This window comes from Myotis yumanensis, unplaced genomic scaffold (assembly GCF_028538775.1).
Source record: "Myotis yumanensis isolate MYYU_CA2020_CCGP unplaced genomic scaffold, mMyoYum1.0.hap1 SCAF_11, whole genome shotgun sequence".
Taxonomy (NCBI): Eukaryota; Metazoa; Chordata; class Mammalia; order Chiroptera; family Vespertilionidae; genus Myotis; species Myotis yumanensis.
Window position 1 is genome coordinate 35,277,052 of NW_027223762.1, and position 72,089 is coordinate 35,349,140.

The following is a 72,089-nucleotide window of genomic DNA, read 5'->3' on the forward strand; positions in this document are numbered from 1 at the left end:
CAGCATCTCGCTCTTCTTTCGCGCTAGTTTAAAACTGAGTGGGCTGAGCTCATAGGTGCCTGAAATTCCTACGGAAACAATTTTGGGCTAATTCCGCCTCAGAAAGGCTTCTAAAAAATGCAAATAGTCGAGGGTGGAGTGTCCTTCATTCCTCAGTCAGATTATCTAAAAAGGGAACGCTGCTCTTTTCCCAGAGAGAAAAGGACCAGAGGAGGTGAGGCGGCTTTCCAATACGCCTGGGGCCAGGCTTGCCTTCCGGCGGGGCGCACTCGGGACAAGTTGGCTGCGCGGGGCCTTTCCAACCAGGGCAGCCTCTCCCGGTCGCTCTGCGCTCACCTGGGGTCCCCAGGGTTGTGTCAACAGCGGCTCGGACTCCGCTTAGAATGCAGTGCTCTGGCGAGCCCGCGGGGGCGCTGGCGCTGGGCTCAGACAGTGCGCCTGTGGGCCCCCGAGTTCAGGCCCGTGCCTGTCTTTGGCGCCAAGCCCCCACCATCACCGGGGAGCCGGTGGTGGTGGTGGTGGTGGTGGTGGTGGTGGTGGTGTGTGTGTGTGTGTGTGTGTGTGTGTGGTGTGTGTGTGTGGTGTGTGTGTGTGTTCAGCCATTTAGGTCGCACCTGGGTATACGTCCTGCCCCCTGGGCTGCGGCGCGGGTTCGAGGCCCAGCCTCTGGGAACTTCGCGTTTCCGTTTCCCGAGACACCCGTGGATCCTCGAGGAAACCTGCAGGACACCGCAAGGGGAACCAAAACTTCCCCCTCACCACGTCCCAAGCAGCTTCACAAACCTGAGCTAGGGTGGCAGTGGCAAATAGGGCGCCACCCGTAGGCCTTGGAATCTAGGACACCATTGGGCACCTAAGAACGGTGGGCGGAAAGCATTGGTCAGGTCCCGCTTTGGCCCTGATTCCTCCCCCCACCTTCCACGGTGGAACCTCGGGTTTTGCGGGGACGCCGCCGTCCCAGCCCTTGAGGTATGGCCGGTTCGGGGTAGGTCAGGTCACTACCTTGACTGGCTCTAGCCAAAAAGGGTCACTGGGGCCCCAACGAGGCCATGTGTTTAGCTCCCCAACGACAGACGTTGGGCAAGGGGGGCGACCTGCAGCTGAGGGTTTGGGTTGGATAGGAAAGGGAATATCGTTCTTTTGAACTTGTAGCTGCCCCACTTTCCCGAAGCGTCTACTTTTGGGGTCGCTTCCCTCCAGCGTCGCCTTGTGCTTCCCAGGTGTGGTGCTGGGCAGCCAGGAGGAGCGCCAGCCCGGCTGGGTCCTGGGCACCGACTAGCTGACGGTCGGCAGCAGGGCCTTTCCCAAACTTGGGGCGTAGGGCGGCGGGCGGGGCTGGGAGGTGACGCGAGGGGTGGTGCCGGGCCGGATTGGCCTGTCGGGCGGGGCGGGGGCGGGGCGCGCCCGGGATCCCAGGGCGGGGCCGAAGCGGGGAGCCGATCCCGAGTGAGGCGCAGCTGCCGTGACGGCAACAAGTGCGGGAGCCCAGCCGAACCGGCGCTGTTCCCGTCGCCGACCCCGACGGGCCGCGAGTCGCGGGCGCAACGCATGGAGCGTGAGCGGCGGCGGTCGCCGGGCTGAGCCGCGCCGAGCGGCCGGGACGTGGATGTGGCCGCGATATCCCGCCCCCGCCCCGCTGAGCAGAAGCTGCTGCCGGACAAGGTAGGGCCGAGCGGGTGTGCCCCCCGCCGCTTCCCTCTCCCCCGACTTCCCCAGGCCAGCTCCGCTCCCGCAAACTGCTCCCTGTAACCCCCCACCGCACCCCAGCCACTGGCCTCCGCTTCTCCAGCCCTAACCTCGTTCTTCGCCGGCTCCGGCTTCGTCCCGGCGGAGGGAACAGCCCCAGGTGGCTCCTGCCGCATTTCGCGTCCTCCCACCCCCACCCCACCCCCACCCCCTCTCTGCGCCGCCTTCCTCACCTTGGACTGGAAGAGGCCAGGGAAATCCCACGGCAGCTTGTTGCCCCATCCCATCCTCACCCCCGGGCCGGGGATCCGGGACACCCCCCCACCCCTCTGCACCCCAACTTCCGGGGGAGCCCGCGCCGGGGTGCTGCAGGCACGGTGAAGGGGCGTGTGGGGCCGGGCGTCCTCCTCGGGGTTTCTCCGGCATTTTGGGGAGTAGGGCCGCGCGTGAAGTCGCGCCCGCACCCTCGCACCCCGCACTGGCACTGCGCCGGCCTCCCGTGCCGCAGGGGGAGATCAGGTGTTTCGTGAGCCCAAGAGCCACCACGGCCTGTCCCCACCTCCAGCTGCCTGCCACTGCCACCTCCGGGTCCCCACAGACTGGTTTCTGCGAAACTTAGGGAGAACCTTTAGCTTTGACCTCTAAAAAAATATTCCACAGAGCCCGCGTTGAATGATTAACCAGGCTGAGATCTGGGGAGGGGGGGGGGGTGCTGCGGGGAGCGTGCAGACGGCCTCTGCAAAACACCTCCCGGGGGTAGGCGCGCGGGGGGGAGGGGGGGGGAGGGTGGGCACTTCGTCCGCTGTGGGCGCTGGTCCTGGCGGCTCCCCGGGGACGGCAGGCGGTCCCTTCTGGAGGCAATAAAACTTAATTTCCAGGCCACAGCACTTGACACTCTGAGCTGGGGAGCCCCACTCCCCATGAACTCCCCACAAGTTGCACAGCGTGAAAGCGCATCTGTGAAAATAACATGGACATTTAATTCCCTGGTTGTCGAGGAGGCGCTCTCATTCCTGCCTGAAACGTGGGGGTGGTATGTTGGTCTTTGCTCCCCTACCACTCATGGCCTCCTGAACCCCCCCAACCCCCCATCTTGGTAGAACGATAGTTTAGAACAGTTATATTCCCCTGCCCCTCCCTTTTTGGAGGCTTGCTTTAGATTTCAGATTGCGAAGCCCGTTGTTGGAAATGAGCTTCTACTTGTTGTAATAAATTTTTCCAGTGTAATTGTGCCTCCGAAGGTGGTGGGATGGTTAACGAGGAGGCCAGCTGAGCCTGGACTGGGACTAGAAAGGCGGGGACAGAGGTGATCTCAGCCAAGGGCTCTCTAGCCGCTTCGTGGTCGCGCCCATGCAGATCTTGACAACTGACCCAAGGTCTGGGCGGTCACTTCCCACTGTCCTAGTTTTCACTTCTGTTTCTTTTGAATAGAGGTTCTTAAGCCTGGTGGAATTTGGGAGAGTTTTACACAGAGTCTCTGTACTCTTAAATCAGATTAGGTTTTAAGACCAGGTCGAGTAAACCTTTCCCTGCTGCCTAGCCTTATCAAATGTCTTTATCTTTAGATCTTTCTGAAACGACTTTTTCAGTTTGGAATACAGCTTTTCCCACTTAGGAATCTCCCTACAGCAAGTGGTCACTGCTCTCCATTTAGATTTCTGTGCAGATGGCAGGTGTGTATGGTGAAAGGTCTAATTCTCCACGAAAGTTCAGTTTCCGCCCTCACTGTTCACTAATCTTGATTCTGTCGGGTACTGTTCAGTGACCCTGGGCAAGTTTAGCATCCCTGCCTCATTTTCCATATCTGGTTTTGGGGATGGTAATGTCTGCTCTACCTGGTAGTTTTTGAGAGCAAATAGTTTGCCTGACTTTGCATCATGGCAGTTAAGAAGTGCTTAATGAGTGGTGGACATTGTGTCATCAGTAGAAGTTCCTCCATGCATCAACTTCCCCTTGAAGGAAAAACAGAAACTGTTGTGGAAACCGTTTGGATTTGTCTGACTGAACGATACTAAAGTTGCTAAAAATAGGAAAGTGAAACTTGATAATTTATGGTTGATTTTTTCCCTGTACATTTTGTTTAAATGGGTGGCTTTTTTTTAAAATAAAAGAGTTACATTAGGAAATTAATGTGTCTAAAAATTCTTAATCATTTTGCTTTACATGAGGCACTGCTGGAACAAAGCTAAGATATTCTCTTTTTTTATTGTGTTTTATTGCTTCAAGTATTACAAAGAGTATTACATGTCTCCTTTTCCCCCACTTGACATTCCCCCAGCCTCCCCTACCCCCCAGTGTCTTGTGTCCATTAAGCTAAGATATTCTTGATAGAAATATGTGGGTCTTTTCCAACTGATTAAGGGATAAGAGAAAAGGTGGTGACTCTTTAGTTTCACAAAGAAACTTCGAAACTTTAAGTTTTAGTTTTCTGGTAATGCTGGTTTAAAAAAGCAACGAAAAGAAACATAATTTGGGGATACTGACCCAGAGCTGTGAAAGTGCCTGAAGCACTTTCTGTTCTTAACATACTGGGTCAGTGCTTTTAATTCCTTCTGATTTGCTTAATAGCTACAATATTTGACTCAGAGGTTTTTTGGGACAGTTTTATTGGGCATTTTATGAAAGACTAAACATTAATAAATGCAAATAGTTACTTTTATAAACATTGAGATTTTTGCATCTGGGATAACATTTGGTTATGTAATCTATTACAACACATCAATGGTGGTATATAAATTACCAGTACTGAAAAATTTTCATAAAAGGCCTTTTGATCTTCGATATGCAGATGCCCAGGGGAAACAAAAATCATTTCAGTCCACTGCCTGCCATTTCTAGTGTGCACAGAAGGCTAAAATGTGAATTAAATTGGACTCTGACAATTTGCAAGTTGGGTTTCCTGAAAGCACCTAGGAAAGACCACAGCACATAACCCCAACAGGTGTGGATCCAGCTGCCTTCTCCCTAACCCCCAAGGTGTGATAACTGTTACTAGGTGCTTGCCAAATATGTCTCCACTTTGTAGGGAGAATAAATTCCTCTCTCTGGGGAGGCAATTACTGTAAGAGGTGTGCGCGTATGTGTGGGATAAAGCTTTTGAGAGAATTGATGTAATGATTTCATCATCAAAGGCCGGTGATGAGGCTTTGCTAGTCTGAACAAAACTTCTGTGGGAAGAGCTTGTTATCCGATGAAGAATTTGTTATTAGAGCATAGGTTTCACAATTACCTTACTGCTGGGAAAAGTTATTTGTATGAGTTTTCTGTTTGTTACAACTCTTAGTTGAGATTTTGCACTCACTGTGAGTTTTATCCTCCTTGCCCATTAGCTTTGTCTTCTTGTCTTGTTTTAATTCTTGTAACAAAAAAATAAAACTTCTTTTGAGAGTTTTAGCATTGTTGATAAAGTTATAACATAGGTCTTGAAATATTTGCTGTAATTTTAGGTTTAGGTATTTGCATAGATAGCTCTACGAATATTGTTACAACTTATTCTGTGCACCCATGAACATTCCCTTGGAGCAGGGCTTAAAATTGTTTTTATTCAGCCTGGCTGCTGTTGGTTCAGTGGTTGAGCGTAGGCCTTTGCACCAGGAGATCACCCTTGGATTCCAGCTCAGGGCACATGCCTGGGTTTCTGACTGGATCCCCAGTAGGGGGCGTGGAGGAGGCAGCTGATCAATGATTCTCTCTCATCGATATTTCTCTCTCTCCCTCTCTCTTCCTCTCTGAAATCAATAAAAAATATATTAGAATAAAATCAATAAAAAATTGTTTTTATTCTGATGTGGCTACAGAGGGGAAATTCCCAGTAGCCAGGAAATTAATACTGTCTACTTTTCATCTTGTGGCATTTAAAAATACACTTATTATTCTAATTTCTTCACTCTGGCATGGTTAGGATGTATGTTGCTTACCAGAATGTTTTAAAAAACTGATTATCTAAGAGAATCAATTTTAGATTGTGGCTATGTTCCGTCAGTGTGGCTATGTGGTGATTTAGTGGTTAAGAGCTTGGAGTCGATCAAATGAGGATTTTTTTTTTTTTTTAGCTGGAGGTAGAGCAAACAGTAAAGTGTGTGAAATGCACTAACATTAAGTGTGAAACTCATGGATGTGTGTCCACCACCCATCACGAAGTAAGTGTTTTCAGTAGCCCAGAATGTGCCTGTGCTCCTTCTGGTCAGTGTTCATTCACAGGGGGAACTGATATTCTGACATATCATCTTAGGTGTGACTCACGTCATCACAGATTGGTTTTGTCTGTTCTTGAACTTCAAATAAGTGGAATCACAGAATCATACAGTGTGTAGTCTTTTGTGGAACAAACCTGGATTTGAGTTCCATTTTGCAACTTACCGTGTGACTGTGGTTATGGTGTGACTAAGTTACTTACCCTCTCCGAATCTCGGTTTCTCATTTGTGAAATGAAGAATTAAAGCCCTATCTTAGATTTCCTAAGAATATTAACGTGATGAAACATCTAAAATACCTAGCACTGTACCTGACATGCAGTTTCCTCATTCCCCTTTTATTTCTTTAAAAAGGTGATAACTAAAGCAACTATACAATTTATGTTTTGATATGCTGTTTCATTTTAAAGTTATAAAGGTTTCTTATTGAAAGTTAGAGGCCAAATCTTGATTCAACACTTTGTTGATCTAGCATTTAGCTTACTAGTAAATAAGGCATATTATTTCTTAATAGTTGATCCCTTATTCTTTTTAATTGACATTTCCTCTGTAAGTCATGAGATGACAGTCATTGAAATGTCCCATTCAGAGCTGGTGGGTCACCTGTGTGATATGATCTGGTGTGGAGGAGGGTGCAGCGATGACAGCTAGTTTACGCTCTATTAAGAGGCCCATGGAAGAGTTTAGTTTCAGTGAGAGGCATCAGTAAGTGCCCAGGATGCCCAGAACAAAATTTACAGCTTTATGTTTTGTGAAATAATTATTTCAGAAGTGAAAGCACCGGTCCAGTTGTTAATGTGTGCTTCAGACAAGCCACTTAAAACGTTTTCAGCTTTTATAATCTTACTCTATAAGTGGTATATATTCAGTGGGCTCATGTCCCCAGTGTTCTGATGGTTTTATTGGATACTTTTTTGGGAGTCCTTTTACAAATTTTTAATTGAATTTATTGGGGTGACATTGATTAATAAAATTATATAGGTTTCAGGTGTACAATTCTATAATACATCACCTGTATATTGCATTGTGTGTTCACCAGCCCAAATCAAGTCTCTTTGTGTCATCAACTATCCCCTCTTCTACCTACACTCTCCCATCCTCCCTCCCATTTTCTCTGGTAATCACCATACTGTTGTCTGTGTATATGAGTATCTTTTTTTCCCCCTGCTTAATTCCTTCACCTATTTCACCCAGCTTCCCAATCCCCCTCTCCTCCAACAGCTGTCAGTCTGTTTCTATATTGAGTCTGTTGTTTGTTATTTTGTTCATTAGGTTCCACATGTAATTAAAATCATATGGTATTTGCCTTCTCTGTCTTATTTCACTTAGCATAATACTTCTCCATGCCCATCCATGTTGTTGCAAATGATAAAATTTCCTTTTTTTTTTTTTATGGCCAAGTAGTATTCCATTGTGTAAATGTACCACAGCTTTTTTATCCACTCATCTACTGATAGGCACTTGCACTTACCTTCTGGAGGATGAGGCCCAGAAATCAGGATTTTAAAAAGATTCCCAGGTGATTCTAATGTGCAGCCAAGGTTGAGAACCACTGCAATCTTGGTTATTGTAAATAATGCTGCAGTGAACATAGGGATGCATATATTCTTTTAGATCAGTGTTTTTGGTTTCTTTGGATATATTCTGATGTTTCACAGAGAGGAGGGGCGAGGGACCGAGAGTTAGAAACATCGAGAGAGAAACATTGATCAGCCACCTCCTGCATGCCCCCCGCTGGGGATGTGCCCACAACCCAGGTACATGCCCTTGACCGGAATCGAACCCAGGACCCTTGAGTCCGCAGGCCGACGCTCCATCCACTGAGCCAAACCGGTTAGGGCGACAGTTCCATTTTTAAATGTTTGGGAAAGCTCCATACTGTTTTCCACAGTGGCTGCACCAATCTGCATTCCCACCAACAGTGCGCAAGGGTTCCCCTCTCTCCATATCCTCACCAACACTTATTATTTGTTGATTTATTGATGATAACCATTCTGACAGATATGAGGTGATATCTTATTGTGGTTGGTTTTAGTTTGCATTTCTCTGATGATTACTGATGTTGAGCATCTTTTCATATGTCTATTGGCCATCTGTATGTCCTCTTTGGAGAACTGTCTGTTCAGGTCCTTTGTCCATTTTTGAATTGGACTGCTTTTATGTCCAAGATTTCACTGCCTGTTTTTCATCTAGGATTTTTATAGTTTGATTCTTACATTTAAGTCTTTAATACATTTTGAGTTTATTCTGTATGGTGTAAGAAGGTGGCCTAATTTCATTTTTTTTTGTATATATCTGTTCCATTTTCCCAACATCATTTATTGAATGGACTATCTTTATCCTATATGTTGTTGTCTCTTTTGTTGAACATTAATTGACTATAAAAGCATGGATTTATTTCTGGGCTCTTCATTTTGTTTCATTGATCAATATGTCTGTTTTTATGCCAGTGCCATGCTGTTTTGATGTCCTTGTTGTTATATCAGGTAGCGTGATTCCTCCAATCTTGTTGTTCTTTCTCAAGATTGCTGTGGTTATTTGGGTTTTGTGTGGTTCCATATAAATTTTTGGAATATTTGTTCCAGTTCTGTGAAATATCATGATAGGAATTGCATTCAATCTATAAATTGCTTTGGGTAGCATTGACATTTTAATAGTGTTGACTTTTCCTGTCTATGAACACAGTATGTGTTTTCACTTATTTGTATTTCATTTTCTTTCTTCAGTGTCTTATAATTTTTCAAGTACAGCTCTTTTGGTATTTTAAATGTTTAAATGCAATTGTAAATGGGATGGTTTTTTTAGTTTCCCTTTCTGGTAGTTCATTATTGGTGTATAAAAATGCAACTGATTTCTGGATATTTATTTTGTATCCTGCTACTTTGCTGAATACATTTATCAGTCCTAGTAGTTTTTTGGTGGAATCTTTAGGATTCTCTATACAGTATCACGTCATCTGCAAATAATGACAGTTTTACATCTTCCTTTCCAATTTGGATGCCTTTTATTTCTTCTTCTTGTTTGATTGCTGTGCTTAGAACTCCCAGTACTATGTTGAATCAGTGGTGAAAGCAGACATCCCTGTTTGTTCCTGATCTTGAGGGAAATGCTTTTACTTTTTGCCCATTGAGTATGATGTTGTCTGTGAGTTTGTCATACATTTTATTACAGAATAAATGTACCATCCTTGCATCCCCAGAATAAATCCCACTTGATCATAGTGTATGATCTTTTAAAAAAAAACATATATAAATTTTAACTTCAGAGAGGAAGAGAGAAGGAGAGAGATAGAAACATCAATGATGAAAGAAAATCATTGATCGGCTGCCTCCTGTACACCCCCTACTGGGGATTGAACCCGTCACCCGGGCATGTGCCCTTGACCGGAATTGAACCCGGGCCCTTCAGTCCACAGGCCATGCTCTATACACGGAGTGAAACCAGCTAGGGCTGCATCTGTACACTTCTTAAACGAGCTTAGGAAAAACACATTGTCACCACTTGAGACAAATTGAAAACAGATTGTGTGGCCCTGTGTAGAGAAACCTGGCAGAGAGGGCAGGAGGCTCAGAAGGCCTCGGTTCAAGTCTATCCTCACCCTGGCTCCTGCTTATGGCTATATCATTGTCAGGAGTGCTGGGCCGCAGTCCCTCAGAGGGACCCTGGCTTCAGATTGCAGTAGCTGAGGTGGAAAGCCTGTTCTTGGAGCGCCCCGCCCCATAAGACCTCAAGTTGATATATAATGAAATGGCAGTTCCTTCACTTAGAGCATGCATTGATTGAGTACTTAGTGTATGCTTAGTGCAGTGGTTGGCCCCCTGTGTATTCCTAGGTGGGTCAGGCACAGTTCTTGTGCTCAAGGAATTAGCAGTCTGGTAGAAACTAACCAGAAACTGATGAAATCGTGCTCACTAGAGGGAGGAGCAAAGTGCCATGTTGGGGCAGCTATGAAAGGCTTCCCGAGGAAGTGGTGTTTGGGCTTAGCCTTCACAGGGTGCATACTCTTCAGGGGTAGAGAAAGGAGGGTGGGGCCCTGGGGATGGTAGGCTTGTGGCAGTGTGTCTGGGGGAAACAGCAGTTGTGATCCCCTGGGTTTTGGGGGCAGGGTGCTTAGGAAGGGGTAACAGGACACAGTGCAGCCTCGATGACCCTGCAGAGAAGTGGCACTTGATGGTTATAGAGGTCATGGTGAGCTGGGAAGTTCTTGTGGAGAGGGTGTAGTGACGTGTCATGGTCAGGTGTGTGTTTTGGAAGATGAGCTTGAGGTGAAGGAGAAGCAGGTGTGGCCGTGGGTCTGGGTCATGTGACGGCCTCCTGGTGGGCTCCCTGCTTCCTATTTGCCCCACAACTGTATATTCTCAGAAAGAAGTTGGAGGAATCTTTAAATGTATAAAGTGAAATTACTTCATACATTTCTCTATTTGGAATCCTCTAGTGCAGTGGTTCTCAACCTTGGCTGCACATTAGAATCACCTGGGAATCTTTTTAAAATCCTGATTTCTGGGCCTCATCCTCCGGAAATTCTGTTTCTTTGTTATGGGGTGGGGCCACAACATTAGTAACAAAGAAACAGAATTTCCGGAAGATGAGGCCCAGAAATCAGAATTTTAAAAAGATTCCCAGGTGATTCTAATATGCAGCCAAGGTTGAGAACCACTGCTCTAGTGGTTCCTCATCTCCCTCTGAGTAAAGCCAAAGTTCTTCGGGCCCTTGGCTCAACTCACTGCAGCCACATTGGTCTCTGAGCAGGCCTGCCTCTGGCCTTTGTACTGGCTGTTCCCTCTTCTTGCAATTGCTTTCCCCTGCCCCCCCCCCCCTCCCCCCCCCCCCCCGCTCGCCCATGAGAAGAGAGGTTTTCTCTGACCATCCTTATCCTCATCTCCTCATCTCTGCTTTGTATTTTGTCTAAGCACTTGTCAACCTTATAAAAATTGACCACATAACTTTATTCTTCATTGTCTGTTTTCAACGCTGCTGCATTTAATTAGGTGCTTGATAATCATTGAATTAAATCACTTTATCAGTCTTACTGGGGGAAAAATGGAGGGCTCAAACCCAGTCAGGGATGATATAGGATTAAAGGGAGTTCAAGTGTAAGTGTGTGTGTGTGTGTGTGAGAGAGAGAGAGAGAGAGAGAGAGAGAGAGAGAGAGAGATTTATTTGAAGGGGAGTGAGACATAAAAAGACTCTTCTGGTGGGTGGGATGGGATTTGGAATCCAAATTCAAGGAGGTGTGGAAGAGGAAGCTACAGATACAGGTAGACTGGGGCATTGTTTAACATTTAGGACATGGAAGGCTGCAGTGGTATCTAAGAGGGCCCAGGGACAGGAGTATGGGGGTAGGGAAGACCCAGCAATAGGCTTGAGCCCAGAACTGTGGAGAGCTCCCATTTGGGGTGATGAGGCCAGGAACAAAGGTGCAAAAGAACAAGGAAGAGGAGAATCGGGATTACGGGTGGTCTTGGACTTGGGGCGGGAGTAGAGGTGGAGGCCAGCAGTGTTAGGTATCCTGGACAGTCAGGAGAGGCCAAGGACTTCGAAGGTTCTAGAGAGTGAGGGGGACTGAGAAAGTCATGGCACAACATAGGACGTGACTCTTTGAGGAGGTTGGCAGAGAGGGGAAGAGGAGCCTGTGCCTGAGCCCCTGGAGGGAGAGCTGGAGCTGGAGACAGTGGAGGTGGCCACTGAAGCAGGACCCCAGGGAGCAGCCAGAGATGGTAATCTTGGGGCTGTGACTTCCTGAAAGGGTGACGACTGGTCCATGTGGAGGACTTAAAGTAGATTTTGGTCCCAGAGCTGACCTCAAGTAGCTTTGTAACCATGACAACCACTTAGTAGCTTCTGTTCCCTCCTTCCACCCCACCCCTGAAGAAAAAGCCTGCATTGCCAACCTCACCTACTGATTGTTTGAATCCAGTGCAGTCGTGAATACGAAAGTATTAGCACTCCAGCAAGGTTATCTCTATGAACCATAAGTTTGCTGTGACTTAAAATTTGTGCTTCATGCGGAAACCGGTTTGGCTCTGGATAGAGCGTCGGCCTGCGGACTGAAAGGTCCCAGTTTCGATTCCGGTCAAGGGCATGTACCTGGGTTGCGGGCACATCCCCAGTAGGAGGTGTGCAGGAGGCAGCTGATAGATGTTTCTCTCTCATTGATGTTTCTAACCCTCTATCTCTCTCCCTTCCTCTCTGTAAAAAATCAATAAAATATATTAAAAAAAATTTGTGCTTCAGAATTCTGTTGTTTATTTTCTTTAAAAAGCTCTTAACATCCACCTGCTTCTCTGACCAGGCTATAGCACAGTTGTGTTTAAAAAAAACAAAACACAAAACAAAAACCTTCAAGTCGCTCAGATTGTTCATTGAGAAGCCTGGTGATGTTTCAGAATCAAATATATTTGTCTAGAATTGAAAGGGTCAAAGTGGGTTTGTTATAACTACCATTTTTTTCCTAAATATTTAACATTTGGAACAAATGGTATATGTTTTTTATGTATTATTTTTATGGTTGAATTTGACACTGCTTTATAAGGAATGTATGTCGCTTTTATTCTTGAAGTACCAGTAAATGAGATGCAGCCATTTAAATTTTCTTCTTCCTCCACCGAGTAAGGAATTATTTTATTCAAATGAACTTAAAATACCTCTCATGAATACTCCTATTTTTAACTGAATGTTTCTCTTCTGATTTTTTTCTTCACGGTTCTGATAGATTCTCTCTCTTTTTAAAAAAATCTTAATAATGAAAAGTTTCAAATAAGTACAGATACAGAGAGTGATATAATGAGGCCCTAGGTGGCCATCACTGGTTTCAGCATGATGGCCTCTTTTCTTGTCCCTCCCCCACACAGACTAGGAGGTTGTGTAAGCACCACCCAGAGCGGGAGAGCAGGTCCATGCTGGACTCCAGGTGAGGGAGTCATCAATGTAGAGACAGTAGAAGCTATGGGAGTGAATGGACCCCCAGGGGGAAGTGGGCAGAAGGTGGAAACTCAATACAAGGAAACACCAGGATTGTTACCCCTGTGATATGTGAAGGTGACATTCACAGACATACTTAAAATTAGGTGACTTAAACTGCACTTAAATCTGGTAATTTCTAAGGCTCAATTTCTAAGCTACTCAGTAGTGTGTCCATATATTAAGCAAGCAACATGTTCTCTTTTATTTTGACATTTGGTAAATTTTTCTTGGCAGGTAACCACAGAGAGCGATGTTACTATTTCATCTCTCCTTTAAATATGTAGTCAGAGGTCTTGGTTGAACAGACCAACACTCCCCCCCCCCCCCCCACCCGCCCCAAACCCCCATTGGACATTTGGATAAAAGGCCACTATTTTGAGGATATGTATTTTTAATCCATATGACTTACTTTGATATTTTAAAAAACAAGCACCTGTCAGTAACTTGTTGAAATTTAACAACACTTGAGAAAGGGAAAAGAGTCAGGAACAGAATCTGGGATCTGGGAAGAGGAGACACCATTTTGCTTGTTTGGTACCCCATTCTGAAGTTGCCACCCCAGGGCCGCATGTCACTGGAAAGGTTGTCTCCTGGGAGGGAGGATGGTCCCTGACTCTGGAGCACGAGTGGCTTCCCAAGGGAGCCCTATTTATTTATTTATTTATTTATTTATTTATTATTGTTATTTTTAAATACGTTTTTATTGATTTCAGAGAGGAACAAAGAGGGGGAGAGAGATAGAAACATCAATGATGTGAGAGAATCATTGATGGGCTGCCTCCTGCACACCCCACACTGGGGATTGAGCCCACAACCTGGGCATGTGACCTGACCGGGAATTGAACCGTGACCTCCTGGTTCATAGGTCAATCACTGTGCCGTGCGGGCTGGGCGGGGAGCCCAATTTAATTGGGTACTCAGTGTGTGTAGGGAGCAGTGCCTGGTGCTCATTTCATGGTCATAGCACGTGTAGGGTGGGGCGCCTCGGTCCTGCATCCCTCAGAGTTGAGGAGAGTGGATCTTGGCTCACCTGGAACCAGTTGGGCTGGGAAGCATTGATGGGGTTGGGGGTGAGTTCTAGGTAATGGGCTCTTGGTATTCCTTTTGAGAGGCTTATTTGGAGGGAGGGCTAAATGTAATGCACTGAGGGAATTGAGGAGGAGGCAGTGGGATTTGAACCTGGACCTTCAAGAATGGGGATGGGATTGAGAAGCAAGAAAATGGACGTTTTAGGCTGGGAGGAGCTACATGAGCAAAGGTGTGGGTGGGGAGGACAGCAGTTCTTAGGGGTGCTGAGGCCTCTGGAAGGGGACTTGCAGGTGGCTCACCTGGATCTAGGATCAGGTCTTTGTGAGAATGCTTAGGGGAGATGCAGATGCTGACCTCCGCTCCACCCTGGCTGTGCCAGCCATTCAGTTCATGCCTGGCTTCAGGTTTGACAGCAGCTGGGATGGACTTGCTGGCTGGGGCGGCCTATCTGGGCCCCACTTCCTGCCCCCTCCATCCACTCTGTCTTGGGAACCTCAGACAAGTTTTGGGGAACAGTTCACTTATCTGTAAAATGAAGATACCTCAGTAACCACTTCACAGTACTGTATATCCAGTGGGATCCTTGATGTGCTTTCTGGCACATGGACAAGCCATTGTGGATGGTGGGGGCTGGTGTGCTGTTGTTAATTTGTCTTGTTATAAAAAGTGCCCCTCATAGCTCCATCCCATTTCTTCATTCCTTGTCTTTTTTCTTCCTCCCCCAAGTATTAGACCTGTTGATTCCTTTTAGTTTAATACAACATTATTTAAGTCTCTGCACATGCCAGTTCTGCACAGTGTTCTGTGATTTTCGTGTATGGTGTTAAAGAGCGAGTCGGCAGTAATCTCAAGGCTGCTTCTCTAAGGCACTCCACTCGGGTCCTGGAGCCTGAGGGGGTGGTGCCTGTTGCTCCTTGGTGTCCCCGTCATTGTAACCAAAGGCAAGTGCTCACTAAGAAAACACGTTACTGGAAGACTTCATTCTAACAGCCGAGAAATTGAGGCTTCCCAAAGCAGTTATTAAATTATGTAAAATAAACACAGTGAATGTCATTGGTAGTAATTTAAGTATTTGTTGAAGTTATAAAAGAAGGCTAACTTTAATATGCTATATGCAATCCTAACTTGCAGCATGTTTTCTTGATTTGGGGAGGTTATATTTTGGAAGGAAGACAAATGTGAACTTTTATTTATTTGATGAAGATGCTCTCAAACTCTACATTTGATTTGTGACAAGAATTGTGAAATGTAATTTAATAGGATTGGGCTGGTTGGTGGTTGATTTGAGAGTCTGTAGGATACCTGTTGGAAGTGACATAAGTGAATCTCTGTGCCAGGGGAAATGGCAGCTTGAATTTGGCTGCTCAAGTGCTGAACATTTGGTGATTGTTTTAAAATCTGAAGTTTCAACTTCTGTTTGTGGTCATTCATCACAACCCATGGAATTAAGTGGTGGGGAATGATGTAATTTTTTAAAGCCAATTTTAAAACTTTGAGGAAGTCGCCCTAACCAGTTTAGCTCAGTGGATAGAGCGTCGGCCTGTGGACTCAAGGGTCCCAGGTTCAATTCCAGTCAAGGGCATGTACCTTGGTTTCAGGCACATACCCAGTAGGGAGTGTGCAGGAGGCAGCTGATCGATGTTTCTAACTCTCTATACCCTCTCCCTTCCTCTCTGTAAACAATCAATAAAATATATTAAAAAAAAACTTTGATGAAGTCAACTTTGTATTTAGTTCAATTAGTCTTTTTTAAGTTTTTAATTTTTATATAGTTGACTTTATCAATTTATTTTTATTGCTTTTAGAGAGAGGAAGGGAGAGAGAGAGAGAAACATCATTGATGAGAGAGAATCATTAATCGGCTGCCTCCTGCATGCCCCCTACTGGGGATCAAGCCCGAAACCCAGGCATATGCCCTGACCAGGAATCGAACCGTGACCTCCTGGTTCATGGGTACACGATGGACCACTGAGTCACACAGACCAGGCTCAATTAGTCTTTAATTGAAATTTGCATGTATTTACTATGTAAAATGATACTAATCTCTTTTCCAATACCTGTATGAAAATATTCTTTCTTAATCTATTTTCACCAGCTTTTCTATGTATCTATAGGCTACAACTGCCCACATAGCAGGCACCAGATAACCCCTCCCCCCCCTTCCTGCATCAAGATTGCAAACCATGGCCGATGGCCTACTTATTTCCAGAAGCATTTATACAAGGTCACTTTGATAACTTGGTTTATATAATGGAACTTTGTTTCTAGTCCAGCCCTGTAATTTATGCTCATGGGTTTTTATTAATTTTTTAATTTTTATTCATTTTTAATTGCCTTCTTCCTCCCCTCCACCACTCCTTGGGCCTAAGTTTATTTACAGATTTAATTGTATGGGACTGTTTCCTGTGATATTGTTGTAGTGTACCCCGCGAATCACAGAAGGACGCCTCAAGAAGTCGAATTAAAGAGTCACATTTATTGCAATCCGGGACTATGAGGGGCCATTCCCCAAATCTCATAGTCACAAGATGGTCGCAGCTCCAAGGTTATATAGGCAAAAAATCACAAAGGTATTGATTACATCCCAGGGTTTGTAATGAGGAACTTGGCTCGCAAATAGTTTACAGAAGCAGAAGCAGCATGTTAATTATAGTTTTGGGTCTGGGGGTCACTGAATTGACAGAAATACATTATCTAGAGCCCTCGGGTCTGGAATGAGGAACCTGGGTTAAACTTAGGCATGCTATCTAAATTACAGTTTTGGGTCTAGAGCCCTCTGACCTTGGGATAACTGTGCTATCCTTCCCAGGTGGAGGAAAAATGTGCTTTCTAAGACCAGTATGACCACAACCCATGGGATATTCACATTACAATCAATAAGGCATTTAATCGAATGGGATGATTTATGTAATTCAGAAAATCAAAATAACCTGTCCATTGTTCAACAAAGCAAATAGGTACCATACTTCAATGTGACCTCAGGTAATGCTGTCCCAGTGGGTGAGGGATGAGGCATTGAGGGGAAAGCACAGAATTGGAAAAGGCTGATGACCCTTATGGTGAGAGGTGGTGGGGACCAAGGAGGGGTGGAGGGGAATGAGGGATCGGCAACTAGACAGCCAGGGGTCTGGCGGGGCCTGGAAATGTAGGGCCTGTGTGTGAAATTATTCAGCAATGATTTGTCTAGAGCAGTGTATCAAAAAGATCAAAGAATAAAAGTTGGTATTCCTTTTATGTCCTTCTTGTCCTCAAATTTATTGCCTTATAAATTGTCTGAGAGGCAGACACCAAAGATGTAGAAATGAACATGACCCAGCCCCCCTCCTGGAGGCCCACACTTCCTGTAGGTGTGTCAGAGTCAACAGCAAGGTGTGATAAGTCAGGTGAATGTGAGTGTGAGGTGGAACAGCTGAGGGGAAGTAATAAAAACACACCCACCTGGTGGGAGAGATCCAGGAAGGTGCCAAAGAGGCAATGCTGGGCAATTGAGCTTTTTGTTGGGTGGCTTAGAATTGAATCTGTAGACGGTGACAGAACAGACTTTGTCACTAATAATTCTCCCCACCTGGTTCTCCTTCCTGTGGGTGAACCTTGGTTTCCTCTTCTGTAAATGAAGTGGTTGGAGTAGAGGAGCTTATACTTAAAAGAAGCTCATCTACTGGTAAAGATATTCTTGTAGCATCTTTCTGGTAATGAAACTGGATTACGCTCTGAGTGTGGATTGTTGTGTGCATGTTACAGAGAAAACAAAGGGTGAGATGGTTCGGTTTGTGGCCAACACGTGTTTTTTGCACAGGTGACAACCTTTCCTCTCCGAGGCAGGAGAGCTGGGCTCCAGATCACCTCTGCACTGACCTGCAGCAGGCCGAGGGACTGCTGGGTGCCCTTCACTTCAGGCTGTGGTGCTGGGAGGGAGGGGAATGAAAAGGCAGCATTTTCTCTGTGTAAACAGCTCTGCCAAAGGGTTTGCCTGGACTTGTTGGTGATTAGCCAGTTTGAGCCCTGCCAATCTGTCATTCTTGAGTGTGGATAAATACCTAACACCTCTGTAGGGATGTCACCCGTGGTAAGGAAGGCACTGCGTTACCAACCAGGACCTCTGGGTGCTTGAAAGCAGGGAACAGTTCTCAACCTGCAATTTTATCTCTATTACTAGAGGCCCGGTGCGTGAAATTCGTGCAAGGGCCCTGGCCCTGGCCCCCAGCCGCTGCGGCTTTGTCTGAAAGGAAGGATGTCCGGAAGGACGTCCAGTCTAATTAGCATATTACGCTTTTATTATTATAGATTCCCTTCGCATGCTGATTAAGCTTTAGAATTGTCTGTATCTTCTGGGTATCCACAAATGTAATGATTTTAGCTCCTAAATTATTTTTTTAAGTGCAACTTCTTGAAATCCTCTTTGAGTGATATTGTGTGGAAGAAAGAGTAAGAGCTTAGACTTGGGGTCGGGGCCCAAGGTCGAAGTGCTGGCTCCACAGGGATTAGCTCTGTGACCCCAGACTGGTTGCTTCACATTTTGAAGCTTGTGAAGATTAAATGAGATGGAAACATCCCAACGTAGAAAAATGGGCAAAGGGCATGGGGAATAGGAAAATCAGGAAGGAAGCATATAAAGAGAGGGTGCAAATTAAAGTAGAAGATGCCTTTTTTGTAAAGATTATAAAGGACAATGTCCACAGTCAATGTGGACAGCTCCATGCTCATGGGTGTACAGTGTGAGGACAAATCAGTCTGGCCTTTCTTTTTGCTTGGGGGATGGCAGGGGAAGGGAGGGGAGTTATTTGATTATATTCTAAATGACTTTAAAAAATTGTGTTCTCTTTGTAATTTTTCCAAAGGAAATATAAGACAGGAAAAAGATACACGTGAGGTTGTTCATTGTGGTTTTTTTTTTAATTATAGGGAAAACTAGAGGCCTGGTGCATGAAATTCATGCACCGATAGGGTCCCTAGGTCTGGGAAAATCCCTTCTTCCTGCAGCACCCTCTTCAGAGCCCTCAACTTAAAGAGGGCAAAAGAAAAGGATTTGAAGAGTTCCTATCCCTCCTGCTTCCTGGTGTATTGAGTGTGTGTCTTTAGGCTCCCAGAGAGCCTGCTGCTTTTCCTGCACTCCAAGGTGCCTGCCAGACACAGCTTTTTCTAGCATTTGGCTGCTCTGGCAGCAGCAGTGGCATGGGGAGCCTGCACCCAGCCCAGGTCACTGCTTCTCTGCACCCTCTCCTAGCCCCATGTGTGTGCACATTGTGAACCCCATGGTCCCAGCCATCTAGTGAGCTGGCCACCCAATATTTGTCCTGAGCAGCAGCCCTGAGCTGCTCCTGGACAAGCTGTGCATTGATGTGCTGAGCTCCTGCAGAGAGAGGCCCCTCCAGGTCCAGTTCCAGCAGCACCTTGACTCCCTCTGTGTGCATGATTCCCTCTGCACCCTCATTCTGTCTGCACACCCATACAGCAGTCTAGGCTCACCTGCATCCCCAAGGTTTGTGTCCTGTAGCCCTCTAATGGGATGCTGTGTTCCAGGCTTTCTGCCTGCATCCCAGAGGGAGGCTTTCTCAGTGAGTGGACCATCTCTGGCCTGTGCCAGTGACTTTATGCCATCCTACCTACTTCAGCAAGCTCCGAATGCCCCTTCTACATTTGTCTTTTTCGTGTACTTTTCATCTGAAGGCCTAGAGTTTTAGTGTGTCTTTACCGTTACTCAATTATATTCTTTATACTAAACTTCCCCTGTTAAATTACTGTTGTTTTTTTTTGCCTCTTGGTTGGACCCAAATTGAAATGCAACCCATATGAACTAACTGAGCAAACAGAAGAATGAATCAGAAATCTTTTAGGACAGCGATTTTCAACTGGTGTGCTGCAAGAATTTTAAAAACATGCAATACCTGACAATTTAGTCAGGGCACTGACTTCTTTTCCCTTACATTGTCAAATTAAAAAAAAATGACAATAGCCAACACAACAGTAGCCATCTGGTATGAAGGAATCAAAATTATACCTCATTTTCTTGTCAGATCGGCAAAAAATTAATATATTTTCTTATGTGCCATGGAATTTTAGTAATTTGTTTATGTGTGCCAAGAGATTAAGAAGATTGAAAATTGCTGTTCTAGAGATTTCTCTGAGGGCTCATCGAAAGCCTAACAGATTACACTTGTTGATACATCAGTCCTGGCGCTTGGAGTAGGAACTACCAAGCCATAGCCAGAAGTGACAACCTGTATTGCAGCATTTCTTTCTTAAAATGATTTCCCACCTTAGGTGAGTAGATGTCCCCAAGTTTTACATCTCTATTAGGGGTCTTCCTTCCTTTAGGCATGTTCACCCTGCCCCTGAACTGTCATGGCCTTGGTGGGAGTAACAATTACTGGAGGGCCTCCCCTCTCCTATTTTGGGAGAGGGTGGAGGAGGGGTTGGCTTGGACCTGCTGCCGGAGCATGATGGAGCCCTCACCTGGAAGCACTGCTGAATCCCTCGCACCTCCATTCCCACACACAGGGTCTGTGCAGTCAACACATCGCATGTGTGTTGCCTTTGGTGGCTCTGAGGCTGACTGTGGGAGATGAGGGACTGGGCTGTACTTCCCACCCCAGTTTACCTCTTCAAATCTTGCCCCCACCCTCTTCATCTAATATGGACTCCCTACGTGTGAAATTCTTATCTCCCTTCACTCGAGAAAATTCTTTAAATTATTTCTATTGTACTTTAGTACTCAAAAAAGGCAAGACAGATTTTTATAAATATATGTATATCATTTACCAACACACATATAAGTGCTTTTGCAGTGTCATCTCTTTGGAGAAAGGTGTGTATATTTAATTAATCCAGTTTCTGCTGAGCACCTCACTATATTCAATGAACTTGACCAGATGACCAAAATGTTGGTTCAGCAAATGCTGAATGAATTTCAGGGCTGTGTGCTGGGGTAATGGTGGTACAATGTGGAGACCTTGCTTGTGGAAGGAGCCCAGGAGTGGATGCCCTAACTCCTGGGAGGTGAGTGCTTCAGCCAGGAGGTGACGGGAGCTAATTTGGAAGGCGTAGCAGCTCTCCAAGGAGGCACAGCAGAAGGCAGAGAAAAGCTGGGATTTTCTGGAACAGAAACATGTCTGCTCTGGTTAGAGTCTAAAGTGTGTCTTGTGGAAATGGGAGGCGTTGGTAGGAGGTGATGTGAAGGGAAGAGTACAGATCATCATAAAGGGTCCTGGCTGGGACCAGATGGGCATATGAGTTGAGATAATTGGAGGAATAAGGCTGGTCCTCAGTCTGGGACATATCCTTGGGCAGGAGATCTCTTAGAGGGGAAGAAGGGTGAAGCTCTGAGCTTGAGCTCTAGGAGTGGAAAAGAAGAGAGGAGCTCTAGAAGACAACACTCACTTCCAGCTGAGCATAGCGCGTTGTGGTGGTCTGACCAAACCGGGGGGAGCAGTGTGAGTAGGGATGTACACACAGGGGGCTGAAGACTGAGTGGTTGGGGAGTCGGGCATATTTGGGAGCATGGCAGGAAATGAGGCATTAGGCTTCTGCAGTAGTCAGCAGCAGAGCCTGAATGGAATAGAGGAGAGGTGAGGAGAGGGTGCAAGTGGCCTTATGGAGGTGGGAGCACAAAACTTGGTTCCTGGCTGGATGTGGAGAGCAGGGAGAAGAAGCAGATCAAGGTCATGCTGGGGTGTGCACCCAGGTGCTTGGGAAGTTGATTCATTGCAAATAGGGGTCTGGGAAGAGGGTCTCCCCAAAGCATTTAGAAGCTAATGTCTAGAGCAGTGATGGAGAACCTTTTGAGCTCGGCGTGTCAGCATTTTGAAAAACCCTAACTTAACTCTTGTGCCCTGTCACATATAGACATTTTTTGATATTTGCAACCATAGTAAAACCAATACTTATATTTTTGATATTTATTTTATATATTTAAATGCCATTTAACAAAGAAAAATCAACCAAAAAAATGAGTTCTCGTGTCACCTCTGACACACATGTCATAGGTTCTCCATCACTGGTCTAGAGTTAGCTGGATTGACTTGTAAGCCTCCTTTTGGAGGTGATATTTAAGGCAGTGGATATATGGGTTTCTACAAAGAGTAAATTAAAAAAAATTTTTTCTTTCATTTACAAAGAGTAAATTTATAAAAGAGGCAGTGAACGACAAAACATTAGAAACGTACTTTCATTGAGTATTTGGTGGAGAAGTCAGACTTCTGAAGGAGAACTATTGAATGCCCGTTGTGTGGCAGACAACAAACTGGTGTGGGAGGTTATGTCATCCCATTTTACAAAGGAGGAAACCGAGGCTCAGCGAGGTCAAACAGTTTGTCTATAGTCACATACCTATGTAGGTAGCAGAACCAGAACTTTGGGCTGTCTAACACCAGATGCCAGGCTGACTTTCCAAAGTGAAAAAGGATCTGGGATTGTAATCTTTTTACACTGAAGATCTAAAACTCTTGTTAGTTTGACTACAGGCAGGGGCGAGATGGCCTCTGGTAGGGTTAATTCTCTGTTGTTACCTAAATGTTCTTCTCCCCCTTTTCTGAAAGTTCTATATGTACTTAGTGGTCGATTTTATTTTAAATGATGAATATAACGTGAGGAAAATCAGCCATGCTGGGCTTTGGGGGAATTTAATCAGTGGGCACCAGAATGTGTCCTGCCAGACACTTGGACGCATAATGTTGCCTGTGGGGATGTGTAGGTGAAGAGATTGATTGTATGTGCTTTTCCCTCTTAATTTTGAACATGAAACATACTAGTAATGACTAGGAACCAAATTCCTTGAATTCAGCTAGTTCCAAGACTTACTGACCAGAAAGCAGTCAGGCACATGTTCTTGCTTCAGGCCAGTCTCTGGGTGAGGTTGTGAGGGCAGTCCTGAGGCTCCCTTGCCCCAGGGCTGGCAAGAACCAAGGCCAGGATTCTTGTTCCTATTAAGAAACAAGCTTTCGGAAGCTGGTTGCGGTCGACCAAGATGGCGGCGTAGGTAAACACCGGAGACCGCTGCCGCAAACAACCATTTCAAAAATACAACTAAAAGACTGAACGGACATCACCCAGAACCACAGGAAGGCTGGCTGAAGAGAGACTCTACAACTAGAAGGAAAGAGAACAGCAAATCGAGGCTCAGAGGCGGCGCAGTGTGGAAAATACAAAGGTACCGAGGTGCGCGCGAAAGCGGGCTGGTGGCTGAGGGCGCGGTTGTCGTTTTCTGTCGGGAGTGAGTCTCAGACTCTGGGCTCCAGATCCGGACGAGTCTCTAGGGACCCAGACTCAAACGGGAGAAGCGGGATTACCCGGCATCAGTTGGAACCTGAGGGCAGCTTTCTCTCCGAGGTTTGCAGCGGCTGCCGGGGTTCTGAGAAGCAGAGCCTCTGGGAACGGGACTGAGCGTGGCCATAACTGCTCCCTCCGCCCGCCCTGTTGATCCCGCCCCGCCCAAAGCCCGGGCACAGCCATTTGCCGATCGCCTCAGGCAAAGGCTGGATTAGCGCCTCCCCAGAAGACAGACGTTTTCCGCACAGCTGATTCCTATAGCCAGTCGGCCTGAGGGTCAAATCCCTCTAGTGTTAACTACAACAATTAAGGCTTGGCTAGAACAAGACTGCGCACAGAGACCACAAGGGGGTGCACCAAGAAAGCATAAAAGATGCGGAGACAAAAAAACATGACAGAAATGGAGGATATGGAGCTAAGAATCGCAATTTTGAGGGCTTGCCATAAATTTGTGCAGAACCTCACGAAAACTAATGAGACCCTCGATGCTACGATAAAGAAATTAGAAAGTAAGCATACACGGACTGAAATAAAGAATATTATACCCAATAGCAGACCAGAGGAGTACAATAATCAAACCAAAGATTCGACAAAAAACACCCAATTGGAAAAGCAAAATGAAAAAAGAATCCGAAAGTGTGAAGATAGTGTAAGGAGCCTCTGGGACAGCTTTAAGCGGTCTAATATCAGAGTCATTGGAGTGCCAGAAGATGAGAGACAGCAAGATATTGAAAACCTATTTCAAGAAATAATGGCAGAAAACTTCCCCCACCTGGTGAAAGAAATGGACTTACAGGTCCAAGAAGCGCAGAGAACCCCAAACAAAAGGAATCCAAAGAGGACCACACCAAGACACATCATCATTAAAATGCCAAGAGCAAAAGACAAAGAGAAAATCTTAAAAGCAGCAAGAGAAAGAGGCTCAATTACCTACAAGGGAATACCCATACGACTGTCAGCTGATTTCTCAACAGAAACTTTGCAGGCCAGAAGGGAATGGCAAGAAATATTCAAAGTGCTGAATACCAAGAACCTACAACCAAGATTACTTTATCCAGCAAAGCTATCATTCAGAATTGAAGGTCAGATAAAGAGCTTCACAGATAAGGAAAAGCTAAAGGAGTTCATCACCGCCAAACCAGTATTATATGAAATGCTGAAAGGTATCCTTTAAGAAGAGGAAGAAGAAGAAAAAGGTAAAGATACAAATTATGAACAACAAACATGCATCTATCAACAAATGAATCTAAGAATCAAGTGAATAAATAACCTGATGTACAGAATGAACTGGTGATTATAATAGAATCAGGGACATAGAAAGGGAATAGACTGACTATTCTTGGGGGAAAAAGGGGTGTGGGAGATGCGGGAAGTGACTGGACAAAAATCATGCACCTATGGATGAACACAGTGGGTGGGGAGTGAGGGTGGAGGGTGGGGTGGGAGCTGGAAGGAGGGGAGTTATGGGGGGAAAAAAGAGGAACAAATGTAATAATCTGAACAATAAAGATTTAATTAAAAAAAAAAAAAAAAAAAAAAAAAAGAAACAAGCTTTCTAGGTATGGCCCAGCTCTCTGGTCCAGCTGAGTTGCTTCATTCGAACCTTATCATCCACTGCTTGCCTTGCGTGCTAGAAGCTGTTTTCTCCCCCAGAACCATTCAGCTGCAATCTGTCCCTGTCTCTGTTCATCTGGGCAGAACCTAGAAAGGGCTGGCAAGGGCCAGGCAACAGATGGGAGCAGCCTGGGAGGAAAGGATTTGGGAAAGCCACTCTGGCCAGGCTCCTAGAGCGTGGGAGGGCAGGGGGCAGGCAGAATGATGGACAAGTTCTCCAAACAGTAAACACATTTCTTCCACCTTTCTCTCTTTGAGGGTTTGTATGTCAGGTTTGTGCAAGAGGGTTATCGGGAGCAGGATCCTGTGGACACGGATGCTACTAGCTCAGTCTCCTGTGGTTGAATTGGCTTGGATTTCAAGTCTCCTTGTCTCAGCCTGATTGGATGGGAGATGGGTGGTCATTTTATTGCATGATTGCAAGAAGGACCTGGTCCTGCCTTTCTCTTATCCTTAATCTTGGTACTTGAGGGCCTGGGTGTGGTTGCTGGCTCTGTCTGACTAGCTATTGGTGGCCACCAACCTCACTTACTGGAGCCCCTTGGGGGATGGGTGTCAATCACTGACTCAGCATTTTGTGAGAATGAGTCCTTGTGGCTGTCGATGGTCACATTAAAGCGTCTCCTGACCAGCACTTTGCCTCAGTGATGATAGGGCTTCCAGAAATGGAGGGGACCTTTTGGGATTGTCCTCTTCAGTGCTTCCCAGTGTAGTAGTGTCCATAATAAAACATTGGGATTGTTTGAACTACATATTGGGAAACACAATGAGGTATGTGAGGTGTTTTGCCCAGAACTTGGCCTTAGAGCAGGGGTGGGCACAATGGGTTCTTAAACTGGACCGGAGACCCGGAACAAAAGCATGGATGGAGTGTTTGTGTGAACTAATATAAATTCAAAGTAAACATCATTACATAAAAGGGTACGGTCTTTTTTTTTTTTTTAGTTTTATTCATTTCAAACGGGCCGGATTGTAGTTTGCCCACGGCTGCCTTAGAGTAATCATTCAATGAATGTTACTTATGATTACCACTTTGCCTCCCATATCTATTTTTGACTCATGGTAGTTTTTGTCAGTTAAAATGTACAAAGCTTTAAAATATGTAATACTCTTAAAGAAGATCAGCCATCGAAAATAAGACTTGCATACCTGCAGTTCCTTTAGTCGTAATTCTATGTGGCAGCATTCACTTGCATCACGGTTTAAAACTTGGATTCTGGAGCCCAACTGCTTGGGTTTGAATCCTGGCTCTGCCATTTACTAGACGTGTGACCTTGGGCAAGTGAAATACCTTCTGAGACCATCTGCCTCATGGGATTGCTAGGTCCAGGCAGGTACCTGAATATTTATTAAAATAAAACAGATGCTCATATTTTACTATGATGTTTAGGAACCCTTTCTAATTGAGGGCTTCAGGCACATAGCATAGGCCCAAGGAGAGGTGTGTAGGGTCCATACAGTGATGGAGTGTCTGTGGCACGGTGAGGCCATGACACAGGCTAGTCACGTGGGCTGCAGAAATGAGAACCCCATGTCGGGAATTCTGTGTGATGTGCTCCACACCCACCCCAGGCAGTCTGGATGTGTGTGGTAGAGGCTGTTCAAGGAGAGAGGTGGTGTGGTGGCAGTAAAGAATGTTAAAGTAGCCTGTAATCCCAGCATCCTGATTAAACCGGTCTTGTTTTTGTGTGGTGTTTTATCTGGATTTTCACATAGTCTGTACTATTTTGTAATCCACTTGCAGCTATAACAAATATGTTTTTCTGCCTCTGCTTTGCCTTTCTAAATATTTTCATTACAAAATAAAGGAGGAAGTTGTTTTTCACGAAACAAATAAAAATCAACTGATGTGTTTTAGAAATTTCAAGACTATTGGGTCCTTGTTGGAAGACTTTATGCCGAAGCACAAGTTGAAAAGCTAAGATTGTTCCTTGTCTGGACGTGGGGTTTCCTCCTATTTCTGTTACTCACAGTAAAAATTCCATGTTTTGCAGTGAGGGTTGTATAAAATCTTCCCCAGGGTTGGGGTAAGTTAAGCAGTGTAACTTCCTGCTCAAAAAAGGACACGGAATTGGTTTTATGTTTGCAGTGGGAATATTTAGTCAGCTATTCATAGAGCTTTTTCCCACAGATCCTTTTATGGGAGGTCACTGCTTTATCCTCCTTTCCATGAACTTGGGTTTGTTGTAGAGCTCTCGTGCAAGGGACTGTGCCCAGTTCACAAATAGGAAGATGACATTTAAGCCTGATGGATAAGTACAACTGAGAATCTCGGTTTTCCCACCCTTCCTTCTTGAGTTGGTTGGGGGAAAGTGCCATTTAGCGAGTAGTGGTAAGAGTTAGCCCCAGCTGCATGCTTGGCAACTTGGACAAGGAAGACTGGCCCATTCTCAGAAGGGGAGCCGGGAGCTTAATCTAGACCAGTGATGGCGAACCTATGACACACGTGTCAGAGGTGACACGCGAACTCATTTTTTTGGTTGATTTTTCTTTGTTAAATGGCATTTAAATATATAAAATAAATATCAAAAATATAAGTCTTTGTTTTACTATGGTTGCAAATATCAAAAAATTTCTATATGTGACACGGCACCAGAGTTAAGTTAGGGTTTTTCAAAATGCTGACACGCTGAGCTCAAAAGGTTCGCCATCACTGATCTAGACGGTCCCATGTCCCTTTCTTTGGAGAGTCTTGGTAACATCACATGTACCATGACCCTGTGCTCTGGGTCTTTTCAGTCTTGAGCCTTCACTGTTGACCTGCGCGTGCCTTGTAAAGAGCCCCGGAATGGGAGCCAGGAGGCTGCCATCTCAGCTTTGTCACTTAGCTCTTCTGTAACATTAGGCAGCCCAGTGAACGCTCCCTTTGAGCCTCCATTTTGCTCACTGGTGAAGGGAAATGCTCTGCAGACGAGAATCCTTGAGGAAGCAGAAGGCGAGGGTGGTGCTCCTTTGAGAGCTACACAGGCCTGTCTTAGTTGAGATGATGGGATGTCTTGGCTGGGTCTTGGTTGAGGAAATAAAAGTCTCAGTTGCAGTGGATGAAGTTGTAAACCTTGCCCAAGGTCAGCGAGCACAGTGTACTCAAAGTATTCCCAAAAGCAGGATCTGTGCTTTCCATGATAGAAACTCCAAACCATCTCTTCAGGTGGTTCTGGCTGGATCTAGATATCCACGCCCTGCCCCATAGCCTGAAGACACAGCTGGCTCATTCATCTAGAATCATCTCACATGTTTTTCACTCTGAATCTTTTCCTAAGAAAATTAACTTAGCAAAGTACTGTGCTTCCCTTAACCCCCTTAAACTGTCTTGTTTAAAACTTCCTCTAGAATTTCAGAAACAGTCTACTGATACTCATATTCTTTTTCTGAGTTGAAAACTTCTGCGAAGTAGTTAGCTATTCATAGTGTATGCAGCTTGTTTCTGAGGATCCTTCCAAAACAAATCTTTTTCCTCATTGTGGTCTTTCTCTGTTCGATATATCTCTCCTGCATTAATGTTTCTCTCTCTCTCTGCCACCCTCCCTTCCACTCTCTCTAAAAATGAATGGAAAAAAATATCCTTGGGTGAGGATTAACCAAAAAAAAAAAATTGCCTATAGAGTGAAATCTGTTTGTGGCCTTTGATATTTCACTAAAATACCATTTTCATTTCTCTTTTCCTTTTTGCTATAAACAGCAGAGATCTTAAGTATACACTTAGGGTTTTGACAAATGTATACACCCATGAAATTCTCATTCCAATCAAGACATACCTTTCCTTGTTGCCATTCTTTCAGCCTGTTCAAACGAAGGGCCTAAGACCTAGAGATTGGAGCTACTGGGTTAAGTGCTACTTTAGCTTTAGGAGATGTATCCCAATTTAGAGAGAATTGTTTGTTTTTGAAAAGTGTTTAGTCTCAAATCTGCAAGCCAAAACTAAAAAAAGCTTAAAACTATCAATGATTCATTTTTCTAAAGAAACGACTAATGCTTTTAACTATAAGAAATGCTCATGCAGATACATTCCAAGTGTCTATTTGAGCTCTCTTGTCCTTGGGAATAAGACCAGTAGCAAAGTGGTTTAAGTTGCCGAAGATGGACTGGACTTGGACCTCAGTTTGATCATAAGGTTTCTCCAGAAGCTCATTTGAAAGGAACTGACCTAACGGTGTGGACCCTCAGCTTAGGTGTGGACATTTTGAATTATTCAGGTTGTGTGTGACTTGGGTCCTTTAAAACTGTAATTAAGGAGTAAGAAATGTCTTGTGGTTTTTTACTACCTTCCTTGAAGGAAGTTTAAGAAGGCCTTTTCTTGGTAACTTAAGAGACACAAGATAGCTTGGGAATTCAGATTGATTAATCTGGGCTATCCAACATGTAATAACTTCACAGCATTCTCAACAAGACAAATACTTCTACCTTGGAGCTACTTGTTAGAACCCAGTGAACTTAAAAATCCTCTTACATTAAAAAAGAGTAAACACTGCCCTTGATTAAAGTGTAGTCACACAACTTTGTTATTGAGGTTGGAGAAGAGTGACTACCATTTGACATACCTCATTGCTTTGGCTGGAATTCCAGCTCTGCCCTTAACACAGTTACCTCTTTAAATCTGTTTCCTCAGGTATAAAATGTAAATAAAAGTAACAATCCCTGCTTCATAGGCTCACCTTATCAAGACAGTGCACAGTGCTTGGGATGCAATACTACTTTGGGATTCTTCTTTACGGATAAAGTCCCAGTCATAATCTGAAAATAAAAATTTTTACAGTGTATTGCCATTCTACTTTTGTGGGTTGTCTTTTAATGTCAAGCTTATCTAAATGGTTGTTCTGGTGTAGGTCATCCATCTCAATAGTGTCAGAACTCTGGAGTTACATCCCCAGCAAACCACGCCATTACTCTTTGTTCTTCTATTGCCCATAGACTGAAATCTGTTTGTGGCCTTTGATATTTCACTAAGATGTCACTTTCATTTCTCTTTTCCTTTATTTGCTATAAACAGCATGAAATTCTCATTCTGATCAAGACATACACAGTAAAATTTTTTTTTTTTTGGTCAATCCTCACCCGAGGATATTTTTCCCATTCATTTTTAGAGGATGGAAGGGAGGATGGGAAGATTGGGAGGGAGGGAGGGAGGGAGAGAGAGAGAGAGAGAGAGAGAGAGAGAGAGAGAGAGATACAAGAGAGACATATTGATTAGCTGCCTCCTGCATGCACCCTGACTGGGGCTGGGATTGAACCCACAACCTTTGGTGTTTGAATTGGAGCGCCAAGCGCTGAGCACACTGGCCAGGGCTCATTTCTATACTCTAGAACATTCCCTCCTGCCCCTCTCCAGACAAAACCTCTACCCCTGTCACTTTCAGACATCTAGGACCTGGGTTAATTTTGCCTTCTTGAACCTAACATAAATGGAATTTGAGGTCTGTCTTTCACTCATATGGTACTCCTGTTACTAGTAGCAATAGTTTCCTTTTTATTGCTGAGGGTTATTCCATTGTATGAACATACTGAAATTTGAAAATCTATTTTTCTGTTGGTGGTATATGGGTTGTTCTCAGTTTTTAGAAATTAGGTTAAAGCTGGTATGATTCTTGTCATTTGATTTCTCTGAGCACTCAGTGTGGTTACTGGCTCCTTCACCCCTAGCCCTCCAACTCTGGGCAGGCAGGCGTCTTCATCTCTCTGCCTTTGTTTTCTAAACCATGAGATGGTGGGTTGGGAAACAATTCAGGCTTGGGACCACCATTAAAAATAATAATAAAAAAATAAAATCTTGGAGTGAATTCCGTGAAACTATACACATCGCCATACCTATAAATACATACAGTTATATGTGTGTGCACATATGTGTACTGGATCACAATATAAAATGTATTTGATATTATGAATTGTGGGAAAATCAATTTGTAGCACATTGAGTTGTATGTGTCCTTGTAAGCAAGGAAGTCAAGCACCTGTGAGGTTATTTACTAAATGCATGTTTCTGCCCTCTGGTGTCTAAAACACCCATAGTGTTAACAGCCACTTATATACTGCTTCCTATGGGCCACCCATGGTTTTAAAAGCTTTACATATAAAATCATGTAGCCCTCACACCCATCCTATGAGGTAGAATTCAGTGGTTGGCAAACCACGGCTAGCGAGCCACATGAGGCTCTTTGGCCCCTTGAGTGTGGCTCTTCCACAAAATACCGACTTATGCGCATGGGCCACGAAGTTTCAATCACACTGTATGTGCATGCCCCACGTGGTATTTTGTGGAAGAGCCACACTCAAGGGGCCAAAGAGCCACATGTGGCTCTGGAGCTGTGGTTTGCCAACCACAGAGGTAGATTATTATCTCCATTTTATAGGTGGAGAAGCTGAGACCAGTTATACCACTGGCCCGAGGTCGCACAGCTAGAACAGTGAGGCCACGATTTGAACCTAGGCCATCCGCATCTAGAGTCTGTGCTCTGAACCACTCTTCCAGGGGGAGGTAAAGTCCAAGAGGCAAGTGACATATGTGAGCCAACGCAGATGAATAATTATTCAATTAATACAATGCTCCTCCCTTTTGTTCCAGATATGAGAAATGAGTGTTGGACGTCGAAGAATAAAGTTGTTGGGTATCCTGATGATGGTAAATGTCTTCATTTATTTGATTGTGGAAGTCTCCAAAAACAGTAACCAAGACAAAAATGGAAAGGGGGAAGTAATTATTCCCAAAGAGAAGTTCTGGAAGATATCCACCCCTCCCGTGGCATATTGGAACCGGGAACAAGAAAAGCTGAACAGGAGGTACAATCCCATTTTGAGCATGCTGGCAAACCAGACGGGGGAAGCAGCCGGGTTTTCCAACATAAGCCATCTGCATTATTGCGAACCTGACCTGAGGGTCACATCTGTAGTCTCAGGTTTCAGCAATTTGCCGGACAGGTTTAAAGACTTTCTGCTGTATTTGAGATGTCGAAATTATTCGCTGCTGATAGATCAACGGGATAAGTGTGCAAAGAAACCCTTCTTACTGCTGGCGATTAAGTCCCTCACTCCACATTTCGCTAGAAGGCAAGCAATTCGGGAGTCTTGGGGCAGAGAGACCAGTGTGGGGAACCAAACAGTGGTGCGAGTCTTCTTACTGGGCCAGACCCCCCCGGAGGACAACCACCCCGATCTTTCAGATATGCTGAAATTTGAGAGTGAGAAGCACCAAGACATTCTTATGTGGAACTACAGAGACACCTTCTTCAACTTGTCTCTGAAAGAAGTGCTCTTTCTCAGGTGGGTGAGCACTTCCTGCCCAAATGCCGAGTTCGTTTTCAAGGGCGATGACGATGTTTTTGTGAATACCCATCATATCCTGAATTACTTGAATAGCTTATCCAAGAACAAAGCCAAAGATTTGTTTATAGGGGATGTGATCCACAACGCTGGACCTCATCGGGATAAGAAACTGAAGTACTACATCCCAGAAGTTGTTTACACTGGCGTCTACCCGCCTTACGCCGGGGGAGGTGGGTTCCTGTACTCCGGCCACCTGGCTCTGAGGCTGTACAATGTAACTGACCAGGTCCTTCTGTACCCCATTGATGATGTTTATACTGGAATGTGCCTTCAGAAACTCGGCCTCGTTCCAGAGAAACACAAAGGCTTTAAGACATTTGATATAGAAGAGAAAAAAAGAAATAACATTTGTTCCTATATAGATTTGATGTTAGTACATAGCAGAAAACCTCAAGAGATGATTGATATTTGGTCTCGATTGCAAAATCCTCATTTAAATTGCTAAAATGTATACAAACTAAGTTTTGCATAGAAAGACATATCTTGGGTAGTTCCCAGTTGGGTTCTCTCATTAGGGGCAATTTCTATGTTAAACCATCAAAATTGCCCTCATAAGTAGTAGCTATTTGAGGGCCTCTACACCCTTTGATGTACTTTCTGAAAAAGAAAAGCAGAAGGTCATAATGTTTAAAGGAAGCTACAGCAGGATGACTGGTTCTGGTTCTTCCTACTGGCTAGTGGTCATTATTTTCTAATTTACCCCCCTTCTTGTCTGAAATCATGTTTTTGGAATTTGAATATATTTTAAGTTATTTTTTATTTGACCTAATATTGTAATATTCCAACTTTTTGTTATAATGAGTAAATTGTCCGCAATTTAGGTATTTAAAACCTATTGGCTACAAATGATTTGTTATATATGATTCAATGATTTTTGTGATGATATTTGAATTACATTTATTTTCGTAGAATTTAGACAAATTTTAAAAAATTATCTAGAAAAATTGACCTCTGTTGAAATTTCCTGCCACCCCAACAGTATTTTCTTGCGTTAATATAATCAGTTAATTTTGCAAAACAAAGATCACTGTGTGATCCAGATCCAGTTTATCTTGCTATGGTCTTATGGTCATAAAGAGATTATGACATAGGAACATAATAACTGTTCTTGTATTTGATTTGCTGGGTGGTATAATAGTTCACTATTTTTAGTATTTGAAAATAATGAGTATGATTCCATAATGACCAACTAAAGATTGAATTGACCCTGGCAGAAATATTATGTTTATGATTTTTTTTTATGTGGACCAGGAAAACATATGTAACTTTTGAACTTTAAGGGAAAAGATTGAAGTTATAGACCTTTTCATGACTGGTTTGTCAGTAAAAAACTCCAGGATTCTATTCTTGCCATATTTTCACATGTTGCTTAGACAAAATTATTCTGAGTAGTAAGTGAGTAGCTTCCCTGTCTCAGTGTAGAAGTGCCTGTGTTTTTATTTATTGTTCAGATCAATGACCAAAAATTTTCTTAAATATATTTTGTGTAATATTTTATTTGTATACAGTGTTGTTGATGAAATATTTAACTAGAGCATGATATTTTAAATGTAATGTGTAACATATGTAAAATAAAGTTGTTATTTTTGAATTTTAAAGTTCTTTTTTTTTTTTGAGAGAGAGATATGAATGCTAGAGTTGAGAAAATTCTGCCAAACTACTGCTTGTATATACCATCTTGTAACAATGCTTTCTTGAAAAAAAATTTTTGTGTTTATAGAGATGAGGCTTCTTACCAGATGTGATACTTAGAACTGTAAGAAGATAGAAATAAAGTCATTGTATTTTTAATTGTCATGTGTAATAATCTATGAACTTTTTCCATTTTCCATATTTGGTTACATTTTCCCTAATGAGGCCATTGTTCTCTTCAGAAACTATATTATAGTGATATTGAGCGATAACCTTTTCTCTGTATCAATGAGTCATCTATCTTCACATTTAAAATTCTGAAAAGTGCTTTCCCACTTGATTCTGTAAAGAGGAATATGAATATTTATGCTTCCATTTTTAGTAAGTATAAAGAATTTAATTAGGAGATGGAGCAGCATTAAAAAAAACATTGTATTGTCCTAAACCAGGGGTCCTCAAACTTTTTAAACAGGGGGCCAGTTCACTGTCCCTCAGACCGTTGGAGGGCCGGACTATAGTTTAAAAAAAAAAACTATGAACAAATTCCTATGCACACTGCACATATCTTATTTTGAAGTAAAAAAACAAAACGGGAACTAATACAATATTTAAAATGAAGAACAAGTAAAGTTAAATCAACAAACTTACCAGTATTTCAATGGGAACTATGGGCCTGCTTTTGGCTAATGAGATGGTCAATGCCCGGTTCCATATTTGTCACTGCTAGTCGAAACGAGTGATGCAAGTGTGCATCAGTTAGTCTAGATCTGGTTGGAGATTTCAGATGTTTCATTCTGGAAAAAGGCTCTCCTAACTTCAAAAAAAAGGCCCTACTAACTGCAAAAAAAAAAAAAAAATAGACCTCCTAACTTCAAAAAAAAAAATCCTAACTTGTTCTTACCTCGGTCCTCAGGCAGCAGCAGGCTCTGCACAGGCAAGCTCGTGACTCATCTGATCACACCTGAGACTGAGAGGAGGAGGAGTCGAGAGACAGAGAGAAGGAGGGGAGTGCGGCGCACATTCCACACATGCGCACTGCGGGCCCTGGACGAGTCGGCTGCTAAGCAACAGGCAGCAGCGGCAAAAACACCCGGCGGGCCGGATAAATGTTTTCGGCGGGCCGCAGTTTGAGGACCCCTGTCCTAAACCATGTTCACTTTGGGGTTTGTACCCACAGTGATGCAATGTAGAGGCAGCCTTTACCACTCAAGTTTCGTACTAGACTCATGTTGAGAAGAAATTGCTAATGGTCAATTAAGAACAATAGAGCCCTGGCCAGTTTGGCTCAGTGGATAGAGTGTCAGCCTGCTGACTGAAGAGTACCGGGTTTGATTCTGCTCAAGGGTGTGTACCTCAGTTGCAGGGTCCTCCCTGGCCTGGGCCCTGGTCGGGGCACATGCAGAGGCAACCAATCGATGTTTCTCTCACATCGATATTTCCCTCTGTCTTTCCCTCTCTGTTTCATTCCCTCTAAAAATCAATGGAAAAATATCCGGGGGTGAGGATTAAAAAAAAAAATAAAAGAAGAAGAAGTAGGCATTTGATGAAGCTCAGAAAACAGAAGGGATCAGTGTTGTGAGGACATTTAGCAAACTATCTTCTCCTACTTGGGAATGTGGAGGCCATATGTGAGCAGTTATGAGGACACAGATACTTAATGTGGGTTTGAAGACTGTTTGTAAGCTTGGTCCTTCTAAGGGTTTCATGTGACTGCATCTGACCTTTCTCCTGCAGTGGTTGCTAGCACGCCTCCTAGAGAGCAGCATTGCCACATTAGTTTAGAGAAGAGTAATCAAGCTCTCAAAACATTCACTGGTCATTGGTCCATAATTTGCATGTGTCTGTATAACTTGACCACACATTTTCAAGTAATGCATTTTTCCTCTGAGGGGAATTTCTTAAATTTTTCTTCTAGGGAATTTTCCTTCACTGGTATTTCAAGTCTGCAGAAAAAGAAGAGATGTAGCAGCTTTAGAAATATGTTTAGAGGGCTCCTGAGGGTCTTCCGTGAGCCTCCAGTTGAAGTCCTTGGTGTTGGTGATGTTTGATGGGTGAGATGATCTCTGGCTCTTCTTTATTTGGCAGAAGTTCTTGTGTGGTGGTTCCCTGAGCCCACAACACTGGTCATCAGTCTCATGGGCTTTTCAGCAAAGGGATACTTAGGTTTTAGAGCTCTACACGTGCTTTGGTTCAATCAAGGTAGTGATTGGTTCTTAAATCAATGAAGCCTTCTCTTGGTGCTCCTGAGATGGACTCTCCCCTGAGCCTCCATCTCGTGAATGTCAGCATCTAGTTAATTCATTCTCTCAGAACTGCTCAATTCTGTGGCCTCAGTGAAACTGGCACTTGGATTTTTTTGTGTGTGTGGCTACTCCCACATCATTTTGATTTTGAGTTTGAAAGTCAAAAGGCTGAATAAACATTGACAGGGTTTGGACTTTTCATAAACCCAACCAGGCCTTAAGAGGAAAAGATGAAAGAGACCCACATGGCTCATTTCCATCCCTGACTCTGCTTGTATCCATCTCTGTTCTTAAGTTAGATGAGGGAGAATGGAAAAGAAGGGCAAGAAGTTGGGAGAATACTTTGAGTCAGACTTGAAAATTGAATCCAGAATTAAAGGCACTCGAAGTGTGACCATCTCCTACTTTAATACCCCTGATTGATGAAGGTCTGGAATCTTAGATGTTCTAGGTTGTCATGGCCCCCTCATGCAGAAAGTGAGAATTCATTTCTTAAAGCAAAGGGTTTTACTTAGGCCAAAAGTTAACTTCTCTGTGATTTACCTTCTTTTTTTTTCTTCTTTTTTTAAATTATATTTTATTGATTCTCCACAGAGAGGAAGGGAGAGGGACAGAGAGTTAGAAACATCGATGAGAGAGAAACATCGATCAGCTGCTTCCTGCACACCCCCCACTGGGGATGTGCCCGCAACCAAGGTACATGCCCCTGGCCGGAGTCGAACCCGGGACCCCTCAGTCCGCAGGCTGACGCTCTATCCACTGAGCCAAACTGGCCAGGGCTGTGATTTACCTTCTTATGAAAAATGTCAAGTGAAGTAAAAATTCTGATTTAGAATGAGAAAACAGATACTTCTTGTGCTGGGCTGTACAGATTATTGGATAAATTAAGTTTTTCTTTAATGTTTATTCTATATTGATTTTATTCTCTAAATGCTAGGAACATCTGCCAAATAATCTTGATGAACTTTATTAGCATTAACAATAAATCTGAAAAATTAAACTATTATCCTGATTCATTCAGGTCTCAAAGTAAAATATTAGGAATGTTGGTTTTTTTTTTTGGTTTTTTTTTGGCCATGATATATCTTGAAAGATAGAGGCCATGAATGAGGGCACTTTTGTCTTTAGGGAGCCCAAAAATTTTTGTCATGTTGCATGTAAATGATCATATTTATTAATTTTAAGATGTGATACTTTTTATATACCAATAAAAAGCTGCCAATTCAGTATGATTTATATCAATTGTATGATGTGCGTCAATTGCAGAGATATTAAAATGTGAAAGGTTATATTTTAGAATACCTGAGATAAGCATTAGTGTGTATATAGACACAAAAATACACCAATAAGTCAAGGCCTGTTGGTGGAACAAAGGTGCCTGTAGCTTCCTGACTGCTGCCCAGCATTGAGGGGATGCGCTTTCATTCTCCAGCAGTAAGCCACATGAACGTACATCCCAAGTGTTAGCAAGGGCTCACTCATTGCCCTGGAAACCTACCATCCTCTGACTAGCTTGTCTTCAACTAACATTCTTTTCCTGTTCATCACTGTCCTTCACGCTGCCCACTGTGCAGAGCTCAGTAGCCAGGGAGGTGGCCTTGGGGCTGTGGGTCTCATTTACAGACACCCAACCCTGCCCAGGCAGCACCCCTGCACCTGACAAAATATTCCCGGGTAAGGGTGGGAGGGGAGTGGCCAGGCATTCCCAGCCTCAGTCTGGCCCTACCCGAGGTCTCCCTATAGAGAAAAGACCAACTCACACCTTTGAATCAATGGCCCTCTGGGCTCTTCATCCTCTTGTTCAAGGGTCCCAGGCATTGGGCTTAGAAGGTTTTTTTTTCTCTTGTCTTACTTCATTGCAAAATGTGCAGTCATGAGGTGTTAACTAATCACTGGGTAATTTATTTTCCAGTGTGTGGGGTGGAGAGAAGAAAATGAAAACAACTTTGTTGGAACAGGACAAAGACAGCTGTGGGGCAGGCTTGCAGAGGCCTAGCAGGAAACCTAACCATGCAGACACCCAGGAATCAGACGACAGATGCCAAGGCCCTGCACACTAACAAGGCACATGTCCTGCCTGTTCTGCTTGTTGGAACATTTGAAGAGGAACATACGCCCTCCGCCCTCCCGGTGGTGTGTGCTGCAGTCAACCAGGAGGCCAGAGCTGCAGATTCTGTACCCTCTCATCTGCTGCTGTCCTCCTGGCTGGTGAGATGGGAGAAACTCAGAAACACACACACAGAGAAAAACAAAATAATCAAATGTGGGCAAAATAGCAATTATTTTTTTCCTCTTGTGGGATATGAGAAATGAGTGGTGGACATTGAGGGATAAAGTTGAAGGGCTTCATGTTGGTGGGAAATGCCTTTATTTGGTTGCAAAAGCCTCCCCACGTGAGTCACTATGGAATGAATGTAGCAGGAGGAGTTGTGACACATTGTCATGAAAATTAAGAGCTATCTCAGTCATCAGGTCCTCCTGGATTGAAGAACAAGACAAACAGAAGATGCAGAATAATCCCAGAGAACCCGGAGGCTGGGGAGGAGCATTACATTGTAGGAGGGAGCCTGTCTTGTCAGCCACACCTCCAAACGGTTGAGCTGCTTATTGAAATGAGTGCTAGCACCCTCCCTGCAACTGAGGACCTGCTCAGTAAGGGCAGTGTTAGCGCAAAAACCCCAGCTCTGGCAGACCTTTAACAATATGGCCGACAGTTGAAACTATTTTCTGCTTTATCCCAAATATGGACATGTTTCATTGCTGGTAGACCAACCCAATAAGTAACTCTTCTGAGATGGGTTTGGTTTGTTTGGAGAATCTTGCACTTACAAAATATATTTTAAAATCATTTGAAATTTTAAAATTTTCGACTTACAGAACAAATATAAGACAGAGAGTACCCGTATACTTCCACCTAACTTTCCTAAGGTCAGCATTTTACAGAACCATATTACAGTGTTCAAAATAAACATTGGACCAACCAACAACAGGAAATCAACGTTGCTATAATTCTGTTACCTACACCAAGATCTTATTGGAACTTTACCATCACTAATGTCTATTTTCTGTTTCAGGATCCTGTACAAGGCCCCACATAGCATTTAGTTATTTTTCCTTGGTCTCCTCCAATCTGTTGTAGTTTTTCAACCTTTCCTTGCCTCTCTTGACTTGAGTACTTTTGAAGAGCGGTGGGCTTGTCTGATGTGTTCCTCACAATTAGAACGAGGTTATGTATGTTTGGCAAGAATGCCACAGACATGATGTTGTGGCCTCAGTGCAGCTTGTCAGGGCTTCATGATGCCACTATGTCCCACTCCTGGCACTTTACACCTTGTTCACTGGGCTTCACTGTAAGATATTATCTTCCTCTTTGTAGTTAAGAGACTTAACTACATTTATACATTTAAACTGTATAATAATTCAATGAGTTCATGCATGGAAAGTACTTAGAGCCTGGCGTGTCGTCAGAGCTCAATGAATGGTAGCTGTGGCCTTTTTCATCATCGTTATTGCTGCCCCTGTCTTAGTTCTGTCCCTGGTTTTCCTTCTCTGGTGTTGATTGCTTGTCCTGTTCCTTCATTATTCTCTGCATCCCATGCTGACCCACTCCTGACGGGTCACTTTCTCACATTGGGGTTAGTGCTCTCATTCGAAATATCTGTGGCCTTGTCTGGTAGGGACAACCCCGGTCAGGTCGAAACGGCCCCGGTGTGGTAGGGACAACCCCGGTCAGGTTGAAAAGGCCCCTGTGAGGTAGGGACGGCCCCGGTGAGGTTGAAACGGCCCTGGTGAGGCTCAGACGGCCCTGGTGAGGTTGAGACTACTCCAGTGAGGTTGGGACAAATAAAGGGGACCAGTATGGACTGATGAACAGGGGTAGATACAGAAGCAGAGCAACATTGAACAGAATGTTAAACTACAGTGGGAAGCCTGGGGAGGGTTGGGGGGGGGATTAAGAGACCAACTGAAGGACTTATATGCATGCATATAAGATTAACCAATGGACACAAGACACGGGGCGGGGGGGGGGCAGGGGGTAGGGGCCGGGGGAATGTCAAGGGGGGGAAAAAAGGAGACATATGTAATACTCTTTGTAATACTTTAAGAAATAAAAATTATTAAAATATTAAAAAAAAAAAAAAAGAAATATCTGTGGCCTTAAGGAGGGCACAGAAGAGCTGACTGCCTCTCAGCATGTGGGGGTTAGGGTGGGCAAGAGCCTGCTGTAACTCCAGGGTAAGGGCACAGCCATGCTCACAGGAGCAAGGGTACCTCCGTCTTTGCAGGATATGTTTGCTTCAGAGGTGGCCTTGGTTGGGGGTGGGGACCCAGCCGGCACATATCTCTCATGGTAGAGTCTGGACCAGAACCCAAGGATCCATAGTCACTCTCCTCTTGGACCTGGAGGGACAGGTTGGGGAAAAGGCCACCTGGCTGAGGCCTTGAAGCAGGACTGAGCCAGAGGTGGGCCTCCTCCTGTGGAAGGTAGAGTTCTTTCCAACAAGGGGTTGGGGCTGCTGTACTGAGCAACCTTCAGGAGTCACAGCAGAAAAGGAGTCAGGTCAGGGTTGGAGGAAGCATCGAGGTTTGATGTGATAGAGCCCTCCCAACTCGGGCAAGGATGCCCAAGTTAAAGCAACCTTGGTTCCCCCTCCATGAGAGCAGAGATGCCAGTGTGCTCAAGAACAGTCTGCTAAGGAATTGCTTTCCGGGAGATTCCTTGTCCTACTCTAGCACACAGAGCTTTATTTACAGAACAGCTGTTCTTGGCAGTTTTCTCAGCCTCCCAGACTCTTGCCCTACTGTTGAGCATTTCGGCTCTATTTTTACTCAGAGATGAGAAGTTTCCCATGTTTGAAAATAGCTGCACGTAGAGGACTGTTAAGTTACTACTTTTGACTGCTTAGGATGGTTTCAGGAGAAAGTCAAAGTTTTAAAACATACGCATGGGGATTCACCTAGGCCTGAAAATTTCAAAGACAGTGAGGCAGCATTGGGTATATGTGACACTTCAGACAAAGGAGAAAGTGAGGAACGGGGTATTCGATTGCAGAAGGGAGAAAGGGAGATTTACAGATAGTTGAGGAAGAGAGGGGCATATGTGGCAGACAATGGGGCATAGTGCTATCTAGTTAACAGGTCTCTACCTGAAGCCCTCCTGTTTACCATACTTCATTCACATTGGGCTAGAGCAGTGGTCGGCAAACTCATTAGTCAACAGTCAAATATCAACAGTACAACGATTGAAATTTCTTTTGAGAGCCAAAATTTTTTAAACTTAAACTATATAGGTAGGTACATTGTTATTAACTTAATTAGGGTACTCCTAAGGCTTAGGAAGAGCCACACTCAAGGGGCCAAAGAGCCGCACGTGGCTCGTGAGCCGCAGTTTGCCGACCACGGGGCTAGGGTGACATCTTAAACTCTCCTCCCTGAAGTAGGTTTCTCAGGGAGTGTCAAATGTTCTTTCTGAGTCTTTTGTTTCTTAATAAATAGTTTAAAATCAGCACCCAAAGAGCAGCTTCAGTGCTGTGTGGGTCTATGATCAGGGGAGGGAGAGCCTGGTATAGCTCTGGCGGCTACAGTGGTGAATGAACAGCCTGGCCCGGCTGTGAAGGGGAAGGAGGGTGTCTGCTCAAAGTAAGTTCTGTGCTCCAAGCTGCGCGGGATTCTACTGGACTAGAGCAAGCTAGGACCCGGCGGCACAGCTGCTGAGGTGGGAAGAGCCACCTGACAATGCCCGGCTTTCATAATCAATGTGATGGTCATTCCTGAAAACGTGCTTGGTGGGTGTCGGTAGACATGGGGAGACAGGACCTCTGCCCCCACTGGGGGAAGGTCAAGGCTGGCCATGTGGCAGGCGCTCTGGCCCCAGGGGGAAACGGTCAGTGTGCCTGTGATCCACTGGCCCAGCCAGTCCTGGTTTCCTCCTTCAGTTTACGGATGAGGAAAGTGAGGCTTAAAAAGTTACATCAACCCGAGTTCACAGAATGAGCAAGCGGGGAGCCAGGATTTATTCCTGAGGGTTCTGACTCCACAGCCCTAAGGCTTTACCTTGGTGAGGGACTGTCTCCTTGGGCCCTCCAGAGGAGGTCCTTAAAAGGTCATCATGGTTCAGGGAAGTGCCAGTGCTGGGTCATCTCGGCCAAAGTCCACAGCCATGAGTTTGGACTTGCCCTTCTGCCTTTGACCCAGCTGTCTAGAAATTTTTGGCTCCATCAGCCGCCTTACTCAGGCTTTGTCATCTCAGGCTTTGTCACTGTGCAAAGCCTGGTGTTGTACTCCAACCTGTGTCAGTGTTTATTAATGAAGGTTGTGGCCACTGAGAAGATACGCTATTAGGTGAGAAAACTGAGGCTCATGAAGGATGTGACCTTTGAATTTTAAATAGTCAGTAATTGCTTAGGGCTTGGAGATGATGGTGGAAGCAAATGGGGAGGGACTATTAAGGGGTTAAACAGTTTCGTTTTGTGATGATAAAAATGCTCTAAAACTCATTGTGGCGATGGCTGAACAACTCTGAACATACTAAAACCCATTGAATTGTACACAGATGAGTGAATTACGTGGTATGTGAGTTATATCTTAATGAAGTTGCTGTGAAAAATGAAATTTCACTGAATCTAAGAAAAAAGAAAAGGTACGGCAGGGCTCCAAGTCTTGCCCAAAACAGACAAAATCAATCGATTCACACTGTTCCCTCGATGCTGGTAACATACAGGACCTTCCCATTGGGCTCTCTGTGGTTTACTGCCTACTAGAAGAGTCCTTTCAATGCTTCCCCCAGGATGGGAGCTTTCCCTGGAAGACGTCCATACACTCCTCAAGCTCTGGAGACGTTCTGATGCTGAGATTCTAGAATTCTGATTCTGTGATGCCATGAGACCCCTGCCCGCCTGTGAGCTGGTTGCTTCGAATGAGGTGTGTAGTCTGGGCAAAAGGCTGTAAGTCACTGGGCACAGTCACTGCTCTGCCTTCCCATCTGTTGTCCTATTAAACTAGGAGTTCACACAGAGTAGAGGCTGGTTCTGTCTTGTTTGTCCCTGAGTCCCTAGTGCCTGCTGACTGAGTCTTCTGCTTTATTGTCTTCAAACTGCTGGTTCCTTTGCTTGCATATTGTTTCCCACCCACTAAAATAAAAGTTCCACAGGGCAAAGATGTGCTGTCCTGTTCACCTGTAAACCTGCCCATGATGGGTGTTCAAGAGGTAGCTGTTGAAGGAATGAATAAATGAACATAGTAATATTTGTTGAAGGGAGAAGTATGTGAGGGCATAGATAATAGTTTCAGATTTCCAAAGTGTTTTTCCTAAGATTTTGAACTTACTGGATTGAGTGATTTAATTTGAATTTAATCTTTGTTTCCTTCCACTCAGTTTTCATATGAAAGTAGGAGAGACGTTCCAGAAGGGCAGGTGTCCATTGTGTTTACTTCTATACCTTGTCCATAATAGGAGCTCAATAGAGAATTGACTGAATGAATAGATGAGCATGGTAATATCTGTTGAGAAAAAGAAAAGTTAGAGTGGCACTCAGAAGTTCTCCAGAGACGAGAGGAAGAAAGAGCAGGCAAGTGTTTGTTCCACATAGTGGCTAACTCTTAATTATGTCCTTTGATCTGTCCTGCCCTGACCGATTACTTGGACTCAAACTGCCTGTGCAAAGATGACCTGAGGATAAGTAAACACCGGCCACAGGTGTCATTCACCTACCTCAAGGACTACCTGAATCTCTACTTGACCAGTCTTCCAACTCCCATTTGCTTCTGATCTTAGCTTTGATATCTGTCCTTGCATCTGTCTTTGATATCAATGTGAGGACTCATTTTGAGACCTGAATCTCCGCCTGAGCCATTGGACTGGAGTCTGGCATTTGGTCCCAGCCCTGCCTATGGCCACAGTGGCTAAGAGACACTCCTACTTCCTGCCCCTGGAGGCCAAACTGCCAGATTGTGTCTTGCCCAGTGTCCCTGCCAGTATACGGAGCCTGAAAATTGTTCTAGATATCAACGTGCTTCTTAGAATCTCTGAGTGTCTAAACTTAGTGACTTGCTTCTAACCAGCGGAATACAACGGATACCGCGATGTCACTTCCATGGTTAGGCTATAAATGTGGCTTTTGTCTTGTTAGCAAAGTCTCTCTTTTGCTAGTTTGAATGAAGCAAGCTGCCATGTTGAAGAGGCTATGTGGCAAAGGAACTGCGGGTGGCCACCTGCCAACCAGGATGTGAGGTCTTCAGTCTAACATTCCTCGAGGAACTGAATCTTGCCACAATCACATCAATAAACTCAGCAGTCACTTCTCCCCCAGCTGAGCCTTCAGCTGGCTGACACCAGGCCACCACACCTTGCTTGCAGCCTGTGACAGACGTGAAGCAGGAGACCCAACTAAGCTGTGCCTGCATTCCTGACCCTCAGGAACTGAGATGGTAAATGTATGTCGTTTGAAAGAACTAAGTTTTGCTATAATTTGTTACTCAACAGGAGATAATACATCACATATGTGTTTTGTTTTAAATTCATAGAGATTAATTTACTGTGAAGCTGGTGAAACGTAAGTTTCTGGGCCCTTCACTTGCATAAGCCCCTTGCCTGGCCCTGGGAGTGTCCCTAGCAACGTGTTCACATAGTCCGTAAAAATTTACAGAAAATATTTCAACTGCCGTCAGTCAGAGCTGGTGCCTCTTATACTTCTCCTCCCTCATACTTCCTCTTGTGTCTGGTGGTGTGAGACTGGCTGGGATGTTTTGAGGATTTGCTAAGGGAAAGTTGATTAAGAGATACATTTATAGGGATTTAGGGGAACACATCATGTGACTTGCAGTCACTTCTGTGTAGAATCATGTTGTTACTGGTGAAGTCTCACACCTGGTACTTGGCAGAGTTAGGTTTCAAGCCAAGGTTCATCGCATGGATTTAACACTAGACTAGACTGGCTTTCATATCTCCATGATCCATCAATGGCTTTGATTCCTAACTTCTAAGCATGAGAGTCTATCCTCAGATATTTGCTGCATTTGACACTAGTTTCCACCATTGTACTTGGTCTAACACCCTTGTCACTCATTGCTGCCACTCTTGTACCTTTGCTTGATCCATGGGACTCCTATCTTTGCGGGGCCTGCCTCTGTTCTACTCATGCTTCATCCTCAGCCTGAAATGGCCTCTCCCAAGCACATCAATATAGATTCTTACTAAGTTTTTTCTGTCTTGAGATGAAATGTTGACATAACATAAAACTCATCATAAGCCACTATGAGGATATCGGTGGCAAACTGGATGATGAATGTAATCAATTCCAAGAACACAAGGAGTCACTGAACAAGCAAACTTGAAAGTCCCTGAAATTATATATTGCTCCTGTATGAAAGGAACTTGAAAGTTTTACCCAAATTTGGGGAAAAATTGTAACAGCATACATGACATTTACAAACAATCCATTGTTAGGCTGAAAGAGACTTTTCTGAACTGTCAATGAAAAGTTTTGATCAAACATGCCAGAGGAAAGACTGAATTATCCTTCTGTTTCCTCTGTAAAAATTCCACAAAATTGCTGTTGTATAAAGTAGTCATCAGAGAGTGTGCAGACCAAAAAGAAAGGTTTTATAGAGGTATGCCTGGTGGTTTATGAAAATATGTAATTTTTTGGAGGTTTTATGATTTTTGTATTTCTAGGCTTTATACAATTTTAAAAATATATATTTTATTGATTTTTTTACAGAAAGGAAGGTAGAGGGATAGAGAGTTAGAAACATCGATGAGAGAGAAACATCAATCAGCTGCCTCCTGCACACCCCCGACTGGGGATATGCCCGCAACCAAGGTACATGCCCTTGACCAGAATCGAACCTGGGACCCTTCAGTCCGCAGGCCGACACTTTATCCACTGAGCCAAACTGGTCAGGGCTTTATACAATTTTTAATTTGTTGTGATTTTCTTCCTTATTTTAAGAAAAAAAAAAGTGTGTGTATTTGGAGTTTTGTGTTCTTTCTCAAAAGAGAGCCACTATATTGCATAAGCTTCCCGATCCAAAGCTGGGATCTACTCCAGTTTCCATCAAGCAGGAGAGAACATTCCTTGACTGAGATTCCTTCTTTCTACTTTCCCACCTCAAAGTCCAGCTGCATCTTACATAGCCTTAGAAGGGCTCAATAATAATAATAATTTTTAAAAATATTTTTATTGATTTCAGAAGGAAGGGAGATGATGAGATAGAATCATTGATCAGCTGCCTCCTGCACGCCCCACATTGGGGATCGAGCCCACAACCCGGGCATATGCCCTGACTGGGCATCAAACCATGACCTCCTGGTTCATAGGTCAATGCTCAACCATCGAGCCACACCGGCCAGGCTCAATAATGATTATTTTTAAAAATTGAATTAAACTGAAAGTGCTTTGGTTTTGAGGAGAGGAAACAAAAGGAACACTTGTCCAAAGGTGTCTCTGTCTATAAGGTGGTCGGGTGGAAAGGGAAAGAGGGAAGTCTTGTGTAAACTAAGGAGACAACAAAATCAGCACCTTGGGTGGAAGTTATATTCAGAGATGCTTCAGTTAATTGAGAGAGATAACCTTTTAATAGTTGACCATCCATCGAGGACCCTGTCTGGACAAGCAGATGGATTCCCATGGCATCTGAAGTCTCCTGTCTCTTTCAACACTTGGATGCTGAGGGTAGCATTTCAGGCCTGACCAGAGGGGCTGGTACCTGTAGATTGGACTTATAATTAGGGGAAAGGGTGAGCCTGGAGACCAGGTGTAAGTCTAGCTCAGCAGGCATGCCCTGGGCCCATGAACGGTGTCATGCAGACCTTGTTAGGAGTGGTAGATGGGTATTCGGAGCTTTGGAACAGGAATCTGGTGGGGGAACTATCGGGAAATACTGAGCAGGTCAGTCTGACAGATATGGGCTCCAAGCAAAACAGAAGGCCAGCCTGGAGAAGGGGATAGTGCTGAAGGAAGCAAAGTCAAATGCCAGACTCTGGGGGAACCAGATGGAATCCCCCTGGTTTAAGACCAGCTTACAGGCCTGACTTGTGGTCTTGTTGGCAGTACAAGTCCTGCTTGCACTTAAGAGACTCTCCAGCTATTGGCCTCTTGTCAGCTATATGAGTGAGTCATCACAGCCGGATATCTCATTTAAACATAGCTCAACGTTCTGAAATCTCAGTTTGCTAGTTGCTCTGCTCAGCAGTTCTCTCTTAATATAAGGGCAGCTACTTGAGGCCATCAGGCTTCAAGAGGAAGGCAGTTTCCTGAATCTGATCTTTATCATTATGCTGGCTGCCATGCTTCTTGTGCTGGCTGAGAAATATTAATAGGAAGGCTTGGGGCCTCAGTCATTTTCTGACTCAGTCTCAATTTAGATCTCAGACCACAGGCTTATAAAGCCTCTTAGTAGGGCCAAGAATACAAGGCTGCATTCCTTAACATCTCAAAAGATAATCGGCTGCTTAAACAAAAATAATAATGTATCGTGGGTTTTATAACACATGTAAAAGTAAAATGCATGAAAACAACAGCATAAAGGGGAGGGGAGAAATGGAAGAATACTATTGTAAAGTTCTTATATGATATGTAAAATGGTATAATATCACTTGAAAGTAGATTGTGATAAGTTAAAAGATACATACAGGGTGTCCCCCAAAATGTAGACACACTTTGAATAATTATTAATTCCAATGGGTTAAATCTGAAAAGAAAGAAACATCAGCTAGAAAATTTGTATACATTTTTGGGGACACCCTATATTTTATACCCTAAAGCAACTATTAAAGTAAAGAAACAAAGAGTTATCGCTAATAAGCCAATAAAAAAGATAAAATAGAATCATATAGTATGGTCAATTAATCTATAAGTAGGCAGAAAAAGAAGAAAAAGGCAACAAAGGATATATAGAACCACTAGAAAACAAATGAGATGATATATTTAAAACCTAATTTATGACAATAATTATATGAAAATGACCTAAATATCTTCAATCAAAAGATAAAGAATGTCAGGTAGGTTTATCAAAACAAGACTGAATGATATGCTGCCTACATGAAACACACATAAATATAGATACATAGAGTAAAAGTAAAAGGATGGAAAGAGATATACATGCAAACTCTAGTCAAAAGAAAGGTAGGGGGACTATATTAACATTAGACAAAGTTGATTTCATAGAGATAAAGAAAGTCATTTCATAGTGAGAATAGGGTCAATTCATCAAGAAGATATAAAAATCCTAAATGTTTATGTACTTAACAGATTTTCTGAACATATAAAGCAAAACCCGACAGAATAGCAAGGAGAAATAAATCTACAATTATGGTTGGAAATTTCAATACTATCTATATACTGGTATATAAAAGTCTAAGTGACTGTTTGGCTGTTTGACCGGTAGCTATGACATGCACTGACCACCAGGGGGCAGATGCTCAACGCACAGGCATGGAAACATGGAACAGACTGATGAATCTCAGAGGGAAGGGGGAAGGGGGAGGGCAGGAAGAGATTAACCAAAGATTTTATATGCATACTAGAGGCCCAGTACATGGATTCGTGCAACGGTAGGGTCCCTCAGCCTGGCCTGCACCTTCTTGCAATCCGGGACCCCTTGGGAGATGTCGGACTGCCGGTTTCGGCCCGATCCCTGCAGTAAATTTTATTAGATTAAAGTCATGCTAAGTATTTTCTGTGGCCATAATGAATTAAATTGGCAATGGATAACAGACCTCTGGAAAAATCTCCAAATACTTATAAATGAAACAACACACTTCTAACTATGTCATGGATAACAGAAGAAACCAAAAGGGACATTAGAAAGTCTTCTTTGAACTGAATAAAAATACAACATAGAATTTGTGGGATGTTGTGAAAGCAGTGTTTAGGGGGACATTTATAGCACTAAATTCCTGTATTAGAAAAAAAAGAGAGGTCTCAAATAAATGACCTCAACTTTTACCTTAAGAAACGAGAGAGAGAGAGAGAGACCAAATTAAACTAAAGTAAGCAGAAAACAGGAAATAATGAAGATAAAGCAGACATCAATGAAACAGAAAACTAGAGAAAAATCAATAAAACTAAAATCTGGTTATTTGAGAAAATCAATGAAATTGATAAACCTCCTGTTTGGCTTCTGTACTTATTTGCTTTGTTTAACAATAGAAAAGTTACTTTGATTTTCTGAATTGTATAAATCATCCCATTTGATTTAATGTGACTATCCCATTGATTGTGATCTTACTGGTTTTAGAAAGCAAGTTTCTCTGTACCTGGGAACCAGGACAGCACACTTATCCCAAGACCTGAGGGTTCTAGATAATGTTTCCCTGTCAACTCAGTGGTCCCAAGACCCAAGGGCTCTAGATCAGGGGTCCTCAAACTACGGCCCGCGGGCCACATGCAAATACAAATATTGTATTTGTTCCCGTTTTGTTTTTTTACTTCAAAATAAGATATGTGCAGTGTGCATAGGAATTTATTCATAGTTTTTTTTTTTAAAGTATAGTCCGGTCCTCCAACGGTCTGAGGGACAGTGAACTGGCCCCCTGTTTAAAAAGTTTGAAGACCCCTGCTCTAGATAATGTGTTTCTGTCAACTCAGTGGTCCGAAGACCCAAAACTATAATTAATCTTAGTTTTGTAGATAACTAATTGGCTCAATCTCGCTTCTGTAACTGCTTTGTGCAAACCAGGGTCCTCATTCCAAACCCTGGGATGTAATCAATACCTTTGTGATTTTTGCCTATGTAAGTCTGGTGTTTCGGCCATCTTATCACTATGCGATTTGGGAGAGCAAGATGCCCCCTCACAGTCCCCGATTTGCAATAAATATGACTCCTTAATTCGACTTCTTGAGGCGTCCTTCTGTGATTCGCAGGGTACATCATAACACAAGTCCCCTACTGGGGATTGAGCTGCAACCAGAGCATGTGCCCTAACCAGGATTCGAACTGTGATCTCCTGGTTCATAGGTTGACACTCAACCACTGAGCCACACCGGTGGGGCTCCATGTCAATTGTTGATTCAACAGTTTGACAATTTCCATAATAATGTTTGAAGGAAGAAAAGAAATAGAACACCATCCCTTCAAAGTTTCCTTTATTCTAAGTTTTTGTGTGTTTTTTAATGATTTGTTCGTTGTTTTTGTTATTGCTATAAAGAATAGCTCTTGGAGCACCTAAGGGGGCAGCAGCAGGAAACAGGGTTTCATTGAATACTGGGGTTACAGTTCTCAGCTCCAGCTGGCTCTAACATTGACAATAACATTAATTATTGTCTTTTTACCCTTCTAGATTCTCGGCTGGGTCCTCTGTTATAAAAGACAGATTTATAAGAGCAAAAAAAAAAAAACAAAAAGCACAGTGGTTTATTAATATGTTATACCTCATATATGTGGGAGAAACTGAGAAGAATAACTCAAAGAGGTGGCTAGAACTTGAGCTTAATTGCCATCTTCAGCTAAAACAAAGAAAAGTGCGGGGGGGGGGGGGGGGGGGGGGGGAAGCAAGTTATGGGGAAGTGACCAGGAAAAATAAGATCAAAAGGGTAAAGTTTGTTATGCAGATTTAAGTCAGTGCCTTTTGCATTAATAAGTCTCCCGTGGCCTAGAGTCAGGCTTTCTTTATCTGGTACTGAGAGGGAAACACCCTTACAAATGGAGATTTCCCTTTATAAATGTCAATTTCCCTTACAAAAGGGTAACTTCTATTCTGTTTTCAGAGCTTCTCCTGTGTCTGCTATTTCACAAAATAATGAACTCAAAATACTCCCGAAACTAAAGAGGCATATTTGGGGTGGCATATTCTGGTCTTTTTGTGTGGCCCTTGTTCTGGGTCTCAGTCAGCTCCCCTATTACATACCAGTCATTGTGCTCAAGCTTTAAAAACATGATTTCATTAAAAACACACCAACAAACAAGCAAATAATGCCTCGGGCCTGCCTTCAGACAGCCAATAATGTCCGAGAGACAGGTCTTCGAACTCCCTATAAAAAACAAAAAGGAAGAGCCCTGGCCCATGTGGCTCAGTTGTTTGGGTGTTGTGGGCGATTCCCAGACAGTGCACATGCCAGGGTTGTGGGCTTGGTCCCTGGTAGGGGGCATGCACGAGGCAGCTGATTGATGTTTCTCTCTCTCTCTCTCTTTCTCTCTCTCTCTCTCTTTCTCTCTCTCTCTCCCTTCCCCTCCCCTCCCCTCCTTTACTCTCTCTCTAAAATCAATAAAAACATATTTAAAAAACAAAGAGGAAGAAAAGAGAAATTGTGAAAAGAAATTTCAGAAAGAGCCATTTATTCTGTCAGGATTTGGGAGGGATTCACAGGAAAGGAGTTTCTGATCCCACCTTGAAGGATTTTGATAAACAAGGTGAGGGCATTCTTGGAGAGAGGATCAGTGTGAGCAGAGAGCCACAGATTGTGAAAAGTGCCAGTTCCTGTCGGAAAACAATGTTGTCAGGGGCCTGCTATTGAGCTGGAGAGTCCAGGATTATGGTAATGATTTGTGAGGTTGAACAGTTTTTCCCATGTTCATGGTCTGCTCATTCGTTTACGTTTTATATATTTGATCTTGGTCCTAGAAATGGTCCCCAGAGGTTGGTCCTAGAGCTTGATGTTCTTCTATTTCTGTGAATCACAATGTTATGCCCAGATTTCAAGATCCCCAATAGACCACACCAGGGAGCCAGCCGTGTCCGATGAAAAAGCAAAGAGTCTTTTATTCAAACCCGGGCTTGGCTCCCCTACCCTCCTTACTGACACAGCAGCAAGTGGCAGAGAGAGAGCCAGCCCTGTGGGGAGAGAGGTTTTATAGTAAGGGGAGGAGAGAGAACTGTGGGCCCTGACGATTGGCCAGGCGCAAGTCGGTATCTCATTACACAGGATGTGGTCGTATCTATGGCGCGCACTTCCCTTGATTGTCATTGGTTAGTTTAAAGAAGTCCTGGGTGTGGCTAGCAGAGGCTTGGGCTTCCGGGAAGAAGCCTTGCCAAACACATGGCTGCCCAAAGATGGAGGACTCAGGGTAAGATGGAGGGCGTAGTCCTCGCCCTTTCACACAAAAAGGCTTCCCTTTTGTTGCATCAGAAAGTAAAGGCTTGCTTAGTAGAGTTGGAGAATCTGCTTTGATTTTAGACCCTCCCAATGGATATTTGGGCATTTCACCATCCTACCCTTATTTGATTAAGATAAATTGAAAAGGAGAGAAAGGCATTCTTGAACCACAAAGCCCAAATCACAGTTTCCTTCAATTTGCTCTAGATGGGGTAGGAGGTTCTAATCACAACGACATGTAAGAGATGTAAAATCATCTGTTATTTTTTAATTCTAAAGTTATTTTTGCTACTAACTACAAATTTAATAACTGGCCAACTATTGAATGTGTCCTAATAAAAATGGAGAGTACAGTTGGAATATTGGCTCTCCATTAACTAGTGTGAGCCCAGAGGTAAGTAACTTAGCTTCTCCGAGGCTCAATTTTCTCACCTGTAAAATGGGTGTAACTAAATATAACCAAGCTTTCCCGGGAAGCTCAGATCAGACCTCACAAATAATGATGTACTACTAAAAGAAGAAGAAAAGCCAGATAGCTGGTTGCAAAAAGATTAAAGAATAATCTTTGTTTCTTTGAAATCAGAATATATTTTCAATTGATAAGGACTTATTCAGTCATTACATAGCTTAATGACAGAAATGTGTTCTTAGATGATTTTGTTGTTGTATGAATATCATAGAATATACTTACACAAACCTACATGTATAGCTTTTTGCTCACCTAGGTTATATGGTGTAGCACTGTCATGTATGTGGTATATCACAGAATGAAACGTTATGTGGCACATGATTAATTTTTGTCCTTCTTTCCTTCCTTCTTTTTTTCTTTCTCTTTCTTCCTTCTTCCCTCCTCCTTCCCTCCTTCTTTCTGTCCCTCCTTTCTTTCTTTCTGGCACATAAAAATAATGATGTATCTTGAAATGATTATATTTCACAGTCAGTGGTATCTTAGATTAAATGAAATATAGCAGATTTTGTATGAGGTTTTTCTGGGGCTATGAAAGAAGAAGTAAGTTATACTTCCCCTACCAGAACTTTGAAAATCCTCTCCAAGTATCCCACTCTTTCCCAAAATTCTCCTCCACTCTGTAGTGACACATTCCTTTTTTTCTCTGTTGGCATCTCTTGCACCCTGCCCGCCCTTGCCAGGCAACTCCTAACCCCTCATCTCCACCCTCATTTTCTCCTTACTCTCCCCTTCCACCTCTCAGTTTGTCCAGATCACTCCTGCCCCTCACAATCTCCATCTCTTTATTCCCATCCAGCCATCTCTCTAGGCTGCTCCATTTCCTGTCCCCAACAGCACCCCAACAGCATCCCACAAGCCTCCAAGAAATTTACCTGCTTAGAAAGTAAAGAGCAGGAAGGCAACTATACATACTTAATGTTTAATTTTTGTGTGTGGTTTTATGGATAATAATAATATCTACCTCATGAGGCTTTGGTGAAGATTAAAAGACATAGGGAATGTAAACACATGGCAAGTTGCTGGCACATGTTAAGAATTCAATCAATGTTAGCTATTATTCTTTACTATCCTATATAATAAAGAGCTAATATGCTAATTAGACCAAACAGCAGAACGACCGTTGGACATCCTTCCGGACGAAGCTGGGGCTGCGAGGGCCAGTTGAGGCTGCGAGGGGCTGTGAGGGCCGAGCCCCTTGCATGAATTTTGTGCATCAGGCCTCTAGTTGTTTATAAAAAATTATACAATCAACACTGTTACAACACAGGAAAGACCACAACAAACAAAAAACCAAAGGAAAAAGAATCACTCAAAATCTTAAAACACTATGTCTTTTCTTGGTAGTAATCATAAATATGCCATGAAGAAATTTGATTTTTATACTTTTCCAGTGACAGAGCATTCTTATGAATCAAAGTCCATAAATGGAAATATTAAAAAAGTGGAAAGAGAGTCATTGTGCATTTTTAATGTGCTTTAACTGGTAGCAGTCTGTGATATTTTTAGATCACCCCAGAGAGGAACTTCTTCCTGTATCTAGCATGAATTTCTTTTTCTCCAAAGGCCCTTTGGCAGAAACTTTTTGAGAACAGCTGCCTACTAAACAGTCTGGTATTCTTCCATATTCAGTCACCAAGAAGGTTAACATTGAGTTTCCTTAGGCCAGCCTCTTCATGCAAAGGGAAATTTCTTAAAAGTGTGTGAAAGTTGAGACAGTGTAAGAAGTAAAGCACATATGTATAATATTGTAAAACCAAATTAAGTCTTAGACACTTAAATTTAGGACATTTATTTTAAGAAATTACAATGTGCAGTTTAACTCTACCTCGATTTTTTTGCTGGCCAAAGTGTGGAGGTTGTGAGTTGATAACCAACACAGGACTATTTTTCTGTCTCAGGGTTGCAGGCTGTTGCTTTGGTATTGACCAAATGGTATTGTCCCATCTGTGGAACAGCTAAGAGCCCTCAGACTCTATGCCTAGAGCAGGACACCACTGACCTATGCTCAAAAGATTTCCTTTGCCTTAAGGAAACCTGGGTTTCTCCCTAAAGGGAAATTATTATTCCAACTCTTTTGTGGGCTCTAAGAAAGGGAATATAAATATGGTAAATTTAGGAACCATTTCCCTGGGAGCCATGTGACAAAAAATTCCCTCTTCCTTACCTCCATTCTGCTATATATTTACATTATCCTCTCCCAAGGGGGTGGGAGAAGAAACTTTTGCTTTTTAAAACAAGAACCAACTGCCAAGTTCCCATTGTAGACACATGTCGTGTTTTGTCCGAGGGGAAATGGCTGTTAGTCCAGGAGAATACGTTTGTGGGGAGGAAGAAGCTCTGCTCTGCCCTCTGGGTTCTCTTAGCTGTCTCATCATTCAAGCGACAGGAGACAGATCAGATCAACAAGAGGAAATAATGAAATTCAATTACATACAGACATATGGGAACCCACACGCATGAGCAAGTAAGAGACCTGAGGGGGCAGAGGGGAAATGAGGTCTGCCAGAAGCCGGTCCATCCTTGCTGCTTGACACAGTCGCTGCAGGAAAGAAACATCTGCACAGCATATGTTTCAAGGGACCTGGCATATATAGCATACTGTTTTTAATATGTTTGCTCCCTTTAGCGCCATGTGTTTTAACCAAGGTCACCTCTCGGAGAAAGGTTGTTTCCCCAGGTGGGGATCTTTCCCTGAGGTTAGGGAGGGGATACAACCCCTTAATTAAGTGCCAGGCGGGTAGTTAAGCTACATGGTCTTTACTCCCTGGAATGGAGATAAGAAACGCCCTAACCTTTGTAATAGAAATTGACAGGATTAAAATCGGCTGGTATAAATACGGATGTAATAAGACAATAAACGTCAGATCCTCATCAGTTCCTAACCAGAACTCCAACCAGAACTTTGGCTGGAGATCCTGGCTATAGGTCCTGACTAGGCTGCTGTTCAACTGAAGGCTGTCTTCGTGTCATTCCTTCTTCGCCGACTCCGTCCACACCTTTGGGGACCCCTGGACCTGCTGGGATTGGACCCCAGCAGAGGTCTAAATGACACTATGAGCTAAATATGAGGTGAGGCACCATGGGCTTCGAGGGGGAGGAAGGTCATTTTCAGGATGATAAGAAGAGCAGAGATATTCAGTAAAGAGAAGCTTGCCCCCTATAGATAGGTCACACCAAGTTATTTCCGGTGATCATTTTTATTATGGGCAAGGCCCCCAATTTAAATTCTTTAAGGGAGGGCTAAAAGCTTTTTCCTTGGGCTGGCAGGGTCTCGATGACATCAGCTCAAAATAATTTTCATGCCAAAGTGGCACATTGTAAAGAACTGTCGGAACCCTTTCGCCTGCTGGCCTTAGTGTTAAAGGTGAATACTCAAATCCAAGGCCAAATGGGCTGGGGCTACCCTTTCCCCAGGAAGGTGAGAAGACTTTGGAATTCCTAGAGACAGTCCTAGAGCGAGGAGCAGAGGAGCAAGGAAGAGAAGGGGGGAGAGGGAATGGAGGGGTTTAGAAAAAGGAGAATGGACCCAGCCGGCATGGCTCAGTGATTGAGCATCAGCCTATGAACCAGGAGGTCACGGTTCGATTCCCAGTCAGGGCACATGCCTGGGTTGTGGGCTCTATCCCTAGTGTGGGGCATGCAGGAGGCAGCTGATCAGTGATTCTCTTTCATCATTGATCTCTCTCTCTCTCTCTCTCTCTCTCTCTCTCTCCTTCCCTACCTCTCTGAAATCAATAAAAAAATATATATATATATTTAAAAAAGAAAAAGGAGAATGGAGGGACTTAATGTCCGGATAGTACAGTGTGAGGCCTGAGAAGGGGGAGCCAGCAAAACACTCAAAAAGACAGGAATGCTTGCAGGTTCTAACAGTAAATGTGAAAATGGTGGTAACTCCCCCCAAACCTTTGTAAGAGCTGCTGTTCACAGCTGCTTTGGGCAAGCGATGGCTCTGGGAAATCTGGAGGGAGCTGAGTTCAGGACTGGGACCAAAAGAAGGAAACAGCTATGGTGCATGACACAGGCCTGTGGTAGGAATTGGGTGGTCTGGAGGGAAGGATAACCCCAGAAATGTCTGTCTCCCAAGCCATTAAAATGCAAAAGTTAAGGGACAGGGCAAGTCCCTGAGGCTGAGGACTTCCAGGCCACATCTGAGTCATGCCTCCTCAGGGCCAATTGTACGCTGGGTGCTGGAAGAGCCCAAGTCTGCTCCAGCTGGTGGTAGGTGAGGGGAGTCCAGAGGAGGGAGAACACAGCCATGGCCAGTCCCAAATCACAATACAAGGTCCAAACCTGAGTCATAGATTTTGATTTGTTTGTGGTCTAACTTTGGAGGTGTCAGAGGGCCTGGAGTTGGCAGCTGGTCAGATGAGGATGTTAAAGAAAAGTGACCCCTCTGGGGAAGGAAAGTCAGAGAAGTCACCGTGAGCTTTTATAGCAGCCACTTGTTGTATTTGGGGACAAGGTATGAAATAGAAAACACTTTAACTATGATAGTATCAGAAACCTGACTGGTTAGGCTTCTTAAATCCCTCCTGTTTATTCCCTTTCTTTCATAGTTAGCAGAGTCATTTGGAAAGCCGGCTAGAGTTAAGAGTGTCCAAGAATAATTTTCAAAAAGTTAAAAACATAGCTCTCATACACATACACACACACACACACACACACAGTGAGCCCTTTCATGTAGTTAGCTCACTAAGAGAACCAGCATAAGGACAAAGCTAGTTCAAGGCTGAAGCATATTCTCAGTGAAAAGAGGAACGCTGAAACCAGACGCCTGTGAGGGACAGGACAGGTTAATGTCCTTGGCAATCACACATCAACCTTCGGGCTCTTCTTTCCTGCCAGGCAGAAATCATTTACATCTTTACCGGGAAAAAGTCATTGGCAAATGTATGTCTCTTTTATACATTAAGTGTAGCTTCATCGAGCCTGGCCTAATCAGTTGTAAACGAGGTCAAAGTTACATCCCTTCAAGATCAGATGACTTGTCTTGAGGTTGTTGCAGACTCAGTCATGTGGCGTCAAAAGGACACGCAGTAATCTTTTTGCTGAATTTCCAAACTGGGCATAATTTTTCTTCACAAAGGGAAACCAGGGCGTAGACCATTGTCCTCATGTAGGTCAGAGAACTAGAGCAGGAGCAGCATCTTGGAGCTGCTGCGATGGGGTTGAAGGGCTCTTGGAAAGGAAGCACAGAGGTGATAACAAGCTCCAGGAAGACAAGGGAATGCCCGCTCAGGCCTCCCCTCCCGGGGATTCTTCCTTTACTTCTGAAGCCAGACCTTTCTGTTACAGATCGTAGAAAGGCACTGCTGGTCCCTCATATCCACCAGGTTTCACTTGGGGACTCTCAATCTAACACTGGGCTCAAAAATTTATGAGGAACCCAACCGGGGCCTGGGATTGAACCTGGCCCTTGACTAGGAATCGACCCCGAGACCCTTTGGTGTGTGGGCAGACGCTCTAACCACTGAGTCACACTGGCCAGGGCATTTTTATACCAAGATCATGTGTTACTTTTTCAATGGAAAAAAACCGAAAACCAATGGTTCAAAAACACCATCACCATAACATTAATAGCAGCTCAGTATGTAAGTGGACAACTTCCAGGCACTGTCTTTGGAGTTGAATCAGCCACTGATACACTTTCAACTGATAAAAGGCTTGGCTTCAAAAGGTAGAGCCAGAGGCACATTGTGGGCAGAATCTGGTCCCATTAATTCATCCCCAAGCATAGGTTTAATTGAGTCTCCTGATTTGCTGTAACTACTGGGATAATCTATTATTTATGGCTGGTGTCCATTCTGACTGGGCCAGTGTTCTTTCGGATTGTTTTGTGTCCGTGATGGACCAGTTGTTAAATATTTTGAATATCATTCTGACCTGTCCCACTCAACATGGCTTTTCCCTAGCACTTCAAGTGGCTTCAACTGTCTGAATATATCCTCCACTCCTGGTTTCTGACCTTGTCTCCTGATAGTGAATACTATTTAGGATATATTTGGCAGCAGATAATAAAATATCAACTAAAATAGGTTCAACGTTACAGACTTAATTATTTTATATACCAGGTCTGACAGTGGGCAGTTTCAGGGTGAATTTGGTGGCTCAAGGATGTCACGGAAGACCTGGAGGCTTCTCCTTTTTTCGTTCTGCCATCTCAGCAAGTTGGCAGTGTCTCCCCTCTTGGTCACAAGATAGCTGCTATAGCACCAAGTATTGACATCATAGAACAGCATCTGACCCTGAAGGTGAACGAGGATATAGAGGGTTTTTTTTGCCTCTTGTGAGTCTCTCTCTCTCTTGTTTTTAACCAAAGAGTAAAATGTTCCCTAAAAACCACCAGTGGACTTCCACATGTTTTATTGGCCAGAACTCGGTCATGTACATACCCATGGGCCAATTACTGACAAAGAGGAAGAGCTTTGGACCAATTAGAATTAATCTTCTTCAATTGGACGTAGACCCTGACTCAAATCAGATTAACAAGAAAGAAGAGGAACTGGCAGGCGAGTAAGCAATTAGCTGTAACTGCCACCCATAGCTCTTTAGCTGGTGCTCTTGGTAGGTTAGAATTCTGTCAGGAGTCTGTTTCTTTTTCTTGTTTGAAAATAATGTCTATGTGTTTCTTATTATAAAAGCCATGTATGCTGTTTGCTCAAGGGGTAGAATATAGAATACATACAAAAAATAAAAATCAATACATGAGGGTATTCCATAAAGTTGGGACTGTATTACATATAATCTAGGTTAGTAGCCTATCTATTTTCACTTAACATTTTATGATGAACTTGCTGTTTCCCTCTTGGACCCAGCTCCTCTTCACACATGTCCAAAGGAAAGAAAAGGAAGCACAGACTGTATCATCGGTCTCAATGAAATAATCAATGAGCTAAACCTCACTTTGATTTGGGAAGGCCCTGATTTCCTACCTCCTTACTGCTCTCTGCATCTTAGCACTCTCCTCTGACGAGCTCCCTCTCAGACTCCCAGGATATCAGGACACCTGGGTTGAGAGTCTGGAGTTGGGGTTGGAGTGGGGGTGGGGAAGGACATGTATGAATGTGTTCTTCTCCAGACTGATTAGGACTTGGACTTGACACTGGGAGTAATCGCGCCCTCTCGGAGAGTCCCAGCCTCACCCTTTCAGGCCTCAACAGGACACAATATCTCGATATGATCTGATAGCACCAACTGTTGTGCAAGGAATAAACACACCTGGTATTGCTGAGAGGTGGTAATCTCTGTCTGCACAGAGCAGTGCTTACACTTTCATCCTGCATGTCATTACGTTGGCTATAGGGGGCGTGCACAGGGAACCTCTCCTGCCCAGCTGGACTTTGGGAGCTCCAGATGGGGAGCCATTTGTTCCTAACAGACGTTTTGTGATTACTCAATGTGTTCACCTCAGGCAGCCGTTTGCAAAAACATTGTCTACAATGGTGCTATGGAGTATCTGTTATTATACTTGTAACTTTGGTCATGGTGTAGGCAGAGAAGAATGCCTATTGTCAATAGGGCTTAGAGCTACTCTCTGGGAACAGTGGGCCCCAAAGCTCGGACTGAAAGGGAAAACAGATAAAAGAGGGTCCTTCCTCCCAATTCTATCCAGCCAGGCCACGAAACTTGAATGAGGACCCACCGGGCAGCATGTGGCAGATTGTGTTTTCCAAGGATGCCCACAGTATCTCCTATCCCACATGCTCTCTCCAATGTCACCTTGTCATGCCTTCATTAAGAAGTGGGTCTTGCCCTGGCTGGTTTGGCTCAGTGGATAGAGCGTCGGCCTGTGAACTGAAGGGTCCCTGGTTTGATTCCAGCCAAGGGCACATGCCTGGGTTGTAGGCTCAATCACCAGTAGGGGGCGTGCAGGAGGCAGCCAATCAATGGTTCTCTCTCATCATTGATATTTCTATCTCTCTCCTTCTCCCTTCCTCTCTGAAATCAACAAAGATATATTTAAAAAAGAAAGAATTCAACAATAAAGAACTGTTAAAAAAAAAAGAATAAGAAGAAAAAGAAGTGGGTCTAAATCTCCTCCCCTGGACTCTGGCTGGCTTTGGTAACGCCCGTGTAATGTTGCCAAGTTTAGCAAATAAAACTACAGGGTGCCCAGTTAGATCTGAATTTCAGATAAATAAAGAACAATTAAAAAATATATAAGTATGTTCCACAAAATATTTGTATGTTACCTGGCAATCCTACTCTCATGTACCTGATAGAATGTGACAGAAGGGACGCATGTGACTTCCATGGCCTGGCTAGAGGAAGCCTTGCAGCTTCTGCCTTGGCCTCTTAGAATACCTGCTCTGTGGACGCGGCCCCTCAGGACACACCCTCTTGGAAACCAGCAGTCATGCTGTGAGAAGCCCAAGCCTCTCCTAGCTGATCCACTCAAAGATCCCAGGCCTGTGAATGAAGAGCCTCGGATGGGGCCTCCCACAGAACTATGATGATGGAAATGTCCTCTATCTGACTGTCCATCATAGAAGCCACTAGTTACATATGGCCATTGAGTCTTAAAATGTGGCTAATGCCACCAAGTAACTGAATTCTTAATTTTATTTAATGCTAATTAATTTAAATGAACATGTAAATAGCCACATATGGCTACTATATTGGACACTGCTCTTCTAGATGATTCAGTACCAGCCCTTGGAGTCACCCCTACCTGTTCGAGTCTTCCTAGAGGAGGCCCCAGGCAAGATGGTGCAGAGAAAAGGCACCCCAACATGCCCTCTCCAAATCCTAACCCACAGAATCCGGAAGCATAATAAAGGTTGTTTTCTGTTGATACATATGGGGTGGGTGGTTATTCGGCAAGAAGAGACTCTTTAGCAGAGGGTTCCAAACCCAAAGGCCCAGTGCCAGGAAGTAAGTCAGTGAAGAGAACAGCCTCCAGGGACAGTAGCCAAGGCCCATGAAGAGGGCAGAGGGTCAGCAATCTGCAGTTAGAGAGTGTCCCCAGTTCCTGGTGTCCCAGAAAGGACTCAGGCCTGGCAAGTAGAGATCTGCTGCTGTCCAGGCTCTGCCTCTTACCAGCAGCGACATCTCAAGTCACTTTTAACTTTGAGCCTCACTTGCTTAATCTGTAAAGTGGGACTAAAATGACCTGCCCAGATTGGTTTAGTGCGTTGTGGGAGGATCAGATGAGCCTGTGGAATGAGGGCGCACTGTTTGTTCCTCCCACCGGAAGCTGTTTCTTAGAACTTGCTCAGTCCTCTGCTCTGCAACAGCTTTGCAAACTGACTACAGCAGCTCTCATTTCACTTCCAGGAACTCTGCCGTCTTAGGAGCCAAATTCTTATTAAACACACGCTGGTCTTGAATTGAGTTGCTCTAAAAAGTTATCAATTGCACCAGAAAAGTCAACATTTTGGGGCACAATTTAGATGGAATCTCACTGTTAAAGGAAACCTTATTGTTTTTCTAAGTATCCTGTGGGGCTCAGTGTTGGTGGGGCTCTTTAGCTCTGAGTTGCACACTTTGCTAAAGCTGATTTCCCATGGTGATCATCCAGGTAGATTTGGGGTGGAAGGCCCCGCTTGCCTGAATGGACGTGCTTCAGGGCCTGGGCCTCTGAGAGCGGGGTCTCAAGGCTCTCTCAGATGTAGGGGTCTGGCCAACAAGGAGCAGCAAGCTTATACATGATTTCTAGCGAAGAGCATGTGACAAGTGTATAGTCAATGCACCCTAAACCTTGGGAAGGGAGGTTGCAGCAGTTTAGGAGAAGGATGGGCCTGGTCCCATGTCCTGAGTGGAAACAGCAGAGACTTTAGAGTGAGGCAGCTGTGGGTTTGAATCTTGGCTCTATCACTGAAGGATCAATGATCTCTGAGACTCATTTTATCTGGGAAAGGGGTGTAATACCTACCTCCCAGGGTGTTGTGAAGAGTACACTAGGATACAGACATTTAGTCAATATTGAAATTAATATCAAAATATACAATAAGTAATAAAATAAATCCAATAGGGTTGGGGGCTTTGAAAAATGAAATGTGGCAACTTTGCAGCAAATTGACTTGGTGCCAAAGGAAAAGATAGGCAGCAGAGGTAGCTAGAAATCAAGCAGGAACGTGGTACCACTTTCCCACCTACACAGATGAGAGTGAGTCGAAGTGCCTAGTGTTGGAGAAGATTTCAGGGCTTGGATTCCCTCACTTTTCTGGGTGGGCAGGTAAATCACACAAACTTCTGGGTGGCAAGTTAATAATTTCTCAACATATTAAAAAATCTAGCAGTCTTCCTTCTTGAAATTTATCTTAAAAGAGTAATTAGAAATGTTAAGTCAAGAGGTATATTCAAGGGTGCTGTTGGTAAATAATAAAAAAACTGGCAACAGCCTAAATATCTGACATTAAGAGACAATGTATAAAAGTGGATCTGTATTTATTGACATGAGCAGATATTAAAAAATGTTATGTGACAAATACATGTTAACAAATAATGTAAATATTGTGGTGTCTTTTTAAAAAGTAACTATATATGCACTATAAACCCGGAATGCATATATATGGTAGGTTGATAGGATGTGTGTGTTTTTTAAATGTGCATACATTGCGTTTATTAGGATGTGCTTTTGACTGAGATATAATTCACATATCATAAACTTTACCATTCACTTATAAACATCTACCATCATAAAAATACGAGTCAGTGGTTTTTAGTAGATTCACAGAGTTAATTGTGTAACCATCACCAGTACCTAATTCCAGAACACTTTTATTACCTGCAAAAGAAACCTCATATCTATTAGCAGTCACTCTGCTCCCCAGCCCTCAGCAACCACTACCCTTTTCTGTCTCTATGGATTTGCCCATTCTGGACATTTTATATAAATGGAATCATACAATATGTGGCCTTTTGTGTCTGGCTTCCTTTAGCATGCTGTCTTCAAGGGTCAGCCACACTGTAGCATGTGTCAGTACTTCATTCCTTCTGAATTGACGAATAACATTATGTTGTGTGGATACACCACATTTTGTTTATCCATTATTCAGTTGGTGGACAGTTGGGTTGTTCTTGCTTTTGGCTATCATGAATAAGCCTGGGATGAATATTTGAGTACCGTTTTTTGTGCGAGCATATATTTTTAATTCTTTTGAGTATATACTTGGAGTGGAATTGCTGGATCATATGGTAATTCTGTATTTAAATTTTTGAGTAACCACCAAACTGGCTTCCACAGCAGTTTCACCACTTCACATTCCCACCAGCAACATAAGAGCTTTTTCATTTCTCCACATTTTCGCCAACACTTGTTTTTTTCTGTTTTTTGTTGTTGTTGTTTTGTTTTGTCAGTAACCATTCTAATGGGTGTGAAGTTGTATCTCACTGTGGCTTTGAATTGTACTCCCCTAATGACTAATGATGTTGAGCATCTTTCCATGTGCTTATTGGTTATTTATATATCTTCTTTGAGAAATCTCTGTTCAAATCCTGTGCCAGTTGGTGGAATTTTGGTTGCTTTCTTTTTGTTTTCCCACATTTCTGACTTGTGTGCAATGACAAGAGTTGCTGTGTAATAGTGAATGAAAGAGTCAGGATAAAGGCTGGATGTGGCCGCACAGTGAACTCTTCCGGAGCCCCTCGGAGGCAGAGGCACTGACCTGGGCCTCACTGCCCGAAGGATTTATCCCACTTGGCCCGGTGTGACTGTCCCGGAGGAGTAGAGGTCCCTCTGGTCTTGGCTGAGGGCCACATTACAGGAAGAAGACTATAATCGGAGGTGGGTCCTGATTATAGAGACAATTTAGAGTCTGACGGAGGGTTCTGGTAGCAGGGGGAACAGAGTCAGGTCTAGGAGCCTCTCAGCGGCTGGACTGGGCACAGCCGTGAAGGAGAGGTTGTCCTGAGGCTCAGGGTCCCTGTCCCAACTGTGCAGAGCTCTGGCCTGATGTGGGCCACACTCTCCACAACAGGGAAGGCGTCCTTCCTTCCGGTAGAATTCACGTTTTGAAGACGTCCCCACAGTAATTCTATTAATTTTACCTGCACCGGTTTCCCCTCCTTTTCAGATGTGATCTGGCCTATGCTGATTAAGCAATCAACCCTCAGGTTCTTTTGGTTAGTTTGGGATCCTTCAGGTCACATGAACCTCCTATTGATGTGTGCTCCACTGAAAGCAAGCCTGGGACCAAAGGCCACCTAATACATGAATGCTTTGCAGTGAAAAGTCACAAAAATGGCGCTACAGCCTATCCGAAGTCTTGCTGTCTGTCCTGAGAACCCACCCGGCCCCTTTACTGAAAGGTCCTCTCTGTGGTGATGTCACACTCTCTGAGCTGCAGTGTCAGCTAACCTTGTGGTTGAGGCCTTTCAGGGAAGTGGGTGGACTCAGGACTATGCCTCAAATGCTTAAGGAAGGTTTCAGACCACAGAGGCCTGCCCGATAGACCCTTATCAGTCCTTCCTGCAGCCTGCACCACTTCTTAGTCAACTGCTGTATCTTGACTATGACTACGACATGACTTGATATGACGCGATATCATGCATATCATGAAAACGAATTTCTAACTTCCCATAGGCCAATTAACAAACCCTCTGATGTAGGTAATGATAGCATTTTTGAACTGCTAAACAATCACCTCTGGAGTGTTAGTCACAATTAGGGTGTTTCAAATGTTAACTAATCACCCGAGGTGTGTTAAAAGTAAGTAACAAAACTTGCAAAAGAAAACAGGATAAATTCATAAACTTATGGTAGGCAAAACTTTACTTGACAGAACACATGAAAAAGCACAACCAAAAAACATTTTTTTTGACAAATTGAAATTCATGATAATAAACAATGTCCCAGAAAAGCATCTGGTCTTTGGAAAATACCATTAAAAAAATGAAAAGCAAATCAAAGATTGGAAGAAAATATTTGCAATGCATACAGGGGTAGGCAAAAATAGGCTTACAGTTGTGAGTATGCAAAGCAGAATTTATTCATATATTTTATTAATTATTATTGTCTTGAAATATATTTTCATTGATTTCAGAGAGGAAGAGAGAAAGAGAGAGAGAGAGAGAGAGAGAGAGAGAGAGAGAATATTATCAATCGCCTACATCCTGCATGCCCCACAATGGGGGTTGAGTCTACAACTGGGCATGTGACCTAACCAGGAATCGAACTGTCACCTTCTGATTCATAGGTCGATGCTCAACCACTGAGCCACACCAGGCAAACTAATTATTGTATTTATTTGTATTACAACTGTAAACGTATTTTTGCCCACCCTATATATCTGACCAAGGACTTGTATTCAGAATATGTAATGGATGCTTACAATCCAGGAATAAGGGAAACAACCCAATTTAAAAAAAATGTTCAATAGGGTGAAAGGTATATTGGAACTCTGTATTATCTTTACAACTTTTCTGTAAATCTGAAGTTATTGCAAAATAAAGGCACATGTTAAGTGCTGTGGTAGGAATATAAAAGTATAAGCTCTGTTTCCTGTCTCTGGAAGCTGACAATATTGGAGAGGTGAAATTTTTTTCAAAATCCCCAAAGTGTAAGGAATGGCAAATCAAATCTCATCTGGCTCCTGCCCACTAGGGCAGGAAAGACAGTCAGTCTGGCACTTGGGTTGGTAGGAAAGACAGTCTGGCACTTGTTAGGGTTTCCCCCTTCCTCTCCATTCCATCCCTCTCCCCCAAGCTCCCACCCAGCTGTGGCTGTGCATAGGCAGCCCCGGCTTGCATAGGCCTGGGAAGAGTTTCCACCGTCAGTCCAGCATTGGCTGTTCCTCCAAGTGCCCTTTGTCCACAGCCCTCATGGTCTCTCCCAGGCTCATGGCTCCTCTTCTAAGCTGGGACACAGCTTTGTGGAGGTGCTCAGGCCATTGTTTCTCACCTTCAAGGTACCCCCACTCCTGGGTGTATCTCCCTGTGGGTCATCTACGTGAGGGTGTATGGCTCATTCCCCCTTCCTTTCTGCACTTCGGGAGGATGCCCTCTCTAGCTGCCTATATCCCCTCACCATATCCTCCCACCAGCTCTTTAGCTACTTGATAAACATAAAGGCTAACACTCTGGGCAAGGGAAACCCAAACTCCCAGGACTCAAGCCCTGGTTATCCATTAGGAGGATGGGGAATACTTTTGTGTGTGTGTGTGTTTTTTTTCTTTCTTCATTATGAGCCTACAGTCCAGAAAACAAGGAACAGTGAGCATCTCAGCCTGGTTGTTCTGTAACACGGCTGCAGAAGCCTGTTTCTAAAAAAAGAGAGAGAGCAGGGGAAAGTGCTAGAGGTCTGGTGGGAGTGAGATAGCCCCAGAGGGTGGTTAGTACATGTCAGTTGAGTGTGGTGGCCTTGTAAGGGCGGGGCCAGCGGCAGGCAGCCTGAGCTCCGGAAACAGACAACACCTCAGTGTGCTGGCACTGTGCCCGGCCTGTCTGTGATCAGCATCTTGCCAGCTAAAAGTGTGTGGTCACTGGAGAAAGGGAACGGGGTTGGGTGACAGAGCCAATGGTTTCAGTAAGTGTGAGCCCAAAGAAATCCTGGCTTTGGGGCCTTAGAGGGAAGTGGCAGTAGCAGAGAATCAGAAAGTTGGCCCATAATTCAGAATCAGAAGAGGGAAGGCACCAAACCCCACCCAGCCTCTGGCCACAAGTGAGTGTAACAGGGAACCCGGTCTATTTCTTGTTGTGTGTAGTCTGTCCACCCACAGCCCCCAGGATTTCTAAGAAATGCTTAGCCTGTATTTTTTGGTTCTCCTGGGAGCCAGATGTATAATATTTGTGGCTATATCTTTAACTTGAAAATGCAAAAACATCCTTCCAGCTGCATCCTCCTTTTCCTTCCAGGGAAAGAATAATGCAGGGGGGGGGGGGGGGGGGGAGCTTGGTTCTGAAATCAAATAGAGAGAGCTTTTGTTTCTGAAGATTAGGAAAAAGTTGTCAAAGAGCCAAGGCCTCATCTCTAAACAGAAAACGTGAAATGGGCTGAGCCCTGCTTAATAATTCAGGGACCAAGCTGAGCCAACCAGAAGCTGGAGAGAATGATCAGATATACCTACACCCTTCTCTTTTTATCAGCTTGCAAATGTCCTGGTTGGCACCTGGTTGGAGAGAAGCAGTTAGTGACAAATGGAGCTAAACCATTCATTCACTCATTCAATAAAATTTTCACGATTGCATGTACAAGGTGGACCAGCTAGGAGCTAAGGATACACAGCAGCACAAGTCTGCCTGCCCCTGGGCCTTGGAACTCTGCCACAGTTCTCAAACTTTAATGTACTTCAGACTCCCCCGGATAGCTTGTTAAAACACAGATTGCTGGGCCCCATCCTCAGAATTTCCAATTCAGTAGGTCTAGATAGCCGGAGAAACTACATTCCCAACAAGTTACCATGCAAAGCTGATGCTGCTGATCCTGGGGTCACCCTTTGACAACCACTGGGCTAGGCAACTATTTCACCCAAACATTTTGACCTCTTGGGACAACATGGTTTGCTCGGGTAGACTGGAGGAAATTTGGAGCCCTCGACCAGGTTGTTAAAACCTGAGGTCACCTGCCCAAGAGCTGTGGCCATCCCAGACCCCATCCGGTGATGGGAGTCAATGTATTAAGGCACACTGACCTTTAGGGAGACCATCCAAAGGCCTTGGAACTGACCTGAGATAGGAGGGAGTATAGCTTTTAAAAATATATATATATATATTTTTATTGATTTCAGAGAGGACAGGAGAGGGAGAGAGAGATAGAGAGAGAATCATCGGTCAGCTGCCTCCTGCATACTCCACTCTAGGGATAGAACCTGATCGGGAATTGAACTGTGACCTCCTGGTTCACAGGTCGATGCTCAACCACTGAGCCACGCCGGCCGGGTGGGAGTGCAGCTTTGAGAGATCTTACGTTGACTTCCCTTCGGACATTTAGGCTTCATTTTACCACCAGCCTAGTGCAAGCCTATAGTTCTGGGCGCCCGAGACTGGGGTGGGTTACAAGGTGGCCTTCCACAGTTGTCCTCCCTTCACCTGGAGCCTCTGCTGCTCACTTCCTGTCATGTTCTTAACAACCCTAAGCAGCTCCTTCTCTTCCATGCTCACAGGTGTTGCAGGCAGGTGAGCTGTCAGTTGGGCCCTTGTAGCACGGGAGCGTCGGATGGAGCTCCATGGAACCCTACTGCCGCTGAGACAAGCGTGCTGCCATGAGTAAGGGCAGGGAGGAGGGGGTGGGTGGGTGGCATAATCCTTGGCACCAGGAGCCTTTACAATGCATTTGAGGAGGGCATGCTGGGCAGAGGAATAGCTGACCCAAGGCTGGATGCAGACCCATAGGCCAAGTGACCGATCATCTTGTAAGTCAAAGTATTTATTTTCTAACAGCTTTATTGAGCTGTAACTCACATGCCATATATGCACCCCTCTATAGTGTACAATTCAGTGGGTTTTAGTGTATTCACAGAGTTGTGCACACGTCTTCACAATCAACTTTACCACATTTTCATCATTTCAAAAGGAACCCCGTACCCTTCAAATTTCCACCCTTCCCAGCCGTCCCCCAGTCCGAGGCCACTGCCAACCTACTTTCTGTCTCTGTTCTTGACATTTCATATCAATGAAATCGTACTCTATGTGGTCTTTCGTGACGGGCTTCAAAAGTACTTTTGACAGGGAAATGTGACAACCTACATTTGGGTCCAAACTGTGATTGGTAGAAACCCCAGGAGAAGGGAGTTCATTAAGGAAGAGTTGCTTCACTCTGGAGCCTCCATTATCTTCGGGTGCTAACTCCCACCTCACAAGGCCATGGTGAGGATGCGAAGGGCCGGCCCAGGCCTGGAACCCAGCTATGGAGCAGCCTCGGATCAAAGCAAGGTTATTATGAGTCAGTGGCATCCTGTGGCTTTTTGAAAGTTCAGCTGTGAACTAGGGTTGTATAAGAGGTATTTTCCTTGCCTCTCATCCAGGCAGTTCTGAGTGGGCGCCAAAGCCAGCAGAGCTGAGCTCGAGGCTCTTCCTCACCAAAGCGGGTACCGAAACTTTCAGCCCCTTCGAGATGGCTCCTGCTGCCCAAGAGCGAGGAGACTTTCTGGGGTCCTGTAGGGACCGCTGTCTCCTCTGAATTCCCAGACTCCTTCTCCCCCGGTTTCTCTGAAGGTCGAGCCAGGACCTCCGCTGGTGGCTACACGTGGCAAGGCAGAGGCTTCTTACCTGTTCCACGTGAGCTGGTTGTCTTTGTGGCTGCAATAGCAACAGCCCCATTTCAGCTCCCTGTGAAAAGGGCCACTATTAGAAATCCTCTCCTTCTGCTGCGTTCAGACCCGTGCTTGTCCCCCGTAGGGCACCCTGGGAGGCCCAGAACGGGTCAGCAATGACCTCTACCCAAGCCTTTGGGGAAGTGGAGGGGGGTGGGGCGGGGGAGGCTCTTTCAGTGGCCACTTTTCCTGACTCAGGACAGTGACAGGAATGCCAGGAACCAGGCCTCCCTTTGTTCTTCCCAGAGGGAATGCTCCTCAGATCATAGAGCCATCACCCTCCTCACCCCCTCCATCGAATCTGTGGTCTGGGGGTTTTCTTGACAGTTACAGAACGGAATCTGGGGCCATGAGGGAGGTGTGTGGCTGGAGTCCTGCAGGTCTGGGAATGGAGGCAGCTGGGTAATCCTTAAGGGTGGGGTGGGGTGGGCGGGGAGGGGAGGAGGAGCTGAGGAGAAGGTCAAGGAGGAGGGAGGGTAATGAGAACTTTCCTTCTGGAACTATGTCCAGTGAGGTGTGAATCTAGCATCCCAAGGGAGGGGTTGAGTGGCTGCCAGGGAACAGTAACCAGAGCTATGGACAGCACCGCCCTTCCCCGGTGCCCTGGCGGCTGCTGTCTGAGATGAAGTGGAAGGTTAGTCAGGACTCCCTGGGCTGCTGGGTGGAGCAGGGCAGGATCTTTTCAGTATAGGCCTGAAACCTATTCCCACCCCCATCAGCTAGGTGTACGGGGAGGCACCCAGGGAAACAGAAACCGAGCCTCAGCTGCTGGCCGGTGGCCCGCATGGCTGAGAGGCCTGAATTATTAAGCCCTGGGAGAGCGGCTGGCTGGCACCCATGCCAAGGGGAAACCAATCGCCCGACAGGTGCTCACTTCACAATCACCCAGGGGGTGAAGAATTCAGCTGCTTCCAGTTCAGGGGCCCCCAGTGTGACCAGAACTGTAAACAGGGCATCTGACTGGCCTTGGAGGGACCCGGCCAGGCTGTCCCTGCCTCCCCAGCCGGATTTCTCAGGCCCTTTGTTTACAGGCTGTGGCGCACCCCCTCCCTGGGCTCTGAGCTCCCTTGCGACACACATTTTCTGCATTCCTCTTCCCGCAGAGCGGTGGCTGTGCTTCTCCCCTCTCCACAAAGGAAGCCCTTGCAGCAGTTTCATGGGGCCCCTCACCCAGGGCTGCAGCCCAGGGGCCACAGCTCCCAGAGCCTCCAGTTTCATGGGGCCCGTCACCCAGGGCCGCCCACACTCAGAAGTCAGCCTGCAGCTGGCTGGCAAGCCGCCCCTCCCCTTCAGACGGAGGTGTCCAGAGGAGGCCAGACCCACGCCACAACTTCTTGGAGCTTCCTCTGGAGTTCCCCTCTGAGCAGATCGTGTGTCCCATAAGGTCCCATTTCTAGTCCCTGTAAAAGAAAGGCGAAGGGACCCACCTGAAGTTGTGGAGGTCAGGATGGTGCCTGTGAAAGCTGGAGGGACAGATGCCAGGCCCCACGCCAGCACCTTTCTGCAGTGGGTCTAACATCCTGGGCTACCAAAGAGCCTGGCGGGCCCCAGGGGGGTGCAGGTGGTTTGTGGAGCCAGACACCCCTCCCTGGTTTTCTTTCTTGCAGTCCTTTCTCTAGATGCCCAGGTTCCTGAAAACTCCCGATACCCTACCAGCATGAGGACCCGCTAGCTTCCTCTGCACAAGAGGCCCCCGGGGCCCCTCACTCTGTGACAGCGCCGCTCTCTATTTCCTCCCCGGCCTGGCACTAGGCCTCACATCCCCCTGCTTCCCTGCATCGGGACAGTTAAGAAACGTTGTCCAAGACTTGGAACCGGGGCACAGGGATCCCTGCAAGCCCTAGAGTCACGCTGGGCTGGACATTGTCCAGCAGACCTGGCCTGGGGAAGTACCTGGTTTTCTAGGAGTGTGCACCTTGGTCTAACTTTCGGTTTACTATTGATTAGGGTATTGTACGACTTCATATGGGAAGTGTAGAAAGCTGGTGGCAATGCAGGATTGAGGTGTAGTAGTGCAAATATAAATATTTTAGCCAGAAGGCTCAGTTTTATGTTATATGATATAATTTAGCAATTACTTCAATATTCTTTTTCCCCTCATTTATTTTCTTTTTCTCCCCCCCCACCCCCATTTATTTTAGATACTTAAGTATCTCCTGTACTTTTTGAACTTGCTTTACCATCCTGCTGAATTAACTGAAATATATTTTTGATGCACATGCAGTGTACGCTTGTGTGAAAGCCACGTTTTAAAATTATAATTTAAAAAATGAACATATAGGACGATGGACTTCTTCTTCATATACGGCTCTATGAACTTTAACTCATATAAAGGCTTGTGCAACCCACTAGTACAGCCAGGATATAGAACAGTTTCATCACCCCAGAAAACTCCCTTGTGCCAGACCTGCAGATGCAGTTTTTTGACTTTGTGTGTAAGGACACACATTATA

At 44.5% G+C, this 72,089-nt stretch overlaps 1 protein-coding gene across 2 annotated transcripts; it reads left to right on the plus strand.

Moving 5' to 3' along the window:
* Positions 1 to 1,452: 1,452 nt before the first annotated feature.
* B3GNT2 (UDP-GlcNAc:betaGal beta-1,3-N-acetylglucosaminyltransferase 2) lies at positions 1,453 to 35,277 on the plus strand. Of its 2 annotated transcripts, none has more exons than XM_070429306.1 (2): positions 1,453 to 1,662; positions 31,306 to 35,277. In XM_070429306.1, exon 2 carries the CDS (start codon positions 31,315 to 31,317, stop codon positions 32,506 to 32,508), a length of 1,194 nt encoding a protein of 397 aa, XP_070285407.1. In that variant the 5' UTR covers positions 1,453 to 1,662; positions 31,306 to 31,314; the 3' UTR covers positions 32,509 to 35,277. The 2 variants fall into 2 exon arrangements, with proteins under 2 accessions (XP_070285407.1, XP_070285408.1); XM_070429307.1 differs by lacking the exon at positions 1,453 to 1,662 and adding an exon at positions 31,091 to 31,218.
* Positions 35,278 to 72,089: the final 36,812 nt, after the last annotated feature.

What these genes read in the sequence shown, in the direction of transcription:
- B3GNT2 (XM_070429306.1), top strand. Translation starts at nt 31,315, where the DNA reads ATGAGTGTTGGACGTCGAAGAATAAAGTTGTTGGGTATCCTGATGATG.